This window comes from Chiloscyllium punctatum, chromosome 37 (genome assembly GCF_047496795.1).
Source record: "Chiloscyllium punctatum isolate Juve2018m chromosome 37, sChiPun1.3, whole genome shotgun sequence".
Classification (NCBI taxonomy): Eukaryota; Metazoa; Chordata; class Chondrichthyes; order Orectolobiformes; family Hemiscylliidae; genus Chiloscyllium; species Chiloscyllium punctatum.
Genome location: NC_092775.1, coordinates 38,849,583 through 38,921,671, shown reverse-complemented (window position 1 = coordinate 38,921,671; position 72,089 = coordinate 38,849,583). Strand labels below are relative to the sequence as shown.

Below are 72,089 nucleotides of genomic sequence, written 5' to 3'. Positions count from 1 at the left end.
AATGATGACTGGCATGGATGGGGTGCATAATCAGACTTTTTTTTTTCCAAAGGTAGAAATGACAAATGTTAGGGGACGTGGGATTAAGATGCGAGGCAAGGTTTTTTGCACAGAGTAGGGTGCTTGGAATGCACTGCCAGAGAAGGTGGTAGAAGCAGATATGGTAGCAATATTTTAAGGGAGAATATTGACAGACACATGAACAGACAGAAGATCGAGCAATATGGGCCATATGCGGGCAGATGGGATTAATTTAGGATGGCATGTTGGTTGACCTGACATGGTAGGTCAAAGAGCCTGTTCCTGTTCTGTACTGTTTTATGTTCTATATGTGGAGGGCCACCAAAACTTTTTAGTCCCTCGGGCTAGAAATTTTTTTTTAAACCTAGCAGGTACTGAAATCTAACTGGAAGTGTAAAGCGGCATGCAAGAATTTTATCAGATTAAACATTGTTTTCAAAGCAAAAATACACTGATTTACATTGTACTGTAGAATGTGTAGTAACTGTTTCACTCTGATTCCATAAACCTAACAATTATCTTTTACCTTTCTTTTCACCAGTACTGATTTCTCAGTGAAGCAGAACTCAAAACATTCTTTATTTCTCTTCTTCTGGATTAGCCTGCTAAAATACTGCATGCATTTATAAAGTTTGTGAGTTTGTTTTTTTTTTATTTGAAGTGCTGTTGGTGTAGCAACGTTTACTAACTATCTTTCATATTTACACTTAATACACCTCCATTGTTTTGGTTGTCTTGCATTTTTTTTTATTTTTAGGATGTAACTAATTTAGCTTGGAGGGGGTGATCAATCCCTGATTTAAGCTAATTTTTTTGGGAAATGCATAACATTATCTCTGGCAAAGAAATTTCCAATGACCCCCAAATACCTGAGATGCCTGCTTAGGACAGATGAGAAACCCCTGGGCAGTATCAATTAGAACCTACTCCTGTAGAAAGAGCCTGATATCAAATTAGACAAAAACTGAAGAGTATACTGTACTCAGTTTGTCAGGGTTTGCAGCAGCCTAATCCATGGTTCTTAGGGATCACTAGAGGCTGCTGAAAAATGGGTAAGCTTTGATTAATTTACTTGTCTTATTGTATCAGAACTTGCACTGTTTTTCTCATTCTGAGTTCTCCCATATTGGGATAAATTCTGAAGCCTGCAACATGGCAGAAGCAGGTCTATGGTAATCTGAAAATAGTGGCTAACTTATCATCCTACTTTCAGTGCTGCTTTGGTTACCGCTATTATGTGATGTCCATGAGGGTTGTCGGTGCTTCATCTTTGAACACATTTATGATTGGAATAGATACGTTTTTGGTCTCTGAGAATCAGGGTATATGGAGAGCAGACAGGAGAGTAGAATTGGATCCAAAAGTCAAGAACAATATTATTTAGTGGGGCAGGCTTGATAGATCATATGCCCTATATTCATATGTATTTTTTTCTTGGCCATAAGATAGACCTCTACTCCTATTGTGAAATGTTAGAATGTAAAAAAAGGGCTACTGGAAATTATAGGAGCAGTTGAGGGACATGTTTGGGATTCTTGTCTTTGTTCTTTTGATGCTTGTTTGTAATTGTCATCTTTTAAATAGAATTGTGCATTATGTTCCTCCGGGTAAGGCAAGCATGAAACCTATAGCTTAACACATCTGACAGTTGTTGCGTCAGCATAAACAGGAGCTATGCATTGGGACTATGCAGAAATCCTGACACAGGTGATCCCAAGGAAATCACCCAGAAAGTTGAAAATGCTGATTGACAGTTAATCTCCACTTGAAGTCTTCAATAAAGCCCTTTTACAATTAGAGATTTTGAAGGGTTTTCAGGGTAGCAATGTCAAATACGAGGGATCATAAGTTTAAGGTGAGAGGGGAAAAGTTTCAAGGGAGATATGCAAGGAAAGTTTTTTTACACAGAGGGTGGTAGGTGCCTGGAACATGCTGCAATGGAGGTGCTAGAGGTAGATACTTTAACAGAGTTTAAGAGGAATTCAGACAGGTACATGAACAGATAGGGATTAGAAGGATATGGACCATTTGCTGGCAGATGGGATTAGTTTATGTGGGCTGAGGGGCCTATACTGGCTATGATGATTCCCAGAAAGGATTCCATTGTTTCTTAACTGAAGGCTCTTCTCCAGGAATTTCCAGTGTAGAAGTCATCAAACTATAAATAAGTGCTTTTTCTCTGATCAGGGTTGGAAATAGGGTTCCCCACCCCAATTGGAGTTTCATGGCCATTGTGTCCCAACGTAAACCATCTTTCCTTCATCCATTGCAACAACCCTTTACTGGACTTTGTGATATATTCTGTCTCGAGATGTTGTCATCACCAACTTGGCTATTCTTTTGTGCGTTAACATGTGTTAAAACCCAGCTGTATTTTTTCTTGAGCCTGTTCTGTGTTTAATTTCAGAGGACAACTTTGGGAAGGCTGGGAAGGATAGACTCTTGGGAAAAAAAAGCTGATTCCTTCAGCAGCATCAACTGGCAACAACTTGAAACTTGATACAGACAGGGTGAAAGCCTAGACCTTTATCAACTGAATTTCAATTTTAGCCTTGAAGACTGAATAAACTAAGGGGGCTGATGTAGGTAGAATGTTTGCACTGTTGGGGAATTTGAATAGATAAGTAAACTATCAAGGATCACTTATGTAAATGAAGGTGGAATGCTTCTTCCACTGGTTGCTAGACTATCTGCTATAACTCAAAGTAATGCCTCATTTTGTTCAAAGCCATCATTTTGGAATGCAGCTCACTTGACTTACAGGAACTGGCTGATTCTGCAGGAGCAAAGGAGCAAGGTGCAATGTTTTTTTTTGGTGCACCTTGATTACAAGACATTTCCATTATCAATATGGCTATAAGTTTGTCGATAAAGAATCGTGCAAGAATCAACCACTGCCAATGATTTTGGAAAATAAAGTGAGGTGAAGGAAATTTTGTAAGACTGGGACAGTGGTCAAAATCAATACAAGGGAAATAAATGTATAAGCATGAAAATGGAAGGGATGAATTGTTTGGTGAAGACCTTCTAGAATAAAGTTTTTTTTTGAAGTGAAAAGGAAGTGAATATTCAAATTGTTAATAATAGTTTTATCAACTGTCAGCCCCAAGTTGAGAAATCTGCTTCATTTGAGGACTTGCATATTTGTTCAGCCTCTGCCGTCATTATTTCTAGACAGCTTTGAGATGCACATTTAGAAAGACCAGCTTCTGTACATTACTTAGAATTCTACCTTGTAAATACTTACAACTTTTACACCCATCAATGAAGTTTATTAGTGATTTAGAAGCTAAGTCAATGCAAACTGGAATGCCTAGCTACATACAATAATATCAGAAAAAAAACCTCATCTTTAAAACTGCACCATTTGATTGACTAATTATTGATGCATTTTAAAATCATGTTTCATACTGATTCGTTCAAATTCATGAATTCGACCGATTGAAACGGATTTTCAACCTACTGAAATAGCATCTGAAGCCACATATTTAAAATTGGCTAACTTTCAGCATAACAAGATGAGTTTAAAAATAAATCCTTAATTGTATAATAAAATAATTTGCATCTGTTGTAATGATGCACTCTTCTATACTGACATTTCTGATATGTTTTCTTTTTCCTCAATCAAAGATTTGTTGCACTTCTCCATTTCTCCTCCACCAGCATTGATAGAATCCTCCACCATGTCCATTTCTGTTTTAAGCAATTTTGTTTTTCGATCTTCTCTTCCCTCCCAAGAATCACAATACAGCTCCCATTATTCCCACCCATCCAGCCAAGCAGCTGCCATTTTTTACTGGATCATTCTCTGCCTCTTCTGCCACTTCAGTCCTGCTGCCGCAAGGAAACCCCTTTCCTCCTCCTCTTTCAACAATCCAAAGGAGCAATTTCTTTTGTGATGTCCAAGTTTAATCCTCAGTCAGAGCCAAGCACCACACTCCTTCTAGCAGCACTTATTCACACAACCACAGGAGATGCAACAATTTTTTTTACCACTAACCTCCTTAATGTCTTAGGCCTCAAGTTCTCTTCCCAAATTAAAGAGTGTTTTATTTGCACTTTCAGTCAAGAATACTGTATTAATTTTCATAGTGTGGGCACTTACCCATTTGGAAATCCAAGCATAGAAAGGGTGACCACTTTGTGGGGGCATATGCATTCAGTCCATAAGCTTGGCCTGGACCTTGTCCTCCTGTTGTTTAAATTTGGCATCTTGCTTCCAATCTGACCAACCTATTCTTGGCTTCCTTGTCGTGTTCCAGTGAAGCTCAACACAATGTCACCTATTCATTTTTCAACCGAGCAATTTAGCAATTCAGTCTGTTGAAATCAACACACCCTTCCATTTATTATCTTCTCCAGCATTTCTCCTTTCCCTTGCTCAAAATCTTTTATATTTCCAACCATTACCGGTTCTGACGAAAAGTCAGACGTGAAAAATTAACTCTGTTGATTTCTCCACAGACTCTGCCAGGCTGGCTGAGTATTTTCTGTATGTTCTGCTTTTATTTCAGAATTCCATCTCTGCAGTATTTTGCTTTTAAGTAAAACAACTAATGTTTGAGATTTGCAACTTAATCTGAGATAAATATCAGGTCGATTAGAAATTTGGTCAAGCTAAATATGATGGTCTGTCTGCCAAAAATAAAATGCTCTAATGATGAAGAGTGTAAAATCTATTCTAGAAAACTAGAATAAAAGTTGTTTTATGATTCTTTCTAAATGGAAATACAAACAAAACTGTTTATGATCTGCTTTACAACTTGTTTACTTCAAAGTGAAATACTTGATTCTTTCCGAAGAACATTTTCGGATATATATTGTATGAGGCAATGTTATTCCAAATGGCTGATCAGTCCAGACTGTAAAGAGTTACTTTCTTTTTATCATCTATCTAGTTAGAGCACTAATGGTAGAGTTGTTTGAGATTTTTAAAAATAAGTAATTTGAATTGTTTCTACTGGGATACATTATAAATGAGTGGTTTAAGAGTAAATTGAATAATCCCTGCTCTAATCTATAACATGACCTTTGAAAGAGCAAGGGTGAAGTGTGGAGCTAAAATATTGTAGCCCTCCAACCCACAGTGCCTATATATGTTGGTCCCCGTTGACCAGGGATTGCTGAATTTACTCTATGATATATTACAAACATTTATCTCTTGACTTTTTTAATGGATGCAAAATGATTTTTGAGGAAGGTTGTTGCAAATTGATTGATGTCATTACAAGTATTTGTCTGGCTAAGCTTATGTATTAATGATGTATTAATTCTTATAAATATTTAAACCAACAATTGAACATTTGATTTGTAACTGTAATTTTCCTGCCATAGGGTTAAAATTGACTGTCACTTTAGCACTGATAAAATCAATACCTATTACAGATAGCAGCTATAAAACTGAAACCTTTGTTAATGATGTTATTAAAATTTTACTGTGTTCAAGAAATATTTGTCTATAGCCTTTAAGAATTCAAGTCTTAAAATGTATTTCTGTTCACAGAATTCCAGTACCTTCTGTTTGTTAAGATTCTGTATTTGTGTGGTGATCAACACAATTAAGATTAAGGACAAATTCTAGATCAATTTGAATAGATTTTTTTAAACGATTATTTTTCTGCTTCCTTGTTCTGTATTCCTTGTTGTTCCTCCTTAATATTCATTCCCGAGGATTAAACAGTTACTGTGTTCTGTGTATCTTGAATATCATGTACTCTTTTTATAAACTAATTTTCTGTACATTTACTGTGCGAACTGTCCCAAAGTAGATTAGAGAAACGTGAATAACCCAAAATATTTCTTAGTTCTTCATATTCTTAAGCTTTTTTTAAAAATTGCCATGCGCTTCTTCTTGCCTGATGCAGAGGACTGCAATACTTATCAGATTGAAGGTTGAAATATTGAGCTCGAGAGACAAACCCCAATGCTCAGTTACAAAGTGGGGGAATGTGCAGCAGGCAGACAGGCATTCAGAACCAGTGACAAGTCATCTTAGCACAGCATCTTTGGGCATAAGCCCTTGAATCTCAAGGATGCAATATTTGGTTAAAGTTTCCACTTTCAGCTCAAGTATTATTAATGTTTTCATTTGTCTCAGTGACTTAGTCTACCTATCTCCTTCATGTGTAATGCCCACTCAACACCTCCCTGCAGTACTTAATTGTGATGGTTCTGTATGCTACCTGAATGAGATAAACACTTCAGCCAGTAAAATGATGGTTTCAGGAACATTAATAATTTCAGCACTGCAAAAGAAATCAAATGCAAACATGTTACACCAAAATTTGTGTGCAGAATGGACATCATTGACCAAGTTTCTTTTTGTGGAAACTAACATTATTTTCCACAAAATACATTTTAAGTTATTAGATTTAAAGAATAAGCAATGACCAATAACATAAAATAAATTATTGCTGACTCAATTATTTACTTGATTTGTGCCATAAACTTTATTAAGGAAGTTAAAGTTTTGAAATCTGTTCCTGTGTGAGTAGTTAAGGCTTTTAAAAAGTGTGTTATCATGATCCAAAGCATCATTTGATCTATTCTATCCTATGCATTATGGTGCAGAGTTTCTGCTAGGTTTCACTGGTATTCCATGTGTAATTCCCACAAGTCCTCAACCATGTAAAAGATCAATTAATTTCAAGTACAAATTGTTTATAAACTTTAAGACTTTATGCTAGAAACTCCATCCACCTACAAAACCAGCCATTATTCTGGATTGGAATAATTATAATGGAGAATTTCCAATAATTGTACCTATTTGTGGCTGTTCAAGGAGGCTCACAAATTTGAGCTAAAGGTTTTAGATGGAAGGACTCGAATAGTTAAGCTTTAAAGCTTTTAAGTATTTGTTTAAATTTGTAAACAACTGATTACTGTATAATGATTCTGTGTTGACATTTTAAAGCCTATATGGCTTTAAAATAAATAAAGTTATTTAAAATCCAGGTGGACGATCTTGGTAGACTAGACTATCTGATCTCAAAATTATTCTTCTTTTTGTGGTAAATATATTTTAGAGGTATGACGTTATCACTCAGATCTACCATGGAATGTTTACATTGGTGTAAGGAAGATGTTTTCAGTATTCTTACACAGCAAACAAGATCTCCACCTGCTGCCTCGGAAGTCACGCTGCCTCCTCCTTGGAAACCTGATTGTGTTTGGCCATTGGTAACCAGGAGGCTTTGCATGAGGTCAGGACACCAGGAGCAGGAAGCCCACATCGCTGAGATTTGCTCGCAGCTATTTTTCACAGCACTGTTTCTGGAGAGGTCGGAAATACACCATTCCAGTGGAGTGGGAGCACAGATCAATGCAGGTTAAGGGTGAATGATGACAGGAAGTGCTCCACAGACTGTTTATCCTGAAGAATGGGTATATTGGGGGCAGCAACAATAGTAGTAGTGGCTCTGAGGGAATCTTACCCCTTTTCCCAAGCTAGCTTCCTTAATCAGTCACAATGCCTTTTGATCTAGGGACCCCTTGTGGGAGATCTTAAGCTACCTGCATTGTGTGTGTGTGTGTGTGTGTGGGGGGGGGGGTTGTGTCAGAGTATAGATTGCATCCAAATCAGAAAGTGCTAGAGCCTATAAGTCTCTGCAAAGTAACAATATCAATTGATGCGCATCTCAGCTTTATATGTTTATTTTGGTAAATAACAAATCATTTTAAGGACAACAAGACCATAGAGAACTAAAGGGTGCAGTGTTTTTTTCCTTCCTGGGAAAGAATGAAATAAAGATACAGAACAGGATAGGCAGTGAGAATGAGTAGAAGTGAGAATAGTTGACACTGACCTGAAAGAGTTGATAAGGAGAGAATAATGAGGAAGGAGATGAAACTTTGATCAAGATGCTTTTAAAATCTATGTTCTGCAAACATGTTATTCAATGGGCAAAAAGAGATTGCTGCTAAGAACTTTGGAACATAGAGATTGCAAATCAACTAAGATTACTTAACAGTGAAGGGCATGTTTTTGACTTTTTTTAACTCTACTTGTAGGAAGCTTTTTGTGTCAGCACTTGTGTTGTCAGGAATGGGTTTGAAGATTCAGAATTACTGATGCAAACACATTTTAAGAATATTTTTCCAGCATTTCTATCTGTGACAATCCTGATCCTGAAGACCAAATGTATGGTCCAATCCGTTTCACAGATTTTAAATCAGAACTGCAGACTTAAATTAATTCATTGTATCTGTGTTTATAGTCATCTTGTGTGAGAATTATAAATAGAAGTCAAATAAAATGCTAATGAGGATAAAGTTAGGAAGTTTACAAACATAAAATTATGAAGAGATTTTAGGTGAAGTGCATTATAATCTTAACTCCTTTTTGGGACTCTTTTGAAACAGGTATACTTCTTGAATGATCTCTCTCACTTAATTTGAGAAAGACTGATCTTACAGATGCATGCATGGATCTGAAGAGGTGAGCTAGCTTCCCCCTGAAGGTAAAGAACCAGCTGAAAATATTACTGTCCCCTCACCTCTCCTTTTAAACAACTTTTTAACCAGGTTATTACAAGCTGGAGATCTGTAACTGTGTGGATGTATCATCTTAACAATCTACCTATCCAGCGTTGTGTGTTTGGAAACGGCATCTTGAGTTTTAAATTCAGAAAAATGTGTAGACGATATATCATGTATATGTTTATTAAAGAATTGAACATTGTCTTCCTTTTAATTCTAAATTAAATCACAGCATTATTGCCTTTATGGAGAGAATGTATAACCCTATTTCAAATGGAAAAATCTGAGTTTTATTAATTATTATTTAATATTGATATTATTTAAGGTATCTATCGATATTTAGAACACTATTTAACTTTAATCCCCCACTAGAAAGCTGCAGAAACTAGTGAGATATCTAGAAGTCGATTAAAGGAAGACCAGTCATTGTTATATGGCAGCAGTAGAACGTTCGCTGAAAGAGAGATTTCAGTGAATCTAAAACTTCACTGAATTCTCTCTTTTTATATCATAGGGGAAACATGTTAGTGAAAAAGAAATCCTCCATCTCAGTAAGCGTCCTTCAGGATGCTGAGAGATGCAAATACTGATAACTTCCTTGTTAGAATTAAATTATCAGATCTAATTTGACAGGTTGATTTAGCTGCATTCTTCGATTTCACTGTGATTTGTTACTATGTCCGGTTTATCAGCACTTTAATGAGTTCCTGTTTCTCAGAAAAAATCAAAACAAGTTTCTGTTTTTCAAATATTACATTGTTTTTAGTGTTGTGTTAGAGGATGTATTTGTAATGTATGTATCTTTGGATCTTTTTTTAATTTGATTTGCATTTGATTTTGATGTTTATTTCCTTTGCACAAAGGATGATGGTATAGGTTCATAATGTCATGAACCCAGTATTTAGTGTGTAATCCATAATTTATTGAAGAAACATTCTGTAAATCTACTATAATCCCTTGTAACATTGTGTTATGGCTGGATTCCTTCACAAAGGGATGTTATGATCCCACTGATGGTAAAACTGGAGAGGTCAGATCACAGAGAGGTGTAGGGGATCATAAGTCTTATTTTCGCAATTTGACCATGATGGTGATCAGTCATTCGCAGCTTTGTGTAAATACATTCAATTTACTTTTAACAAAAGAACATAAGTTTATTATACAAAGAAGAAAATAGAGCGATATCACAATTTGGAGAGATCTTACCATAAACAGCAAAAAGAAAGATGTGACCCCTTATCCCAGCAATGTTTTTCTCTAAACACCCAACCAAAATGAAGTATTGCTTTTCACTGTGCAATTTCTTACTCAAATGATGAGGTTGCAAGCATTTCCATTTAGCAACTTTTGAAAATTCAAGTGATGTGACTCTTTTCCTCTCTCCCGGAGACAACATTCTTTTAGGCAGTCCCTCAGTTTGAAGGATGACCTTTTTCCATTCCAGTGTTATGAGTCCTAAGGTGACTGCATAGTTCACAACTGGATCCACAACCTCTGACAAAGGGGCAGGTGCTGTTCATTGATAGGAGTGCATGGGAGACTTGGGTTGCCATGCACTCCTGTCATTCATACTTGGCCTCTATCTGGGCCTGTTGGAATTGCTCGAAACAGTTCACAGATGCTGCTTCCCAAGTTTGGTTGATATTGGGCTGAAGATTCCTTAGAATCCATGGGGATATTGCAATTTTTGCAAGATTTCAGCGTATCCTTGTGTTTATACTGCCCTCCTGGTAACTGTTTACCATGACAAGGCTTTGATAGAGAGCTTGGTTTGAAGGTCTTGTCATTAATGCAGACAAAATGGCCCACTCTACTCAGCTAATTGACTATAACCTGTGCCACAATACTGGGAATGTTGGCCTGAGAGAGGAGCTGATGTTGAAGCCACCTATCCTATTAGCAGATTTGTAGGATTTTACAATGACATTACTGGTGATATTTTTCAGGCAATTTGAAGTATATGTCCATGTCTCTGTCACATATAGCACAGCTGTAACACTGTTCCCCTGTAAACCATGAGTGTGGTTTCAGGTTTAAGGTCATTGTCACCAAACATCTGTTCCTCTGATGGTGAAAGGCTATGCTGAGACATTGAAGGCGATGTCGAGTTTGATCACCTAAGTCTGTCTTTGCTGAAAAGGATCCGAAGGAATGTGAATTGATCCACACTTTTTGTTGACTCACCAAGTGGAGTGGATCTTGCTAGTCGGAGGGTAGCAGTGTGCGCATTGGGTGCGGACTGGTAGAGGATCTTTGTCTTCTGGACCTATTGCCCAAGGCTCATTCTCCTCTTTGTTTCTGTGAATAAGTTGGAACTTATTCTCAGAGCGTTTTTCAAAAGCAATCAGAGAGAGGTGAAAAACGCTGGCCTAGCCAGTGACGCTCATATCCTATAAAAGACCAGCATTGACTGGCTCTGAAGGCAGAAGTAGCACTGCAGTCTTGTACAATTGTAGTGCAGCTGTCTCTCTACATTGATCATACTGAGTGAATGGAATTTCATTTCAGGACATCTATAGTTGTTAATTGGCTTGTTGCCAAGGGGTCTTTCTCATCCATTCAGCATTAGTTATTCCAGTTTATTTCACATTAGAACCTTGCAGCCTTGAGAGGAGACTTCCAGTTGCTACAGTGTTGGCTACGTGCAAACTATAAATCAATGATAAGCCTGATCCATTCTACCAGCCAGTTATCTGACAAGAATTTATTTTTAAGTGGACTCCAGCTCAGGTAATTCTTGATTTGTCCACATGATGGCACTTGCAAATACATTTTAGTTCTGTGCACAAACCTAGACATTGAAATTGCTGCTTCTGACAAATGGGGACTTGGGAGGGGTGGCAAAATCGCAGTTCAGTATTTCTTTTACCTGATCAGGTCAGTATAAATTTGAAATAAATATCTTGCTTCAGAAGTGGAGGATAAAAATTAAAGTCACCATTATCAGGGAAATAATTTATTGTAATAGTTTAATGCCAAACAAAGGAATGCCATTAAGTTGAAGTCAAGCCTCTGTGTTAGTTGGAGTTGATCTGTATTGATGGTATTATGCTAACATTAAATATATATAATTCTCCTACTTAGATTGTACTAACATGTACTTGCACAAGCAAGATGTTACAAAATTTCATTTCCAAATCATTACCACAAGCATCCTTTGTGTCAGCTCAGTCATTACAACATTAAACAACCAGTGCTGAGGTTTTTTTTTGTGCAAGTTGGTACAAGCATGATGCAAAGTGGCACACAAGCTGAATAAATTGTTGGAATCAAGTTAAATATTGTAATTTTTATTTCCATTTTCTACATTGGCCATCAGGTATCCTCACTATTGCAAGATTATATGGTTTTAATAGGCACTACTTATTGGTCTGTAATCTTAGTGACAGAAACATTGAGATGTTCTACAAACAATATGACTTAAATTGATAATTTTACTGATGTGATTGGCATAGATCCAAGATTCTGTACCTCGGTACCTTTGTATTTAAGATTGCGCAATATGTGACAAGTTTATATCTTGCCACATGTACTCCCATTCGTAGTGAAAATAAATCTAATGCAATTCAATCCTAAACTTCATATTCCAAATTAAGCTATCTGTTCCTGTACTGTTGAAAATAGACATAATATATTGAATGCTAACAATAACAGTCATAAAGGTGCAAACTTACAATTATGTATCGTCATTTTACATATATAGAAAGCACCCATAGTTTTCGTTTAACTAATTGCTTGTAGATTGATATTAAAATCACAATAAATTTAACATTTTTGTAATTTGGAAATATAAATGATTTCCATACCGATGTGAGCAATCTACTTCATAACTGAGATTGTAATCATTCACTCATCTGCCTCCGCAGTTTCCTTCCCTTTGACTTGTTTGAACTTCCTCTAGCTAACTCAGGTTATTTTGCACATTTTTTTCTAATTTCTCTTGAAAATCTCCTTTTGGTTTTTGAGCTCTATGTGTTTAGGAGGCTTCTTCCCTGCTCCTCAGACCTATTTCCACTAAACGTTTGATTCCCAATTTCCTCTCTCGGCTCTCCTGTTAGCTAATATTTCTCTCTCTCTCCTTCAAATCAGCCAGCAAATAACCTATAATAATTAGTCTTGCTGTTGCTGCACTAATGTCCTCAATTCCCCAAGGATTGTTCTTTGTTTTGCTATTTCCCATCTACATGTTGCAATGTCATCCAAAGGCAGTGCTAGGTTCTATATGTACACTGACATCAATTTCTACCTCAGCACTGCTTCTTTCTACTATCTCCCATAATGATCCAAACTGATATTAACAGTCACATGATATTGCGACATTGTTTGAATGTATTTGATTTTGATTTATTTATTTATTGTCACTTGTAATTAAGTATAGTGAAAAGTTTTGTTTACCAGTAGTAAAAGCAGATCATAGTACGCTAGAACATACAGATCATTAGGTGGGAAAAAAAAACTAGATAGGGGCATACAAGTTACATCACACAGGGTATGCACTAGGCAAGTTCAACATTAGCAAATCAGCATTATTTTAAGTTAAAGTTAGTGTTCATTCATCTGTCATAATGGCAGGGAAGAACCTGTTCTTGAACCAACTGGTGTGTGTGTGTGTTCAAGCTTACATAAATATAAAGTCTAAAGTCACACAACAATCTATCTTAACTAGATATCCTTACTCCTTATCTAAGTCGGGCAATCTCAAGAGTGCAGTGCAGCCACCAAACACCGAGACCACACTGTAGATATAATCCATAAGGGTAAAATTATGCAGACTTGAATTCAAGAGAGGTAACAGGAGGAAGAGCAGGTACTGGTGAACGTGTAACCTTTTTCATGTGTACATAAAACTGATTCCCCTGAAAGACAAAGGTCACAACAATAAAGGAATCTATAGAACTTGCCTCGTTAGATGGAAATAAATATTTGGTGTTGCTTTGAGGTGAAATAATCTGTAGAACAGCATTCTTTTTCTTTTTATTGCTTTTTTTTTACAGAGGATTTACACTCGTAAATAGGAGTGTAGAACAGGATGGGATAGATTTTCAGAACTGCTGCCAAAAAGCTAGAGGCATTATTTAGGCTAGAAGCCACTGGGAGCATTAAGTTTGGTATTAACTTGTCCCATGTCTTGCAAGCATATGATATTAATAGCATTTCTAAATCGATTTGCATATGTAAACAATACATTTTCCAATTCAAAATTATAGTTTGATGGATGAAAACTTGCAATAGTAGTTAGTGAAAATGTGACATCAACTTGAAATCTCCACAAACCTGTAGTCCATTTGCTTGGAATACTTTTTGAAGTTGATTAATTATGTGTGACCAAGTCTGCCTTACCCATACCGAAGAAGGAAAAAGTGAGGACTGCAGATGCTGGAGATCAGAGTCAAAAAATGTGGCACTGGAAAAGCACAGCCAGTCAGGCAGTATCCAAGGAGCAGGAGCGTCGACATTGTGAGCATAAGCTCGATGAAGAGAGTTGTAGCCCATTTCCTCAGATGCTGCCTGACTGACTGTGCTTTTCCAGTGCCATACTTTTTGACCCATACCAAAAAAAGTAGGTTCAGGAGCAGTTTTGTGAGCTGAATTTCATACCATAGTATTTCATGGGCCCAAATATCACATGAAATCAGGCAGAATCCATATTGTTTTGTGCAAGACTGAATTCAACATCTTCCAGAAATTAGTCTAAGTTGGGCTAGGGCAAGAAAACCTAACTGGAAGATGTTTGGAAAAGAACACTGGTATATCCTGCTGAAGTTTGAAGTGTAACAAATCTTGTTTGACATAAAGCAAATGAAATGTTTTCATTGGTTTGAGAAAAGGGTTTTGGAGCATGTCTACTGGAGACACAACAGTGTTTCCATGGGGATGAGAGTTTGGAGCATAGCACTGCGACCCCACCATATAAAGAAGTGCATTCGGTGCAGGAATGGTGGCCATCAGCAAAAAGAAGGGAAGCAGACAGGTAAGCGCCAGGGTGCATCGTACTCGACAAGGATTTTTCTGTAACAGAAAGAGAAATTTCTGGAAAAGCTCAACAGATCTGGCAGCATCCATGGAAAGAGAGCTGAGTTAATGTATCCAGTCCAGTTCCGCAAAGGGGTCACTGGTCTATGGGGTGTGCAACTCAGCCCAGATGTACTCCCAGTATTATATGCTTGTAGGTATAGGTGAATAGAGCGGATGAGTGTGGTCAAAGAGTTAGTGCAGGAGGGAGGGCTTTTGATTCCTGAATCACTGGGTTTATTTCTGGGAAGTTGGACCTGTACAAGTCCAATCAATTGCATCTGAACTGTAATGACCAACGTTGTTCCGACAAAGTTTGCTAGTGACAGTGAGGGTTTAAAGACATTTGGCAGGGGAATAAAATAGAGTGGAAGTACAATAGTGAGTAATGCACAGACAAGAATGGAGGAAATGCCAAGTCAGTCTGGTGGGCAGAGGGGAATATTCAAATTTAGACAAGGATGCTTGACAAAGTTGGGTGGCATTTATTTAAATATAAAGAGTTTTGTGTAAAGTACGTGAGTTGAAGGTGCTGATTGACACATGGAGATGTGACATGATTGCTATCATGGCTGAGGGAGAGGAAGGACTGACAACTTAATATTCTGGGGGGAAAAAAAGGAATGGATGAAAAGGAAGTGATCTTGCAATATTTATCAGGGAATCCATTATAGCAATAAGGAGGGATGATATTTTTAAAGATTTCTCACTTAAGGCTATTTAGGTAAAACTACAGCTACTTTAAAGAAAATCGACATGAGAGGGAGCCTTTCAAAAAGGAGGTGGTGGAAATCCAGTGCCAAAATATGCCTGTAAGGGTGAAGGAAGATCATAAATTTCCAGGGAGCCCTCAATATTGTGAAATACACACAGGATTTAGGGGAGTGGGAGTCTATAGTAGATGTTGAGGGTTCAGGACACTAGAAACTCTAGGGAAATATAAAATGTGGTTATTTAAAACAGGTAGATTGAAAATGGGGTGCAATAAACACTATCAGGCAAAATATAGGAAAACATGAACACATTTTGTGTGTATATTAAGCATAAAATGATAATCAAGAAAAGAGTGGGGCTCATTAGGGATCTAATTTGCAAGCTGTGGGTGGAACCAGGTAAAGTTTTAAATGACACTTTTCAGGTGTTATCACACCAGGGAAGGTGTGGAGGAGCCGGTGTAGGACTGGGGTGGACAAAGTTAGAAATCGCAAACTTGTTGGTCTACAACCTGGTGTTATTTGAAAGTACTAGCTTTCGGAGTACTGCTCCTTCATCAGGTAGGTGTGGAGTAGGATCATAAGACAGAATTTATAGCAAAAGATCACAGTGTCATGCAAATGAAATGATCTATTGAACAAACCTAGATCGCTGTTGAAGTCTTTCATGTTTTCGAATGGGTTGCAGGTTTTGATCCATTAATATGTAAATCCTATAACTACTTCTAAGTCACATTCTCAAGATAATTAAAGGTTTTAGAAAAGGTGACATCTCAGCTCAGACAATGTATTAAAGGTGTGAGGTTAGTGTCTGTCTGTATCCCAATCTTGAGTTGGACTGGTTCTATTTCCAAAGTAGAAATTTATAAAACGTTACATGCTTTGACTGCCTGTATTGATTGCGTGCTTTTTGAGCAAAATGTGTGTGTGCGCGCATGCATGTGAGGGAGACCGAATGCATGTGAGTGTTAATGCATGTGATTGTGTTTGCGTGAACACAATGTGACTCTCACACACATGTACATTCATTCTCTCTCTCTCTTCCCCCCCCCACCTCCATTTCATGCACACACACAAGTCTATGGGGTGAATTTTCATTTGCAGATACATTCTATTTTGCTCAAAAAGTGCACAATGCAAGCAGTCAATCCATGTAACTTTGGAAGTAGAACCAGTCTAATTCAAGATTGGGATACAGACAGATGCTAACCTCACACCTTTAATACTTTGTCTGAGCTGAGATGTCATCTTATAAAACCTAAAATTATCTCGAGAATGTGTCTTAAAAGAAGTTCTGGGATTTACATATTAATGAACGGAAACCTGCAACCCATTCTCAAACATGAAAGATTTAACAGCAATCTAGGTTTGTTCAATATACCATTTAAGTTGCATAACACTTATCTGTTCTATGTCTTATGATCCTGCTTCACAGCTACCTGAAGGAGCAGCACTCCAAAAGCTAGTACTTCCAAATAAACCTGTTGGTCTCTAACTTGGTGTTGTGTTATTTTTAACACAATAAGGAAGAATAATGAAGAGGACCAAATTGCTGGAATAAATTACAATTGAGGGGGAGGAAGTATTAGCAGGCTTAAAATTTGGTCCTCTTCAGACCAAGAAAAGATGTATCCCAGGAATACATCTTTGTGGGAAGAAATGCAAGATATTGCAGGAAGCCTGACAATTTTCAAATAATCTCTCTCTGTTTACAGAAAAGGCAACAGAGGACTGGAGGATCGCTTGTGCCATTATACAAGGGTGGTAAGGGTAAACCAGGGAACTGCAGGCCAGTGAGCCAAACGTCCATGATCGGGAAATGAGCGATGTATTGAGGGACAGGATTAATCTCCACTTAATCAAGATAATTAGCAAGGGTTTGTCGGGGGCATAGTTGACTTTTTTTTTCTAGGAGCTGATTAAATGTATGAATAAAGTGGATAAAGTGGATATACAGATCTCCGTAAAGGTTTTGACAAGACCTTGCTTGGGAACCTGATCGAGAAAGTAACAGCCCATGGGATCTAGTGCAATCTGACAGATTGGATCTGAAATTGGCTTGGTGACAAGATGCAGATGTTTGAAAGTTCCTTTTGAAACTGGAAACCTGTCTCGTGGCTGTAGCATGGGGGGTTTGGAGATAGGGCTCATAGCTGTTGAGACCTCCTATTATACCTACTACATTCCTGTCTAGGTTATTAATCACACATGACACAAAAATTTATACTGCGGTAAGTAGTGAGGAAGAATTCCTTAGACTACAGGAAAATATAGACAGGTTAAGTCTGATGGGCAGAACAGTAGCAAATAGAACTTAATCTGGGGAAGTGAGAGGTGAGGCGTTTTGGGAGGACTAACAAAGCCAAGGTGTATCAATAGGAGAATCATGGGATTTGCAGAGGATCAGATGTATATAACATCAAGCATGATGTCCATAATCCTTGAAGATAGCAGGGTAGGTAGTCATGAAGGTATTTTGGGATACTTGTCTCTATCAGCCAAGGACTGAATACCAGAACAGACAGGCTCAGATGGAACTGTGTAAGATGTTAATTAGGTCACAGTTGGAATACTGTGATTAGTTCTGGTCACTGCGCTACAGGAATGATGTGATTGTACTAGAGATTCATTAGGATGTTCTCTAGGCTGGAGTGATTTAGCTATGAAAAGAGACTAGTGTGGCCTGGATTGTTTTTCCTAATATTTGACGAACCTAGAAGTAAAGAGAATACTTTTCTGTTAATAGAGGGATTTGTAATCAGGAGGCATAGATTAAGGTAAAGGGCAGGCCACCCACAAGTGATTTAAGGAAGAACAGTTTCTTGATTTCTGGAACCTACTGCCTGAAAGGGGAGTACAGGCAGCAATCAATCATAATACTTTACTGTGGCATTACAAAAAGTAACACTAAACGAGTATATGAGCAAATATGAGAAAATGGGAGTAGAAACACACATTACTGGGAAATTTCACTAGGTCTGGCAACATCCGTGGAGAGATATCACAGTTAATGTTTCAGGTCCAGTGATGATCCTCCAGAACTCACTGGGTCCAAAACATTAACACTGATTTCTCTCCACAGATACTGCCAGACCTGCTCAGATTTTCCATCAGTTAGTTTTTATTTCTAGTTTCCAGCATCCACCTTTCTTTTGTTTTTCTTCCCAGAAAGTGGGATCAGATAGGTGTTTCATAACCAACTTGCACATCTTTAGACTGAGAGTTTCTTCCCACAGACATGGGGTGAATGTGCAAACTCTATGCAGTGCTGTCCACTGAGTCAATCTATTTTTATGTAGTTCTTAGTGTGTAAACCAAATCACGATACTGTAACTGCGTGCTTATAGATGACCCAGGGTTAACAAGATCATCAGTTAATTTATCTGCTTTGACCACCTACCATTTGTTTGTGTTTGGTAAGAAGCCATTGGACAAATAGATGAATATTAGTCTAACTTCTATGCATATTCCTTGGCCTCAAGCTCTCCACTAAGAACTTGAACCAAGAGTTTTTGACTGAGACAAGGATGCTATCCATTTCATAATAACAGCTGTTTTTTTTTAAAATTAACCTTCTTTGTCTGGAGGTGTGACATAACATGTCCATATGGAATTCCAACTGAATCATCTGGCTCAGAGGTAGGGGCACTACTATTATTCCACAAGACCCTTCATCCTCCCCCATAACACTAACAACTAAGGCAATGAAATACAGATCAGAAGTTAATCTAGATTTATAAGATTTTCTCGAAGAGATGCTTATGAAATCACTACTGACCAAGAAGTCTCAAAACACATCTCTTTTCTTTAATAGAGATGTTGTGCGCAGCAACAAAAAGTACATCAAATCCCAGCCTGCGAGTTCAGAATATATAAAATATAAACTTAAGATAACATTCAAAAAAGGAACCAACTTTTCAGCAATAGTTAATATACAATAAATTATCACATTTCCTAAACATATACAATGTAGACATATTGTACATTTCTACAGATTATGTCTCAGATAATGCTCCAGTTATTTAGTCCTATATAAGCCTCCAATGGTTGCTTCACCCTTCTCCTGTATTGAGGTTTTTGACTCATCAATGCAATCTTTAATGTAGCTCCTCAGGAGGGAGAAATTACTTATTGTATAGATACAAACACTGGTATAGATTACCTGTACTGAATGAAATAATTCTGCTCATTGGACTTCATGATAATGTTGGCAAGTTTCATCAGGGATGTAAAAGTTTACTACGTATGAATGTAGATCAAATAACACAATTATTTACTGTAGTCCAGTAATAAACATTTCACAAGTTACATCATATTAAATTTTTGTTTTGAATCGTATTTCACACCAACTCTGAAAAATATTACAATCCTACTGATCCTAGGGCAGCACTCAAAGGATACCTTTTGGCTCAGATCCTTGAGTGTCCAAGTACACACTCAGCTCAATTCTTCTTTCTTCATCATTAAATGTTAGTCATACATGTGAGGAGGAAGTGGTTGTGTTTAGCTTCCTGCCCTCTAAGCTGCTTGTAACATTAATTACATCATTGCATTCAAAACAATTCCAACAGCAACATATTTTCAGAATCACCACTAACTGTGCAGTCGGGATTTAAAAAGTACATTGAGTCATCTGTGAAATCAAGAGTTCAAATTATCTCCAAGTTTCTTTAAAAATTCTTTAATACAATTCTTGGACATACCCCTTAGCTCCTATAACTGATGTATTTTATGTAATTGTTTTGTTCATAGGCTGAAGCTCAGCTCACATTGTTCCTCTGGAAACAAGGAGAACACATCAGCGCTTGTCTCAAGGGCATTGCTTTCATTTTATTTTCAAAAACAAATTGCTGCTGATCTCAAGCATCTTGGTTCTGTAATGATTTAGCTATATTGATCATGTTCTACCATTATTTCAGATAATGGCTCAGTACAAAAACTAAATGACAAAGGAGGGTTTAGGATTAGGCTTTAGTTACAGCATTAAATTGAGTGTACCTCTCCCACAATGCTTGGTTCCTATGTCAAGGCTTGTTTGTTAAAGCAGTTCCTCTAATAAATGCTGCCACAAACTTAATTATAATAAAAGTTTGCTCCAAAACACACAAAACTTTCCTATGTTGGTCAGTACAGAAGAGGTTTTAACCTGAAAATAAAATAATCAAGGTCTTTCACAATTGGTTTATAATAGCTGAAAACATATATAAAAATTGAATGATATCATTCTGTCAAACAGCATCCTATAAATTTATTATGTGGGCAACCGTTCAACTGTGATTAAATAAATAAGTTATTTTTATTGCACATGACTACTGAAGTATAGGATTCCATCCTATCTTCTGTTTACTTTCTCTGTGGCCTTAACTGGGAGGCAAAGAAAAGCAGAAATCAAAGAATTTTGTAGTCATTCTCTCAGGCTGCACACCTCTGCTCAAAGCACTAGAGATTGCTCAGCTCTTCTCAAGAAGCCATTCTGCAGACAATTGAAGTTAGTGTGTCATTTGATACAAACTGGAAAACATTTCTTTAAAGTAAAAAAAACTAAAGATATAAACTCCCTTTATTTTAGTTTCATGTTGTAGTGTAGCCGTGTTGGGTAAAGAGATATTTGATTTGTTTTACGTCTGCATTTTAGGTGTGTCTACATGACAGCTCAGCCCACTCATAAGTCATATTTTGTAATATACACAAGGAGGCACACTTTGACGACTAGCCCATACATCTGCATTCCAAGAATTCTGCATCCCAATCCAACCGAAGCCAGAAGCTGCAAAGATCTCAGTTCTTACAATGGGGATGGGTGTTTTTAAAGGGTATTCTCTTCCAGTTCCATTTCCCAGCTTTTCCTATTAGGCAAAAAGAGACAAAGTCATTATTTATAAAATTACACAATAACCAACAGTATGATTCAGGAGACCAGCATAAAGCTGCTCTATTTTTGATACTTTCAGGTTCTTCAATTGTTTTTATGACTACAATTAGTACTTCATTTCCAATCTAATAGTGTCACATTCAAAAATAAATATTGTAGCGAATAGTTGCTCAATGTGTAAAAAGAGTTAGATTCTTGCAATTGAATGAGAAATTATTAATCTTCTCTTGACTCTTCCTCCAGTCTCTTTCCCCCACATCCCATACACAAACAAATCTCTACATCCAGTCTATCAAGCTTACCAGTAATCTTATGTTTCAATGTAGTCTTCTCTCATTCTTCTAAACTCCAATGAGTATAAACCCAACTACACGACCTCTCCTCATAAGAATCTTCTCTGAATTGCATTAAATGCAAATATTGCTTTCCTTACACAAGGGGACCTGTTCACAGTATTTCAGACATGATCTGACCAGTATTTGAAAGATTTCCCTACTTTATATTTTATTCCCTTAACTTAAATCCAAAATACTATCTGCCTTTCCTATTATCTACTGAATTTGGATGCTTGCTTTTTGTGATGCGTGACAATCCCCTAAATGTCCGTGTTGCAGTCTTTCCATTTTTAAATTGTTTTTTTATTTTTCTTACCAAAGTACACAACCTCACATTTTCCCACATTATACTCTTGGTCAGTTTTTGGCCCTGACTGCATGTGGGTTCATTGCGTGATGCTCACTACTAGGCTTCTCTTTTAGAGCAGCAAATGTGTCAATAATTCATTCACTTCTTACAACATGTATTCATGACTTGAATGAAAGTGTGGCTTCAGCAGTAATTTCTATGACATACCACTAGTTACAGACTGTCACATGAAATTGTCAACTTTATCCCAACTCTCTTCTATTAGTTACCCAATCCTGTCGCCATGCTAATATACCATCCCAAACACCATGAGCTCTCATTTTATCAAGTTGCCTTATGTGCGGCACCTTAAACATCTTTTGCAAATCCAAATATTTTCTATCTACCGGTTTCCCTTTATCTATCCTACATGTTACCTTCTCAAAAGAATCATAAATTAGTCAAACATGATTACTCCTTTGAGGCTATGTTGGCTCTGTTTAAAATTTAGTATGTATTTCTAACTACTCTGCTATTACAGGCAGTCCCTCAGTTATGAACAAGTGCAGTTCTTAAGTCTGTTCACAATTTGATTTGTATGCAAATCAAAAAGTGATGCAGGACAATATGAATAGCCATTTGCAATCATAGGAAGCATTTGTATGTCAGATCTTTAAAATTACACCCCAATATGGGATTACTTCCATAAATGATTTCCTATGTCCACTAGTCAAAAACAAGAATCCCTGTATTCTCAACAACAGACTCCCATATTTTCCAATGATGGATGTTAAGCTAACTGGCCTATAGATACCATATATTTTTTCCCCCTCCCTTTCTGAATAAGGGTATTACAGCAGTAATTTTTCCATTTTTGGGGCCTTTCTAGAAGAGGGATTCTTTGAAGCATACTACCACTGCACCCATTATATCTTCCTTTAATGGGCTAAAGGCGGATAGAATTTTAATTTCTTTAGTGATTGTTAGTGTTTATTTGTTCACTTTGAATTTTATGGTGAAACAAAAAAGAAATTACCTGTTCTCAACATCAACTATAGATAAAGCCATTTTTAAAGTACACCTTCACAGGACAGTAAGAAAATTTGGCAAAGATAACAGAAACCCAAGCACTCCAGTTGAGAGCATTAGAGGGAGTGAATGTAAGCATATGGTTATATTCAAAGATTAAGAAAGTGCCTTAACTATGGGTATGTGGCTGAAACAATAACTCATTTGTGATCGGCAGCAGCCTGAAAAAGACCATTCAGTTCAGCGCGTCTGCCCTCTAAACAGCATTCCACCCAAACCGAATGCCTTGCCCAACTCCCCTAACACATCCCACGGTTAATCTACCTTGCCTGCACATTTCCAGGACGTGACAAGGCAATTTAGATTGTGGGAGGTAATCAGAACACCCAGAAACCCATTCACATAGGGAGAGAACATGCAAACTCCACACACAGTCACTCAAGGCTGGACTCGAACCCAGGTCTCTGGCACTGTGAGGCAGCGATGCTGACTGCAATATCATGTTAAGACCCTTTCTAAATTTTAAATTTGTCAATGAAAAAGCAAGCTCCATTTTCCTTCCAGTGATTAAGAATTCTGTAAAATAAACCCAATTTGTTATTTCACTACTTCTCGCTCACCACAAATAAAGTTGCTTACGGGGCACTTGCAAAAACATGATCCAAAGTATCACATAACAGATTAATGAGTGCAAATTCATTTTGCAACTTATTATTTTACAAAGGTGTTAAGACTCATACTTCATTTCCATATATCCAAAGTGTACACTCACATTACACTTTGGTCGCGTCTATATTTCACCCAGAATATACCACACATTTGTAATCGTCCTGTACTATATATTTTGCAATTCCTCCACTTGCTGCTCAGAGATGAGTGCAAGCATGTCATCTTATTCTGCAGCCACAACTTCCAATAATTTAACTGTTAATGAAAAAGTGGAAAGATTCTGATAAAGCCACTGCAAAAAAAATAATAATTCAGCCTTAAATATTCAAATATTATCCAATGCTACTGGATTTGTAAAATCAGGCATGGGTGTAGTTTTACACTTGTACCTTTGGGAATTGAGGAAAACAATGAAAAGATTTCCTCAACTGGATTAGATAGGTGAGGGAAGACTCCCCAATCAGGTATACATTTTGAAATGAAGATGCTGGAGGTGGAGAGGACTGTTTTTATTCTGTAATTTAATTTGTTGCTACTTTTAAAATGACAATGGTGTTGGTTATGAACATGATCACTGGTTCTTTGTGATAGTAGTACAAAGGATGCAACAACAAGGTAGGAAGTCAGTAAAATCTAACTATAAGTAACATGTTGCTGAACTGGACCTCAACCAAAGTATTGTTTCATTCACTTCTACTCCACCACGTAGACAATTTAAACATCAGAGAAACTATTAGTCCCAGGCACTTACACAACTCCTTCAAGCTCCATCTTTAATTCTTTTCTTCGTGCCTCATTTATTGGATAAAAGTAAAATATTATTAAACCAATCAACAGCAGGGTTATCGGAACTGGTGCTATCAACACCTTCAGCGTCATTGCCACAGCTGAAATGTATTCACAGGAACCTGGTCTGTAACCTGAAAAACTGAGGAGACAAACAATAGAATTTCTTTGAATGTGATATGTTGCAAACACCTAGAGTTCAATGAAAATTTGATGGATAAACAACAATACTGCATACAGTTACAAGTATGACAAAGAACACACAAATGCATCAAGGGACTAGATGGTGAAACAATACATCCTTATGGTCAGACAGGCTGGATTTGAGAGTCAGGGGGTGAACCTTCAAAATATCAGGAGAGTCTCAGATGCAGAGGGCATACCGCCACTTCCAACAGATCCAATCTTTGGTGCAGGGGAAAGTGGATCACTGAGATTCAGGAAATCTGGACTCAGAGTCAATTGAACTTCAAGCCAAGTTCAAATAGATTGTATTTCATGTGGCCTTCGCCAGCAGTATGGGAGTCCTGAAATGATGGAGTAGATGTTCCCACTTTTGATGGTTGAATAAAGTCTATACAGGTGTCATGATTTAACTTTTTTTATTACCTGTGCTGTTCTTTAAACTTATAAGATGGGCAGTCAAAAATATGTCCTGCTGACTACTTTGACTTACAGGCATTGAAAAGCAAAGTCGCATCTGGTTTCAATACAGCTCTTTCTTCATATACCCCCCACCCCAGGAACCATTAAAAATGTCTGACTGAGTATCAAAAGCTACAATTATTATGTACCTACGCTATGATTATGGAGTTGGAAGGTCTGACAGTCGTCCGGCCACAGCAGAGTGGCAAAACTTGCATGTTCTGGGCCACTTTTTTAAAATCACGACAGATTTGAGAGTTGGTATTTTCCTTACATGAGCTACCTGCCTTGGTAGCCAAAATCCAGCCCCAATGTCCAGTTATCTTTGACCTCCTGAAGTACTGGTTATTTTGGAATACAGCATTTTACAGTTAAGCACCTCTGCACATTCCACCTGGACTAATAAAATTTGTTTCATTTAGAACTAATGCCAGATTGGAATTCTGCATTAGAATCTTCACCTAGTCATATCATCCCTCTCATACTCTTTCCATAACCCTGACAACCTGTTTGAACCTTGCAGATAATGCCTCAGAGACAGCTGTCCCATCAGCAGGACAAACCCAACACTGTGGAATACAATTAGGTATCCTCAACATTGACTGTGGATGCCATGAAATCTCATGGCATCAGGTCAAACACCAGTAAGGAAAGCTCCTGGTTGATTACCACATGAAGCCACTCCCCCAACTGATGAACCAATCCTCCTCCATGATGAACACCAATTGCAGAGAGCACTGAAGGTGGCTGGAGCACAGACTGTACTCAGGCTGAGGGCCATCAATGTTCATCAGTAGTGGTTCTACTGAGCCACTCTTAGTGATAAGTTGGCCAGTTCACGAGTGTGGACATGTTTAATCGAGGCCCTCACGTGGGTGCTCTGTGCTCTGTCAGGTTCTCAAATATTCTTCCAGTCCCATTCTGTATACCAATTATTAACCACCTATTGCTCAGAGCTGACACTTTTATTTAGCTTAAGATCTTAACATTTCTTCTTAGCTTGCCTCTGAAAACAAACTGGTCAGGCAGTATCCAAAGAACAGGAGAATCAACGTTTCGGGCATAAGCCCTTCTTCAGGAATGCCCGCAACATTGATTCTCCTGTTCCTTGGATGCTGCCTGACCTGCTGCGCTTTTCCAGCAACACATTTTCAGCTCTGATCTCCAGCATCTGGAGTCCTCACTTTCTCCTCTGAAAACAAACTATCATGTTTACACCTTTGTAGTACAATCACATTTTATTAATTGATCTCCCAATTTTCACTTTAGAATCACAATCATACAGCATGGAAACAGATGCTTTGGTCCAAGTCATCTGCATCAACCATACATCCCAGTCTGACTTAGTCCTATTGGCCAGGGCAAAAGTGAGGACTGCAGATGCTGGAAACCAGAATTTAGATTAGAGTGGTGCTGGAAAAGCACAGCAGGTCAGGCAGTATCTGAGGAGCAGGAAAATCTACATTTTGGGCAAAAGCCCTTCATTGGTCCATATCCCTCTAAGCCCTTCCTCTTCATATACCCATCCAGATATCTTTTATGTTATAACTGTACCTGCCTTTACTTCTTCAGGCAGTTCATTCCGTCTTTTCTAAACGCTCTCAAGTTTAACATCATCCTTCCTGTAGAAGGGTGACCAGACGAGTAGACAGTAATCTAAAATCACCAATATCCTGTACAGCTGCAACATTGAGTATAGGAGTTGGGACACAATGTTCTGACCAATGAAGACAATCATGCCAGATGCCTTCATCACCACACTGAATACCAGCAACTCCACTTTCAAGAAATTAATCATCTACATCCCTAGGTCTCGTTGTTAGGCAACACTTCCCAGGACCCTACCATTAAGCATATAAAGGTCTGGCCTGGCTTGCCTTAACAAAATGCAACATCTCAAATTTATCTAAATTAAATTCCATCTGCCACTCCTCAGCCTATCAAGGTCCTGTGGTACTCTGAGATAATCATCTTTACTGTTCACTACACCACCTATTTTGGTGTCAACTGAAAACTTACTAGCCATGCCTCCTATATTTACACTTAAATCATTTATATAACATGAAAAGCTATGGACCCAGCACCAATTCTTACGGCATACCACTCGACTTGCCAATTATTTTTAAATCTAGGTTCTAGTCATCCATTTTAAAACTGAATAATTATAAATGGCTGACAGATTATAAACTTGTTTTTATAACTAGATAACCTACTTTGCCACATGTGTGGCATTTCTGATTCTCATATGGGAGGATCTACTGTGATAATCAAGCACTATTATTTTCCATGCCATCTTCCTTCCCAGAATACAACCCAAAAGAGCTTAATTTGGGGGGTGGAAAATGCAGTCAAAATACAGAGAATGCTATTTCAGAAATTTTTTAAACACAGATCTATGAATGATTTAAAAATATAGGAACCCAAGTCATGAATACCACCTAGGATTAAAAAAAATGCAAAAAAAAAGTCACATAGAGATACTGCATCAAATTAGTGTAAAAATAATAAATTGCTCACATACTGCAAACATAAAGTTGAAAATCCAAGCGAAGCTCCAGCAGCAAATTTAGTGAAAAACACATAGAATGAGTAGAACAACGGTTCAAGGTCTACACAGTGAGGGTTCTTTGCTCTGAAATCATCCACTACATCTGGGAGCATTGACCTGGAGAAAGAATTCAGAATAATCAGATATCCTTGTCTGGGACACATGTTGGTCAGACAAAAAGATAGACACAGCACAAATGAACACGCCACCTTCGTTGGTCAGATATAAACAGGGATTAATGTTATTGCAGCTGAAAGTTTTCCTCAATACCAAAGAAGCATCTTCCATAAAGAAAACCATGTCCTGTTAATGTTCTTACTATTGTGCTGTGTACAAATTGAATCAATAGCAGCGATCCTTTTACCTTGGTATTCTACACTGAAAATGCCGAGCTTTCCCCAACAGTTCCCTTCCCACAGGGAGTTAAGCAGAAATTTTAAATTTCTGCGAGAGTAGTAATATCTGAATTACTCCCAGTGCTACGAGCTAGTGAGGGCAGGAACAGGAGGATAGAGCAGATGAACGCATGGCTGAGGAGCTGATGTATAGGAGAAGGATTCACATTTTTGGATCATTGGAATTTCTTCTGGGGTAGAAGTAACCTGTACAAAAAAGATGGATTGCACCTAAATTGGAAGGGGGCTTATATACTGGCAGGGCAATTCGCTAGAACTGCTTGGGAGGATTTAAACTAAGGGGGAAGGGGTGGGGGGTGGACACCCAGGGAGATAGTGAGGAAAGAGATCAATCTGAGACCGGCACAATTGAGGACAGACAGGACAGAATAAAACAAACAGGGACAAGGTAGGACTAAATAATTAAACTATTTATTTCAATGCAAGGGGCCTAACAGGGAAGGCAGATGAACTCCGAGCATGATTAGGAACATGGGACTGGGATATCATAGCAATTACAGAAACATTGTCAGGGATGGGCAGGACTGGCAGGATACATATGCTACAGGAAGGATAAAAAGGGAGGCAAGAGAGGAGGGGGAATGGCATTTTTGATAAAGGATAGCATTACAGCTGTGCTGAGGGAGGATACCCCTGGAAATTCATCCAGGGAAGTTATTTGGGTGGAACTGAGAAATAAGAAAGGGATGATCACCTGACTGGGATTGTATTATAGACCCCCTAATAGTCAGAGGGAAATTGAGAAACAAACTTGTAAGGAGATCTCAGCTATCTGTAAGAATAACAGGGTTGTTATGGTAGGGGATTTTAACTTTCCAAACATAGACTGGGACTGCCATAGTGTTAAGGGTTTAGATGGCGAGGAATTTATTAAGTGTGTACAAGACAATTTTCTGATTCAGTATGTAGATGTACCTACTAGAGAAGATGCAAAACTTGACCTACTCTTGGGAAATAAGGCAGGGCAGGTGACCGAGGTGTCAGTGGGGGAGCACTTTGGGGCCAGCGACCATAATTCTACTAGATTTGAAATAATGATGGAAAAGGATAGATTAGATCTAAAAGTTGAAGTTCTAAATTGGAGAAAGGCCAATTTTGACAGTATTAGGCAAGAACTTTCAAAAGCTGATTGGGAGCAGATGTTCGCAGGTAAAGGGACGGCTGGAAAATGGGAAGCCTTCAGAAATGAGATAACGAAAATCCAGAGAAAGTATATTCCTGTTAGGGTGAAAGGAAAGGCTGGTAGGTATAGGGAACGCTGAACGACTAATCAAATTGAGGGTTTGGCTAAGAAAAAGAAGGAAGCATATGTCAGGTATAGACAGGATAGATCGAGTGAATCCTTAGAAGAGTATAAAGGAAGTAGGAGTATACTTAAGAGGGAAATCAGGAGGGCAAAAAGGGGACATGAGATAGCTTTGGCACATAGAATTAAGGGGAATCCAAAGAGTTTTTACAAATACATTAAAGGACAAAAGGGTAACTCGGGAGAGAATACAGCCCCTCAATGATTAGAAAGGCTGCCTTTTTGTGGAGCTGCAGAAAATGGGGGAGATACTAAATGAGTATTTTGTATGTATTTACTGTGGAAAACTATATGGAAGATAGACTGTAGGGAAATAGATGGTGACATCTTGCAAAATGTCCATATTACAGAGGAGGAAGTGCTGGATGTCTTAAAACGAGTAAAGGTGGATAAATCCCCAGGACCTGATCAGGTGTCCCCTAGAACTCTGTGGGAAACTAGAGAAGTGATTGCTGGGCCTCTTGCTGAGATATTTGTATTTCAATAGTCACAGGTGAGGTGCTGGAAGACTGGAGGTTGGCTAATGTGGTGCCACTATTTAAGAAAGGTGGTAAGGACAAGCGAGGGAACTATAGACCAGTGAGCCTGACATCGGTGGTGGGCAAGTTGTTGAAGGGAATCCTGAGGGACAGGATGTACACGTATTTGGAAAGGCAAGGACTGATTAGGGATCGTCAACATGGCTTTGTGCTTGGGAAATCATGTCTCTCAAACTTGATATTTTTGAGGAAGAAACAAAGAGGGTTGATGAGGGCAGAGTGGTAGATGTGATCTATATGGATTTCAGTAAGGCATTCGACAAGCTTCCCCATGGGAGACTGGTTAGCAAGGTTAGATCTCACGGAATACAGGGAGAACTAGCCATTTGGATACAGAACTGGCTCAAAGGTAGAAGACAGAGGGTGGTGATGGAGGATTGTTTTTCAGACTGGAGGCCTGTGACCAGAGGAGTGCCACAAGGATTGGTGCTGGGTCCTCTACATTTTGTCATTTACATAAATGATTTGGATGCAAGCATAAGAGGTACAGTTAGTAAGTTTGCAGAGGACACCAAAACTGGAGGTGTAGTGGACAGCGAAAAGGGCTACCTCAGATTACAACAGGATCTGGACCAGATGGGCCGACGGGCTGACAAGTGGCAGATGGAGTTTAATTCAGATAAATGAGAGGTGCTGCATTTTGGGAAAGCAAATCTTAGCAGGACTTATACACTTAATGGTAAGGTCCTAGGGAGTGTTGCTGACCAAAGAGACCTTGGAGTGCAGGTTCATAGCTCCTTGAAAGTGGAGTCATAGGTAGATAGGATAGGGAAGAAGGCGTTTGATATGCTTTTCTTTATTGGTAAAAATATTGAGTACAGGAGTTGGGACGTCATGTTGCAGCTGTACAGGTCATTGGTGAGGCCACTGTTGGAATGTTGCGTACAATTCTGGTCTCCTTCCTATTGGAAAGATGTTGTGAAACTTGAAAGGGTTCAGAAAAGGTTTACAAGGATTTTGCCATGGTTGGAGGATTTGAGCTATAGGGAGAGGCTGAACAGACTGGGGCTGTTTTCCCTGGAGCGTCAGAGCCTGAGGGGTGACCTTACAGAGGTTTACAAAATTATGAGGAGTATGGATAGGGTAAATAGACAAAGTCTTTTCCCTGGGATTGGGGAGTCCAGAACTAGAGGACATAGGTTTGGGGTGAGAGGGAAAAGATATAAAAGAGACCTACAGGACAAGTTTATCACACAGATGGTGGTGGAATGAGCTGCCAGAGGAAGTGGTGGAGGCTGGAACAATTGCAACATTTAAGAGGCATTTGGATGGGTATATGATTAGGAAGAGTTTTGGGGGACATGGGCCGGGTGCTGGTAGGTGGGACTAGATTGGATTGGGATATCTGGTCGGCGTGGACGGGTTGGACCAAAGGGTCTGTTTTCATGCTGTACATCTCCATGACTCTACTCTTATATGTGGAGAAAGCCCTGTTGTTGGATTGTATCCCATACATTAAATCCAATAGGTGACTATATTTTCAAGAAAATGACTGCTCAAGAAATAGCACCAGGAACAGAACATTTGATATTAATTAAAACAAATGAGTTGCAGCTTTGAAAGTTCATTCCAGTAAATGGGTTTTGGATGATTTGTCACAAGAACAAGATTTTCTGGACAGCATCAAAACAGCCGTAATTGTTGAATAAGGGCAGAAGGATTTGAATAAGGGTGTAAGGATCTGAAAGGGTTAATACACAGGCATACCATAAACAGCATCCTCTATGATGTCATGTAAACATGTGGCCAGAACATCCTAGGAGTAAGGCTTAACACCCAAGTTCTCCTCTGTCTATAACAATGCCTAACACATCGATGTAACTGGTAACATGTAATTAGTCACTAAAATTAATAAATTACTTTGTGTTCAAAACAGATGCCTTTTCTATTCAACCATTAAGTGGTTTTCCCTGACCACACTACAGCAAACAGGTCCTGTAGATCTCTTAAAGTCAGCAAACCTACAAGATGGTGAGGTGCAGATCTAGCTTATCTGCATGTACAACAGTAGTCATACAAGAAACCAAACATAAAAGGGAAGCTCACCAAACCTGCAAATTCTAAAAATAGACTTCACTACACCAGATTTTAGAATCAGACTCAATATACTAACTTGAATAATATTCCAAAAGCCTATCATCCAAGAAGAAATATTGTGTAGAGTAGAATTGACTTAGCTTCATATTGGATTTTGCTTGTTTTCAAACATATATCCTATCAGAGACAGCTTGGATACTTTATCATTACAAAGAAGTCCATCAGTTTGCATGCACTTAAAGTTTTATAGTAATAACCTTATTAATAATTTCATTTACTTGTTTATAGGTATTTTATGCAAGGTTCAATATAATGTCAGTGAAAGAGTGTCAGAAATACCAGATAAATAAAGTACATGGCTATTTAAGGCTACCTGTTTCTCCTGAATTTCCACTAAAGTCACACTAACTGTACCCATATTTTTCCCCCTACAATGACAAGTAAATTCAGTTGCGGTTAACTCTCGATGATGTGGTCTCGTACACAGTTGTTATAGGAACCTGGCTCCATACAAATTGGTTCCAGTGCCTACTTACAATAGAAACTGACTGTAAAACAGTGGAACATCCTGAAAATAAGGAAAACCCCATCAAACATTCAATGTTAACACAGTTAAGCAAAACATATCATGAAAAAAAACTCACTTTAAAGCAGGACAGATTTCTACTTTCTTCACATGCATCACAAAAATGGTGCATGTTTGTTATTTTCTCATTTTGCCAGTCCATGAGACTGGTATTGTTTGGTTCTATTGTTATGAAGGTGTAGGTGTGTATTGTACTGTTAAAGAGAGTGGAAACTGGCACAGACCTAGAGAGGCACAGAGTGTGCTGAAAAATTTAAAAATGCAATATTTGGTTGAAACAAATAGCTGGAGCTGCATTACCATGTTACGTTACACAATAAATTCAAATTCGGTCAGTTTATATTATGCCCCAGATACCAAAACCCAATCAAATTTGAATTTTACTGTTTTGGATGACATCAAACCAATGAAATGATCCGATGTTCTTGGGTATAAAATCGGACATTTTGAACAGTGGGGGGAGAACAGCAAAGAGCACCAACAAGTACAGACAGCTAGCCGAATAGCTCTCTGAAAGGTACCTATCCAAAAGAAAAGATGTGCAGAAAGCTGAAAAAAAGACGACCAAGGAGAATCAACAAAGCTGACTGGTTTTCAAACTTTAATTTTGTAAATCTTGGTTTTTTTAAAAAATGGGACGAGTATTGTGGAGTGGGAGGTAAAAGATAGCTTTAAGAGAAAGGAGTTGTAAATAGTTCTTGTTTTAATGCTCTCTTTTGCACTTGAAGAATAAAATTGTTAATTTTTACCTTAAATAAATAGTGAGATTGGGGATAGTTCTTTGCCTCTCGAAATTTAAAAGATTACATGCGAGGTGAGCTTCTCTGTGTGCCAGGTTTAAATTAGCAGAGGAATTTGCCCAGTGTCATAACACTATTATCTAAGCTATCATAGACAGAGGATCTCTAGGAATGACTCTACTTGTCACCTGTGCTTTGTTACCTTGGGAGTTCTTCAAGGATTTATACTTGCCCTCTCCCTTTTTCCCTTATTGAGGCACTGTCCCTTAATGACATCTTCAGATATTGGGTCAGTATCTAAATCAATGATACCCAGCCTTGTCTCTCTAGCAAGACCCTCTCCTTAACTACCAGAGATCAGACTGCTCATTTGATTTCCAGTTCTAAATGAACCTCAATTTCCTTCAATTAAACATCAGGAAACCTAAACTTGTTGTTATGTCCCTCTACCGTGTGCTGTGCAATTGACTTCTCCCTCTTTCTGGCCGCCATGAGACTGGGTCAGGCAAACTTTAAGTATCGAGTTCCACCTCATGTGAAGGTTCTTTCCAATCTAACACTACCAACTCCAAATTCTTTACTTCCACCTGCCACTATCCTTCCTGCCATGTCTTCAGAATTAACTACTTCAATGCTTTCATGGCTGACTTCACTTTCTTCATTTCCTCATTCAAATTTCTGCTGTGCATATTCCATCTTGCACCCTTCTATTCCTATCCTCACCTTGGAGCACACATTCAAATGCCTGAAGTTTAAAATCCTTACGTTTTCATCAAAACACCTTGATGACTTCATCTGTCTTTAATGTGGTAACACCCTTGAACCTTCAAAAAATGATGTTACTCTTAAGTATCGCCCCTTCATTCCACAGCTGGCACTCTGCACTGAGTTATATTGGGCCCCTATTAAGAAATTCTCCTCTAAACTTACACCTTTCCACGTTGCTTCTTTCCTCTCAGGTATTCCTGTTCAACCACCTAGCTTAAAGTCCCCATTACCTCACTCACTTTTTACTGATTGTCATTTTAGCCTCATGTCTTTATAGTATTTATTTTAAAGGCTTGACCTATCAAGAATCTGGTAATAGGGCTGGTGAATGGAATATTTGTAAGGCATGATGGGAAGTACAAAATCCTGCAATTTCCTCATATCCCATGTATCCTTTAAAGTTCAAGAGGAGGAGCAGGAATCTCTGCAACAGTTATCCCTTTGTTTACCTCATTGCTCAAATTTCTTTGGATCAAAGATCAAACTAAAGCTCGATGTCAATAATTGCACAAACTTACCATGGCAACAAGAAAGCAACAGCAAGGCTAACACCAGCAGCAATGGCCATGACAATAATAACTGGCAGATTACCATTAACTGTGGCGATGATAATCAAAGGTGGAATGTACCACTGTGAAAGAGTGAATGAGAAAAAAAAAAATGTGTCAAGCTATAAATTATATTTCTAATCAGAAAAAGAGTTCAACTGAGAATTACTGATCAAAACGCAATATTAACAGTCAGTATATTATTATCAAATAGCATGAAGGACGGTTCAGATATAAATTAATATAAACCAGACCCAAAATATAAATAAAAATAAATAAATCAAAATACCTTTTTTCTGTGCAGTAAGAATTTAAGGGTAAACTATACATTCTGGATCACTTATTCGAGAGATGTATTATCCTAAACCCTCACCACGCACAAACATATTATTTTACATTTTTTTATCTTCCCCCTCAGCCAGTTAGATTTTTGTTCAGCACAACTGCTGTCCTTATGGCTGGTGTCTGACTTTGTAAAATTTTAAATATCAAAAATATTTTTGTCAAATATGGGGTTCATCATAAATTCTGTTTTGCTTTGGGACCATTTCATAAATCAGAATTAGATTCCAAGCAACAGGGGTTAAAAATTTCTTTAATCAATCTTCTGTAGGCTATATCATCACATTTTATTTCTTTGTACAGCTATATAATTTATTTACTACTTTTAATCCTTCTTGTTCCAAGTGTACATGTCTCAGATTAGGGAATAGGAGCAGGGACTGAGCTCTGACTAACCCATCATTACACAATGCCATTCTGAAACTAAGCAGTAGATACTGTCACACCTACAATTGGTAGTTACAGTGTCTCCTTCACTACAATAATTAACTGCCCCCCAGGTAAAGCAGATAATGCAAGGTTATACCTTAATAAAAAGCTGCAGCTATCTTTTCAGGTACCAAGGACCACTGCATTTAGATTATATGCAATGAACTTCTAATAAAAATAAATTGACAGAAAAGAAACACCATGTCTCATCAGCAATTGATTATACTGCATGGAGACATTCTGTTTGCTACAAGTTAGAAAGACATTAAGGGCATTTCTGAACATGAGAATGCAATGCGTGAATTTGTTTGTTATGATCCGAGGTCCACGTGAGGATTCTCCAGGTCATCAGTAGTACTACTGAAACCATGCAAACTGATCTTCACACAATAGATCGATGTCATGAATGATAAAGAAACATGCAAATTGAAAACTAGCAAATTGTACATATTTATTCTGCAGGGATAGAATCATGGAATCCCTACAGTGTGGAAACAGGCACTTCAACCCAAAATGTTCACACCGACCCTCCAAAGAATATCCCACCCAAACCCATTCCCCTACCCTATTACTCTACATTTACCTCTGACTAATGCATCTAACTTACATATTCCTGAACACTATAGGCAATTTAACATGGCCAATTCATCCATATATTTCTTTGAAAGGGAACTCAAGGATATTGTCCCTTTATAGAAAGAAATGACTACTATATTTTAACAGCAAGTGCTCATGGCCTTTTCAAAATAAATTGAATTATGGATGTACTAAATATCTCAACTGAATTTATCACCTAGAGGCATACTGAGTTAAAGACAATTCAACTTTCAATTAAAAACAACTTTTCTACTCTGTTTGGTCACCTGAGGTCATGTTCTTTAAAATAAAAAAGCACACTTTTATATAAAAGCACAAACACAAGAAGAAAACGAACGTACAGATAAATAACACAGACAGAAAGACAAAGAAAAAATTCAATTTTGTTGACAAACAAATTCACTCACAATAAGTCCCACAAACAGTGCTATTTTCTTGCCAAATTTTACCAAGACCCACTGCCAGAATGGCACCATGACAGTTGCAGAGACCTATAGAGAAATAGAAGGAAAATTAACAAGCTAACTCTGAAATAAGAAATAGAGCAAAGGGAATTTTGCAGTGTACAAGCAGTAATTTCAGCACCAACAACTAGTTAATGAATGACTGTTGCTCAATAGAACTAAAAATAGAGTACAGTGCGATGTTGCCTACATTAAATTATTGGTCTTTAATGTGGTCAGCATTCCTGTGCAATTCCAATTTGGTACACATTGGAATTGATAGTCATCAATGGATAAAGGAAAACAATAATACAGAAGACATTGTTTCTCAAAGAATTAAGAATATGCTGTAATTATAAAAAGTGCACAAGTGACATAGTGCTAAAGACTCAACAGTGAATCAATAATGCATTCTCAATCTAGGATAAGCAATCCATACATTAGAAGTAAATGTAAGCATGCATTATGAAGGAGGCAGCTATGACTGACAACTATCTTTGGGACACATTCTACCATCACGTAGCTGTGCATTGCTTAGTGATACCTGATGTTTTGTGACCTAACAACAGACCGTGTCAATGGATTTTTCTGGTTTCTGTACAGAATCAAAACTTCTAAAAACAGTAATAACACTGTACCTCTCTGGTGAGTCACATCTCCGAAATGTCTTTTGATAGAGGAAATAAAAATAACCAAATGGCTTTAAGCTCAACCCAATAACTTGTAACATAAGGCACTCCTGTCTACAGAGTATGATGTTGAGTAGGAAGAATGTAAAAGCAGTATTGCTCTTACAGGAAATGATTGAAATGGGCACTATGTTAATCACCAGATGAGAAGGTGTTGAGTCAGGATCTCTGTTTTAAATCCCTTAGTTGACTGTAAAAAGATTTTTAATTATGTTTAGCACACAGCAAATCATACTTCAAGAACAACGTAGTTCACTGATTCAAAAGAGTCAATTGATTTCCTTGAGTGAAAGAGGACTTTTATAACATACCAACCTTAAGAGAAATAACAAATCACATCAAAAACACACAAAATTTCAGGTATAAACTTTATACAGGGGAAAATGTTTAGTACAAAAAGGAAGATCAGTTTAACAAGTCCTTAGATTAAAACTTAATCACCTCAAGGACTCCAAGATGACAGTTGTTTAATCAATGACGTGCTGCCTCAACAGTAACAAAATTTATAAGCAGGCTTGAGTTCTCAGTGAATTAAATGTGAGACTAATATGCTTGTGGTCTGATGTAATCTTCACGGTGGGCAAACCCATTTCTACCATCTAGAAGGACAACAGCAGTAGATACATGGAACACTGCAACCTGCGAATTCCCCTCCAAGCCACTTGCCATCCTGACTTGGAAATACATTGCCGTTCCTTCAGCATCACTGGATCAAATCTTGGAATTGTCTCCCTAATGGCATTCTGTGTGGATCTACAGCAATTGGACTGTCGTGGTTTAAGCACCTTCTCATGGCAAAATGGGGATGGACAATAACTGTTGACCCTGAAATGAATACCAATGTCCTATGAATAAAAAAAAGAGAGAGATTCTTCCAGTTCTATTGTTACAAATCTATTTTATCCCCCCTCTTCTCCACTAAAACAAGCAGTTGTCTGAAATACAACTAATTTGTAGATTTCCTGTCAGACTTCACTACTTCAAGCTGGAAAACTTGCAGCTCACTTCCATCTCCAGCAAGTGAAATTTATCCAGAAAGAGGTAAATCAAACATGAGGTACTTCCCTAAGTGCCATTACTTTTTCATAATGGTATACTGATTGGTGCTTATTGATGGTTTCATGAGATGGCAGAACCTGTGGTCAAGTCACAGTGCCATCTGAAGTTAGTCTTTTTTTTAAAAAAGACAACTTTAGTTCATGAAAGTTTCAGAGTATTAACAGTCACATGATAGAATTCAAAAATTGATTGTCCATTCTTATTATCACAACAACTCTTACCAAAGCACATTTGGTATATTTTGCATTAACCGCTTCATTTAAAATGCTTTTTTGTAAACTGCACACTGTACTATAATTTTCAACAAACCATTCTGAAGGTTACCGGACTCTTTTAAAGTGATCCAGATAGTCGTAGCATGATGCAAACTAAGCTCTTATGAATGAACATTAGCAAGTTTTAGTCGACATAATCATATGACGAAGAATTCAAGAGAATATTTTATGAAACCCAAGACTTAGGATCTCGCTCCAAATGATTGGATGTCTCTATTTCATATGCAATGCTCAGAAGCTATCTATCTTCACAGTAAAATTACATATTACCCTTTAGTTGGTAATTCTGAGGATTAAAGAGTTGGTTCACCACTGACAGTCATGCATCTAACTTTGCAATCTCAATAGATACCTAGATACTGAATAAAGGAAGTAAAGCTGCAAAGCAAGTGTCAGATGCAATCATTTTATAACAATGCACAGTTCCTCCAAATGTTGTCCTCCACCTTTTCCTTCTGCAAATTATGCTCTTCTGCCACTATTTAAGATCATGTTCCTCTATAACATTTTAAAGTTTTTGCAGTAAAAACATTATATTCAGAATTATGTTTCTATTTTTCAAAAGCATAAACAGTTTAAATTTTAACTATACGCTTGCATTGATACGTAGACTTAGGAAGAGTAGGCCATTCTATCATTCCACCCTACTCTGCCAATTCAATAAGACCTTAGCTGATCCGTGGTTTCAACTTCACTTCCTGTTCTATCCTCCAGAATCCTTGACTCCCTTTAACTCTGCAGAAATCTAACTTGTAATTAAATAAAGTGAAGCAGACACCACTGTTTTCTGGGGAGAAAAAGAATCCACAAACTAATAACCCTCAGAAAAAACATTTCTCTTAACCTTAGTCTTAAAAGGGAGACTTCTTATTCTTAAACTCTCACACCACCTCAGTTAGAATCTCCCTCCAGAAGAAGAAACATCTTTTTGGTATCCATTCTATTGAGTCTCCCAGGATCTCGAAGACCATTTATAATTTTTTATCTAAACTCATGTGGATTAAAGCCCAACCTGTTCAACCTTGCATTGAAAGATAAACCTTGCATCCCTAAAATTAATTGAGTGAACCTAGTCTGAGCTGCTTTTACTGAAATTATGTTTTTTTTTCCAAATAAAGGAGACTAAAACTGTATGCGCCTTTCCAAATGGGATCTCAACAAGGCCACAACATTTCCCAACTGTTGTATTCTATCTCCCTTGCAATAGAGGATAATATTCCAATTGCTTCCATTGCATGTTTTGTGACTCATGTAACAGAGCACCCACATCCATTTCCCACTAAGTTGTGTAATCCTGCTTTCCACTTTAGTAAAATGCTCCTCTATACCACCTGCCAAAAATGTTCACATTTTCCCACATCACACTCTAGCTGCCAATTTTTTCCCCATTCACTTTAACTTGTCTATATCCCTTTATAGACTGCCACGTGCTCTCTAGCCAGCTTACCTCCCTCCCTATCTTGGTTCATCAGCAAACTTAACTGCCATCTATTTGGCCTTTTCATCCAAGGCATTGATGTAGACTGCAAATAGTTGAGGCTTCTAGATTGGGGATTGCAGCCAGTTACTACAATCAAAAAAACCACAACTGTTAGTTAACCAACCCTTTAAATATGCTAATATGTTGTTAACTCCATCATCATGTGCTTCTACATTGTGCTGTAATTTTTGTTGTAGCATCTCATTAAATGCCTCAAAAAAAAATAATTTACTTAAATTCTACTTCCCCCTTTCATAATGCCAGGTTGTATATACCTGAACAAACAATTTTCAAAGCATCCTGCAAAGAACTTCCTTGGTAATGGATTCTAACAATGTCCCTATGTCAGATTTGAGTTAACTGGCTTTTGGTTTCCTCCTTTCTGGCTCCCTTCCTTTCTTGAATAAGGATTTACGTTTGCTATTTTCCAATACACATGGACCCGTCCTAGAATAAAAGGAATTGTGGAGGATTCCAGTCAATACAGTTACCATCTCTATGGCCATTTCTTTAAGTCCCTAGGATCTATGCCATCTGCTCCAGAGGACATCAGCCTTTTGATCTCAGTTTTCTCAGCAGTATTTCCCTGTTGACAAGGATTGTTCTCAAAAAAAGTTCAGTTCCTTCCTCCTGTTCACTTCTTGATTTTCAAATTTCTTTGGAAAGTTTTCTAACTCTCAATAAAGACAGATGAAATAACTGTTCAATACCCACACCTTAACATTTCTTATTTCTACCGTATCCAATTTTACATCTTGCTCTTTTGAGGTATGGCCATCTCTCACCATTGTTCTAATGGCATCCTTGATTCAGAAAGCATCATTCTCATGTTTTTCTGGTCTACCATCGTTTTTGAAATGGTGAATACCTTTCACATTCAGGTCCTTACCTTGGCCCTGCAACCATATTTCTATTATGGGTATTAAGTCATATATAGTTAAAAAGAAAAAATCTCAACACCAGATTATAGTCCAACAGGTTTATTTGGAAGCAGTAGCTTTCAGAGCACCACCCCTTATCAGGTGGTTGTGGAGAATTCAGTCCAACACCGGCACCTCCAAATCAAGTCATATATATATGTATACATCTGTACAGTTTAAGGTCAGAGTCTTTAATTCTGTCTTCTTACCATCTTTTACAATGCTGCCTTTATCTGCAGGGACACTCTGGCAATCATCACCCAAACTGTTACACTGCTCCATTACCTTCTTGTTTCCCTCTGATATACCAAACCTCCTCTCATATGATCCCTCCTGCCATTACTTAATTCAAATCCTCTCTACCAACTAAGGTATATGATTTGCTAAAGCAGAGATAAGATGAAACTGATCTCAAAGTTACAGCTCCTAATTTCCAGAGTGCTGATGTGTGCACCTCAATTATCCTGTGCCAATCTTTGAAACATATATTCATCTCTCTAATCTTGTTCACCTTATCCCAATTTGCTCGTGGCACAGGTAGATTCCAGAGAGTAATACCTTTATCATCATCTTTTCAATTTTACTCCTGATTGTTCATGAACTCCAAACAGAACTTCTTTCCTAGTCCTACCTATGTCACTGGTGCCCCTACAGACCAGGACAACTGAATCCTTTACTCCTTTCCAATTCCACATCCCACATCCCACCACCCATATTCTACTACCACCCACTCATTTTCACTCTTCCCACTTCAATGGCTTCCTGAACGAGGGCAACATGGTTAGTTCACTCATACACCTCGTGTCCTCTGCTCTCATCCATGTAAAATGCATAAATCACAAACCTGTGGATAATTGCAAGGGCTAAGAGTCCTACACTTCAACCTTCGCGGTCCACTTAGCTGCCTTGCTCACTCACATTGCTCCTGCGTATTGGCCAAATCAGAAGATCCTACCCAAGTGTATAACTTCTGGAACAAAAAGTGTCCAAGTAACTTTCTGCTCCCTGTTGCACACTAGTATCCACAGCTTAGCCTCCAACTCATCAGCTCTGAGCTGAAGTTCCTCGTGCCGCAGATGTAAGTGCTGCAGCTGCAAGACATAATCAGCCCTGTCACAGAGTTATAGAAATATACAGCATGGAAAAAGACCCTTCGATCCAACTCAAATTAATACCCTAAATTAATCTAGTCCCATTTGACACCACTTGGCCCATATCCCTCTAAACCCTTCCTATTCATGTACCCATCCATATGCCTTTTAATTGCTGTAATTGTACTAGCCTCCACCACTTCCTCTGACAGCTCATTCCATACATGCACCATCCTCTGTGAAAAAGTTGCCCCTGAGGTCCCTTTTAAAATCTTTCCCCTCTCACCCTAAACCTATGCGCTTTAGTTCTGGACTCCCCTACCCCAGGGGAACGACCTGGTCTATTTGCCCTGTCCATGGCCTCTCTCTGTCATCTTTGTTGGGTTTTATCTGACTATTTAACCTTAGTAAATAGCTCCAATGATTACCCATAGGTACATTAAGTGCTTTAACTAAATTAAGCTGTAAAGTTAATGCAATACTTATATTTTTTCTGGTACCAGTTTTAACTACTGTATTCATTTTGAAAAACAAATTTAAAGGATGTAGATGACAGTAGATGGGCCAGCATATGTTGCCCATCCCTAGTTATCCTGAAGAAGGCGGTGGTGAGCTGCTTTCTTGAACCACTGCTGTCCATTTGCTGCAGGTAGACATGGTTTTGTTAGGGAGAGATTTCTATTCTTTTGACCTAGCAACACCGAAAGAGTAGTCTGGATGGCAGGTGGTTCAGAGGGGAACTTGCAGTTGATGATCCTCCCATATATCTGCTCCCCTTGGCCGCCTAGATGACAATGATCATAGATACATCTCTATGACGCTATCTTGCAGGTGTTTCTAAGAGACCTTGGTGAACTTCTGCAGTGCATCCTGTGGATCATACATGCTGCTGCTACTGGGCATTAGTGTTGGAGGGAGCAAATGTTTGAGGATCTGGAGCCAATCAAGTGGGTTGCTTTGTCCCAGATGGTGTCAAGCTTCTAGAGTCTGGTTGAAGCTGCACTTCTTCAGGCAAATGGAGAGTATGCCATCATACTTCTGACTTGTGCCTTATAAATGGAAGAGAGGGGTTTGGGGGTCAGGCAGTGAGATACTCATTGCAGGGTGCATAGCTTCTAACTTGCTTTTGCAGCCACTGTATTGATATGGCTAGTCCAGTTCAGTTTCTGATCAATGGTAACATCCAGGAGGTTGATACACAGCGACTGTAACTTCAAATGTCAAGGGGGAAATGGTTAGATTCTCTTTTGCTGGAGATAGTCATTACTTGGCACTTGTCTGGCATGAATGTCCATTGTCACTTGTTAGCCCAAATCTGGATACCATTCAGGTCTTGCTCATTTGGAAAGGGATCACTTCATATCTAAGGAGTTCCTCCTAGTTTTGCACATTATGTAATCATTGGTGAACACCCCTACTTCTGACCTTATGATGGAGGGAAAGTCATTGATGAAGCAGCTGAAGATGGTTGGACAGAGGTCCTTCCCTTGAGGAACTCCTACAGCTGAAATAATTGATCTCCAAATACCACAACAATCCACCTTTGTGTTTGGTATGACTCCAATCAGTGGAGAGTTTTGCCTTTGATCTAATTTTGCAAGACCTCCTTGATACCAAACTCAACCAAATGCAGCCTTGTTGTCAAGTGCAATCACTCTCACCTCACCATGGCGTTCAGCTCTTTCGAGACAGGAGATAAAATGAAACTCATGAACCACTCATATAATTAATGCTTCAAGCTTCAGTTATCACATGCTGCTGCTGCTGTCTGGTTCTTTTTATGAGCCTATTACTTTCATGTCAAATGACAAACCAGCACTTCCTCCCTCACTGCACAAATTTGCCTACTCACTAAATTCACAAACTCACACTGTGTTTAATAGCACTCCATGGTCAGCTGCTCTTTTTAGTTTCGTGAATATGGTAAGTAAACACAATCAAACCATGATCCAAAGGCTACCTGAATTTACTTACTCACGTAAAATACAAAAAGGCATTTAAGCCTAGAGTTGTACTGTTTTTGTGCAACCACCAAATTCTTCTTTAAAAAACACAGAACAAAACTCAAGGGAGTTCAGCATTTTACTTGAACAGAAACTTACAAATTTCTAATTAAAGTTTGTAAGATTATGATTACAGCATACTCATAATCTGAATAAAATTGTGTTGTAGGTTCCCACGAAGGTCATTAAAATAGACCATGTGAATGGAAAATGACAAGCTGATATAGGTAGGATTGAATAATAGAATAACTATAAAATATTAAAAATGTTGATTGGTCTTAAAGGAACAAATTCTTCTGTGCTAACTGGAGAAATAAAAGCCTTTTCTTGTCAGCTACACTCTGATGCAAAACCTCCAAAAATAAATTTTGTAATTGCTGAGTATTGCTGTCTGCATGCATTTGAATAAATAGTATTTGGTTTTTGGCAAGGCTGAAGGACTTGGAGATGGCAGGACTTATTTCGAAAATGAACCATGGTTTAAATTACTCAAACATGGCTAAACCAGGAAATTACAATATTAAAAAGGAAGCTAAAAGTAATTACTACTGCAATGGAGCAACAGAAATAGAACACAATGAAACTATTAGCTTACAAAACATACTGGGACTCTCAGGAAGACATGATCACATTTGGTCAACTAGATTTTTAAGTAGATACATTTTTGGAAACCAAAAGTTAGGGAGGACTATCCCCAAAGACTGCCTTCAAAAAGTTGTTAAACTCTAAATGGACAAATATAACCAGGCAGTGAAAGGACAAAATTAATTAGAACTCAAAGCATTTACTGTTGATGTGGAAAAATAGAGCTGCACCAAAAAAAAACAAACATAGTACAAGTGCAGCTTGGGAAACAAGGAAGTATACATACATTACCACTTTAGAGCATTAAACCTAAAGAGGGTTGACTCATACTTTGTGGTCAGTAGCAAAGGAAAGACATTTATCAGTCATCTCCAAGCACCAAAATGTTTGCAAGCTCGAGAAAGGCAATTTATTTTAATCAAGCAATAAATCCAATGCTGCCTCCTCAATGGGGCATCTGTGATGTCTACACAAGAAATAGCAAGACTTTTTAAGAATAATACATTGATAAATCCTTACCGTGTAGTATGGGAAAGGGTCTGGGTGGGTTAGTCTTCAGAGGGTTGGTGTGTACTTTTCGGGCCGAAGGGCTGTTTCCACATTACATGGATTTTATGATTCTATTCTACGTTGACTGGGAGAAGGGGATCCACTGGATGCAGTTCACAGAAGACACTATTATCGCACAATGACCTCTGGGAACTTGGAACCTATGTGAACTGCTTTTATTTTTTTTTAATTTACCAAAATTAGACATTCATAACCTATTTCCTTGCCTCTCCTGTTTTCCTTAGATTAGATTAGATTCCCTACAGAATAGAGTAGTGCATTTACCCCTGACTAACGTACCTAACACTATGGGCAATTTAGCATGGCCAATTCACCTGACCTGCACATCTTTGGATTTTGGGAGGGAACCCATGCAGGCATGGGGAGAATATGCAAACTCCACACAGACAGTCGCCCAAGACAGAAATCGAACCTGGGTCCACGCTTTACCTCCTCCAATTGTGCAGAGTACTAACTTGGTCACTGATGTTTTCTTAAGAAAATAAGATGCAGGGAAATGAAAATCCTTACCTACCAGAATCACAAAGATGATGTGCTGAAAGTGATTTCCCAAACCAGCAGCGTGGGTGCAAAACAGAGCAAAATTATTCTGGACGAGCTGTGTGGTAAAACAATATGGAAAAATGTTATAGTCATCTGATTTTGATATAAACCAGACTTTATTTAATAGACTCATGCAAGTGTTTTTCCTCACTTAAGTATGAGAGGTTTGGACTTTGTGTTAAGTTCCACTGGGTATGTATGTTAGTGCTCAGCACCAATGGTGATACAGCAGGGAGTTGAGGGACCTTGACGTCACTCCAGGTGCCCCTTCCTCACAAGAAAACAAGACATCCAGACAGAGGAGAAGCCAATACTTTTACTGGATGTGCCCCTAAGACTGACCGTGGCCCATCCTATAAGTGACTTGAATGGACATCTCTGACTGATGACTAACCAGACGCTGGACTAACCCCTGTGCAACTCCTTAACTGACTGACTGCTAATCCCTAGACTGACTATGTTGGATTGACAGGGCTGATCATGGCTCACCCCCTGAACTGTCGTGATTTAGACTCCCTGACCCTGGCTATCCCAAATAGCTGAACGGCCATGGCCAAGTCCTGGACTGAGGCTGGAGACTGCCCTTGACAAACTGTGCCAGGAATCCATGGCTGAAGAGAGTTTCCCTTGATTTGATTCCCTTTGACTTTGAGACATGGCCATTCGTTGCTCCACATTTGCTGTGTTTACCGTTTATGCTGCTGCGGCCTGCTATTAAAGTATGACATTAATGTAGCACAGGGCTGTATGGCAACATTTGCATTCACTTGACTGATAACTGCTGACAACCAGGACAAGCTGCCTGGTCTTGTGTCTGCTGTAAAAGGCAAGGCAAAGCAAGACAGAAGAACTGTGAGCCTTTAAACTTTGACATAATTGCAAAAAGGCAAGACAAGGCAAAGAAATATAGAATCATCTTGCATGTGGGTCAGGGATGTGCTACCAGGGTGTGGTTAGTACATGATAGATGGCAACAGCCATGGATGAAAGGTCTATAGGGTCATCTGACCCATGAAACATTCCCAGAGATGCTAGTGACTGGTATAAAGATGGAGATATGGAGACAGAGGTGATGTGCTTGAGTTGCCAGGTATCGGACTTTCATGTCTAGATTTGTCACTGTGTCGCTTTTAATCCAATGGGTGGGAGAATGGGAAACTACAAATAGAACAGGTAGGATTAGTTAGTAGCGAGATATTAAGAGATCTGAATACATGCATGGCAGTCATTGGTGAGAATTTTGTCTCATCATTCAACATTCAATTGGAATATAAGAGTTTTTGCTCTTGCCATTGTGAAGCTCCTCGCATGTTGATCTCATGTAGTATTTTTGCCCATGCTGGTCAGTGCCTGGGAAGTTTCTATCCAAAGTGTCAATGAGCTACATTTTCATAGGCTTTGGGGAGGTGAAACAAAGCAGATTTGTTTCACAGTGAAATTTAATTCTGTCCATACCCAGCTGACAAACATACTTTCTACAAAAGTCACTAGATAGCAAACAGGAAAAAGGAACATTGGATAATTTTCACCTTCCTAACTATAGGATGAGGAGGTATTAATGCTCCAACCATGTTTAGAGATCAGCTAAGTCAGCACAAGTAGTACCTGGAGCCTCCCAAGTAAGGTACGATTAATCCCAGCCTCTGAAGTGGATTTGAACAGAATCGGAGAAATCAAAAAGGTCATAACATTTATTGGGCAGTGCTTTATCACTGTTTAGTCTTATCACTGTTATTTCTATTTTTCAAGAGTAAGGTACATTGGATAATAGATTTTCAACTACTTGTTTTTATAAATGATACAAAAGTCTTAATGACCGATAAATATGTTTTTTTTTGGATTACCTGAAAAGCCAATGAGATAAATAAAAAGCCAAATGTTAGGCTTAGGTATGGCTTGTGACTCATTACCAACTTCAGGCCTGTTACATATGACACATGAAGATGATCTTTTGGAGCAAAACCTCCTGCAAAAATCACAAAAACAGACCAACATATTTGAATCATGCTTATGTACAAGTCAAACCAGTCCAGTTCAATCTGTTAGACATTTGCAGTGAGTCAATAATCAAAATGTTCAACCTTCACTTAAATTTTGAAAAATATGTTCACATTGCAATTGATCAATGACAGATCACCCATTCCTGCCAGTAACATCTGCCAAAACCTCCAGAACAAATATTTACAAGTTCCATATTAACTGGCAGTTACTCACAGAAACCATTCAGTTGACATCCAGGTTTACAAAGAAAATGATGATATTTGCCTGTGTTAGTATTAGTGAGTTATCTAATCATCTTATTAGAATGCTGTACAAAGAAAGTGGCAATTTGCTTGACATCATCACCATATTGAGTGTGACATTTCAGGATAGCTTTTGAGGCTTTCCCATGCAGACAAAAAGTATATTTTAAAATCTGTTTCCATTAATAGATTTTCCTGGAATATAGATCACTTCAGGCTACAGCTGGAGAGACACATTAAGTATGCTGACCAGATGACACTCTCCTCTTACAGCCCACAACAGGCACATTGGAAGGATTGCACACATTGAGAACTATCAAGGTCCACAGGGGAAATCAAAGCCAGAGATTCCAGCTCAAAGGCAGGGACACTACCCACTCTGCCACAGATCTCCCTCCATTTTAAGACAGCCACAGTGTGAATTTATGTAATGAAAATGGTACTGGAAGCAACAATCTAGGAGGAAGTGGGTTTGACTTCCTTGTTGAGGATTCATATGTAAGATCAGTGAGATGTTGCACATGTGAAGGGAGTGGAGGGGAAGAAAATGATAGAACAAATTAATATAAAGTTAAATATCTGGACAGAACAACCGGAATAGCTCGGTATAAAGTCAGATGATCTCAGTTAAAGCACTGTTCAGCACGAACTGGTGTTTGATCCATCGATCCAAAAGTAAGCAGATTCCCGCCATCTTCTCAAGACAATAAACATCACTTTGGTAGTGACACATCTTTCTGCAAATAAATATTTTAAAAATATACGAAACTTATTGTCATCCTTCCACATCTAAGAGGTTAAAATTAGTCCAGTTTTCTGCCCCAGATCACAATCCACTCTGATCCTTCCACATCCAACAGAAATTAACCTGTACCTCCGCAAATGTCATCTACTGTATCTGTTACACCCGATGTGGTCTCCTCTACATCGGGGACACAGGACACCAACATGCAGATTGTTTCAGAGACACCCACACTGGCCAACCAACCCCACTGCCCCATGGCTGAATTCTTCAACTCCACCTCCCACTCTGCTAAGGACGTGCAGGTCCTGGGCCTCTTCCATCGGCAAACCCTAACCACCCGATGCCTGGAGGAAGAACGCCTCATTTTCCACCTTGGGATCGTACAACCACGTGGGATCAATGTGGATTTCACCAGTTTCCTCATTTCCCCTCCTTCCACCTTATCTCAGTCCCAAGCCTTCAACTCGGCACTGCCCTCTTGAACTGACCATTGTCTTTCCCATCTATCCGCTCCACCCTCATCTCCAACCTATCACCTTCTCCCCCACCTTCATCTACCTATTGCATTCTCAGCCCCATCCCAGCCCACCCCCCCTCCCATTTATCTCTCAGCCCCCGGCCCACAAGCATTGTTCCTGATTAAATGTTTATGCCCGAAACATCGATTTGCCTGCTCCTTGGATGTTGCCTGACCTGCTGTGCTTTTCCAGCACCCCACTCTCAACTCTGCTTTCCAGCATCGGCAGTCCTCACTTTCTCCCACTATCTATTGACCATGAGAAAATTCATCCATGTTGACAGCTTAAGAGTGAACACATGCTGGGCTTTGCGGTTTTTCACAACCAAAACCCCTGCTTGCACTCAATGAATGAGTTCAAACATGAAGAATGGTCATTTAGATATTGCATTAGAAAGTTGTGGAGCCCAGTAAAAATCCAATGCCTGCTAGAAAGAAATTAAAGTAGAAGGGAAATATTTGGTGATGAAAAAGAATAAATAACAACATGAAAATAGCTCCAGACTTCACCTCACAGTTAACAAATTTTAACACTATGAGGAATAACTTGTTTTCTGTACCGGTCACATCTCAGTCTATCAAACTCACTTACCTGTGTGCTCTTTTACTCCAAGTAACAGAATCAATGAACAGAGAAAGTAAAGGCTCCCAATCACCATGGCTGCTAGCATGTAAGCCCATTTCTGAGAAAACAGAGAAGCACATGTTTCTTACAGGGATGGCCTGAGGTTCAAATTTCAGAAAATAAAGGCCCCTCAATTCATGCCAGTTTAACTATCCACAACATTGCTCGAACTACCCCCAACAAAATAATTCAGGCCACTCAAAAGCATTTTCAAGCAGATTTTTGCTTCTACTACCCTGATAAGTCACCCATTCCAATTAGTGATTGCTTTCAGTGTAAAGAATTTAAGTCCAAAATTTAAATGATGTTCACTAATCTAGGATTGTGACTGTTTAATGTGTAGTTGTTTTCAAAATTATTTTATCTTCTTCTAGCACACCACTTTTCTATTAAAGCTTAAAAACACACAATTTCTTCCATCTTTCCTCATATCACCTAATTCCAAATATTATTCTGTAACCCCTCCCTAAACAACATTACTGCAACAATCAAAGCATCAGAAAATTGAGGGATGATAAATACCAAGATACAAGAGAAATAAGCATATATAAGCAAGGCAGGAGAACTAGAAATGTGGAGGTGCAATAAAACGTACAGAAATATACATTTTACACATCCACCAGATGTTCAGTTTTGCTTGCCATTTTCATTACTCCTCTCGTGTGGCAAGAATTTACTCTGAGGTATGAACGAAAACAGTGTGACTGGAAGTATAAAAATTCAAGAATGAATTATATTAACCTAGCCCAAGATTTTATTTTACTCTGCATTAACATTTCCCTTTTTAAGGTGGATTGATAATGTACCTTCATGTCATAAGAATGTAAGAAAATGAACCATATAGCAAATTTCTTCTATTGTAACCTGAACAAAACTGACAGTAAATGTTGCCAATCTAATAAACTGAAGGGTTCCAAAGGTAATTTAAAGATAAAAGGAAAGGTTATCAACTGCTCTGTAAGATTAGGTTGCAGAAGTTTAGATTTTTTTTTGATATATCAGCTAACACAATTATACTGCAGCTTGTTCTTATCACCAATTTCCCTTCACGCAAAATCCAAATTGTTTTGTATGTGATAAATTGTTCAGCCTAACATTAAGCAAGTACTTCTGATCCAGGGCTCGTTTCAAGGCACATCCTTGGGACAAGCAATGCAAGTTCTGCTTTGTTCCATTCCAGATATTGGTGCAGGCTTTGGATCCTTGGATGAGGGCAGCAGGAGACAAATGCTCGAAACCATGGGTGCCCCAGCTGTACAGAATGAGGGGAGGAGGAGTACATTAACAAGGCTAAAAGGGGATTCATTAGTTAGGGGAAAAGATGGTCATTTCTGGCTGTCAATATGACTTCCAGATGGTTTGTTGCCTCCCTAGCGTCAGTCAGAAGATAACTTAGGAAACGCAAAGCATGGTAGCAGTAGAGAACTCTTTTCTACAAGAAAGCAGTAAATGCTAGCTCATTAGGAACTTTATATCCAAGATCGATAGATTTTAGTTAGGCAATTGTAGAATTGCACAAAACGTGGTCCTGCAGTCAGGCTCCGGGCTTCAATGGCTGAAGTCCCATTTGTGTTGAACCAAACTTTGCAAATCAAGTCAAATAAAAATAGTTTGACAACTTTCAAGACGACCAGCACCAAACAGGCCTTTAGAAGTAGCATTTTAATGAAAGCACAGCATGTTGCAGCATGAAACAGCACCCCTTCTTTGGGTTTCACTGGATTAGAGGATAACCCAGTGGCCACACAGGAAGAAACACAATATTTGTTATGCAAATCCAATTTTAACTCTGTTTCTAAACATGCAGTCTCCTACAAGTCTCATTTTTGTGTAAGTGTGCTTCAGTTACATGTCTTGGCCATTAAAGACACTTTATAAATGCAAGTCTTATGTCTAAGAACAAGAGTGCCTCTGACTTCAGGATTATTTTCAAAACATATTCCAGTACTGAGCCTGACCAAAAGTGACATTGACTCATCTCTGAATACAGTCAAGACAAGATAATTTACTATGCAAAGACAAGACTAAGGTCACTGAATGATCGGTACTGACCGTGTTATTGAGGCTGTTTACCAAGGGGGAGGTGTTGTTGAGTTCTGTTCCATTCTGCATCATGCGGCATGTTTCAGCAGTTTGCACGTGATATGCTCCCACAATCTGACCTTGAATAGCAGCTCCAGCCAGTGTTGCTACAACCTCCACTCCCATTCCTGAAATGAGACAGAAATGCTTATCAATGGATTAAACAGCTGCCACATAACTGATCATAACTGACAATAATACCTCAGCTTTACAATGTATTTCAACTCTTGTTCTTCACACTTCTTCAGGAGATTCCATAATTTCACTGGTCTATATCTTAATATTATTGTGGGGATGAAAACATCTATACAAACATTGTTCTTTCCTTCATCTTCTCTTGTCAGGATGCAGACTTTTAGGTACAACCTGTCCTACAATATAACCATTTAGGGGTGCCCAATACTTTATCGTGCACTTAGAATTAATCTATAGAATAACATGCACATAACTGAACCCAATTATACCCTATCCAACCTGAGTTACTGGATAGTGACCAGGAGAAATCCTGCCAAATTGTGGCCTTTCTGGCCCACAAAGATGGAAGCCTGGTTTATTATCTCAACTGCTCTTCTTACTGATAGCTGTTAAACACACCCTTGAGATGGAAAATACATTCCTGTTCCACATGGTTGCCTGTGACCAAGGAACTGTATCATAGCAACACAGCACTAAAAGCATTGGGAAACAACCCTGCTGCAAGTCATTATGGCACAGGAATAAATATCAGACAGGAAAAACATGCAATACATGGATACAGGAGCCATGTAAAATTCTTGAAGAGAGAGACAGCCGAATAATCTTTTTATTTAAGTTCAGCTTGAAGGACAAATCAGAACTTACTATATGCAGTTGCTGAATCTCTGTCACGCTGGCCACCACCAAGAAACATGGTTAGAGCAGAATAGGGCACGTGGAAACACTACAGAAACAAAGATTTAAAACGTGTTTGAAGAACTATTAGAAACTAACCATCTTTCCGCTTTATTACTCCCATCAAAAGATGAAAGACTGGCTCCCATCATTAAACATGTTCTGTGTTTTTTGGCAACCCAGAGTAAATAATGAAGAATGCAGTGTTATTGAAGCTAACCAACTTAGACATTCAGTTTTCACTTCTGGAATCTGTATCACGAATCTCTCCCAGGTTAAGGGATAAAAGTCTCATTGTTGATACAGCTGTAAATTTCAGGGCTGTCTCAAATGGCTTTACTTTTACATGGAAGGCACACCAAGTGGAAATTTTACAGTAGCTGAGCAAGAACTTAACAGCCAAAAAAAATAAAGTCCACTGCACAGGCTTGAAGATACAACATATAAAAAGAATATTTCCTCAAACTGCAGTTAAATGTTGATAATTAATCATCATATTCAATCATGGTTCATTGGTAGCATTCTTGTTCGAATCAGAAAATTGTACATTCTAGCCTCAATCCAGGATTGGAGCAAGACAGTCTGGTCTGACATTGCAATTCTGAAGGAATGCTACTCAGAGTTGCTGTCTTTCAGCTGAGATGGTAAACCAAGACTTTGCCTGTCCTCTAAGATGTACATGTAATTATCCCATAAATCTAATTCAGACCGCAGAGAAAATATCCTGTTTTTTCTCAAAAATCCAATACTTACCTCTCACTCACCAACACAAAAAGGATTATCAAGTGATTGTCACATTGCTGTTTACAGTTTGTGGCAGTTCCCTGTGCACAAATTTGTTGCTGCATCCCCTATAGAACACTTCAAAAATATTTAATTGACTACAAGTAATTTTGGTGCCACTATTTATGAAAAGCACTATATAAATGCAAGTTCTTCTTTTAAAATTAATTTCAAGTCATGCATTGTAAGAAAAGCATATTTAAAGTGCACAATATGAAGCTTGCAGTCATGGATTTTCAAACTTGTGTTGATGGAAGATATATTTTTCAGGATCTCACTGTTAATTTCTCCCTTTCCACATCAAAAGAAAAAGAAAATCTGCTCTTGGACGTAGCATTTTGTCTGTTCACTGCACCATTAACAACTGCCCATCAGCACACAGGCCCATGCACTACAAAATCACTGTCTCTTCACTTCCCTCTCTTTGAATAATCTCCTAAAAAAAAACTCCTTCTAGTCACTACTCACCCTGCTCAGCATCAATTTATTTCAGACCTCCCCCCCTGTGAAGCAACTTAGGAGGTTTGTCTATATTAAAAATATCAGTTGCTTATTTAGTTAACTGCATGGCACAAGGAGTGAACATTGATACTACTCGTTGAGACAGACAGGAAGTGAAGTTGCCCACATCATACCACACTCACAGTTACATTTAATCTTAAAATCATCAGGTTTATTTTTTAACCATCTTAAACATGAATCTCCAAACTTTAAAAGATGCAGTACTGATGAAGTATTGCATCTAAAGATTAACCAATCGTTCCCACTTCAAGATTCCATGTGACCTCTTGTATAATTTTAATCTCACCTTGAAAAAAATCTAGTACTCAAATAATATATATACACAAATGACTAGCTTTACTATTTAAAAAGTTAAAAGTATAATTTCCCCTCAAATTGAGGCCAGATTGTAGTCTTACCCTATTTTCATAATCTGGTATGTAAGCAGACACAGGAAGTATAAAAATAAAGCAGCTATCATACTTTCACATCTGAGTTCTTGCCGTGGCTCTAAAACATTGCAAATGGTCTTGCACAAAAAACACTATTGGGATGCTATGGTGAGGTGACAAATGCTTGAGCATTGTTTTTCTAAGTAAAAATACAACCAGTTGTGGAGGTAAATTAAGTAGTCTAAGTCATGATATGAATTTATATGTTGTTACAAAAGCAAGTAACATAACCTTAATTTCCTAAACATGCTTCATCTTGACATTTGTTTCTGTATGAATTATTTCTGTGCCACCTTCAGTGACTTAGATTTCGAATTGGAAAAAGGGTCGTTCCTGTGTGAGATGCCATGCTGAGCCTGACTATCAAGTCTCACCACAGAACACTTCTTGAAAGCTTATCTGAGCTGTTGATGGTGACCTAGATGATGGTTTCACAGAAAACTGCATTGGCAGTTTGAATCCACTGATTTTCAATTGCAAATGAAGACAGCTGCCAATGGAGTTTAAAGGTGGATGAATAGATAACTGTACTATCAGTCCAAAGCATAAAGCTGCCCACAATTCAGCACTACTCTGGCAATCTGATGGATGGTATGGACACAACTTGTACTCAATTCCCAACTTCCAAACTGTACTGTGTTAATACTGATACCGTATGGACCGCAGCAATTCTAGAAGGCAATTCACTACCACCTTCTCAATGCTGGATAAAAACCCTAGTTTTGTAAGTGATGCCATATTCCAAGGAGGAATTAAAAGAGAGGTACAATAGTAATTTTCATCTCACCTTCTGGATAAGCAGTATCAGTGGAAATGTGGAAAGGGAGCTTTTGGCAAGCTAGAAATACATGAAGGTACAGCGCAAATACAGCTTTGTTGTGTATCTGTACCCAATTTAATCTTGACGGGACAACGTAGAAAGAGATGTTCTTTGCATAAGAACCATGCTGTAACATACTAAATTGTACATTGACCCTTTATCATAACCAACCCAAACCTTGTAAACACAATGATCATTGCCCCCGAAATGCTCCTGACAGACACAGGATCCACTACATCTACCTCACTCCTGGAACCACACCTATCTGGGCCTCATTTGCCATCAGTCTCAAATATACACTGTTGTTGAATCTTTTCCTGAATACACTCTAGGAACACTTGATCCTCGATGCCCTTTGTCCCATTACTACCCAAATTCTGAACCTGGACAAGTCTCCCACTTTAACTACTCAACAGCTCTTGCAACTCTTCATAAGCTCATCGCAAATTTATTCCTCTACGTCTTTCCAACTAGCAGGTGGCTGACAAGTTATACCGAACAAAGTAACTACCTTCTTTGGATGAGAATGAATCTGGAGCAGATCAACCGGAATCAAAAACACTTAAAAGGCAAAACACTATGTAAGGAACATGCTGTGATTAGAAAAGAGATCGCATCTGCAGTCCTCACTTTCTCCTCAGAGAAGAGATTGTTTTGGCACACACAAAGTATATTTCCATTTGTTTCCAAGGCAAACAAATCCAAAGCTTCCCAACTGACAGAAGAGATAAGGACTAGGATGAACAAAAAGAAGCTTAAGACTGTTGTGTAGTGGACAATATAACTACGAACCAGACAGAAAGTTGAGAGTAAGTGAAGCAGATAATAGAAAAAAAGTGCAAGGCAGTTAATAGAAATGAAATTCAAAAGGCCTCAATAGCCATATAGTAAAAGGATGGGGTGGGTCTAATTCAGGACTATAAAAGGGATTTCTGTGAAGCCAGGGAGCGTGGCTGAGGTATTACTAAGGAACAAGATGCAACACCAGTCATGGTGAAAGAGAAGCTAATTCAGACCTTGGTTTAAACCCAAATCAGGATGTGTATTAAATAGGATGGCTATGCCCAGAGTTGATAAGATACCAGGATTAAATGGAATACGGAGGCAAGTGAGAGTAGAAATTGCAGAGACATTGGCCATAATTCCTTCAATTTAAGAGAAGCATCCAAAGACTGGAAAATTGCAACCTTATTCAAAGGAGAGTTTAGGATAAGCCCAGCACCTTCAAACTGGTAATGGAAACTTCCAGAAATGATAATTTGGGACAAACTTAATAGTCACTTGAGCAAACAAATAAGAATTGAAGAAAGCCATCAGATTATTTGTTATGGGCAAATCATGTTTAATTAACTTACTGGATTTTTTTTTGAAGCAACACAGAAGGTTGTTGAGAGTGATGCTGTTGATGTAATGCACATGGATTTCCAGAAGCTTCCAGTATTATACATTAACATGCAAAGACAGTTACAACTCAGAGTGAAAAGGACAGTATCAACATGGCTACGAAGTTGGTTGTGTAGTAGGGAAGGGAACTGCAGCAGTTTATTCATGTTTTTCAAAATGGAGGAATATTTGTAATGGACTGCTCCAGGGGTCAACTTTGGGATCCATGTTCTTCCTGATACATGCTGATGACCTAGACCTTCATGGAGAGGGCACAAATTTCAAAATCTGCAGATGATACAATACTTTGAAGCACTGTGAACTGTAAGGATGTTAGTGTAGAACCTCAAAAGAACATAGGCATGTTGGTGGAATAGACAGACATATGGTAGATAAAGAAATGTGAGATGATTCTTCCTACTAAATAGAGACATGATATAAAGATTACAATTCTACAGGAGGTACAAAAGGAGAGGACTCTGTGAATTTTGACACTGGCAGGATTGGTCGAGAGAGCACTTATTAAAGCATAAAGCACCCTAAGCTTGATCTGAAGGGACAGGGTATAAAAGCAAGGATGCTACGTTAAACCTATATTGAAAATAGCATTCAGCCTTAACTAGGATGCTGTATCCAATTCTCAGTGCCACATTTTAGGAAAAAAGTGAATGTCTTAGGAGAGAGTCAAGAAATGTCTCATGAGACAGGCTCCAAAGACGAGGAATTTCAGTTGACGAGATGGATTGGAGATGTCAAGCATTTTTTTTCTCCCAGTAAAGGGAAGGCTAAAACACAGAATCATAGAAAACAGAGCTGGAATGGGCCATTCAGCCCCTCAAGCTTGTTCCACCATTCAATATGATCATGGTTGAATATCCAACCTTTGCTCCTGCTTTCTTCCCATACCCTTTGATCTCTTTAGCCCTGAGAATTATATCTAACTCCTTCTTGAAAACAGTCAATATTTTGGCCTCAGTTGCATTTTAGAGAAGATTTGGTACACGTTTTCAAAATCCTGAGGGGTCTGGACAGAATAGATTGGGAAAACTGTTCTCATTGAGAAGAAAAGGGCACAAATCTAAGGTAGTGAAAGCAGCACTGGTGAGATGAAGGAACACTTTTTCTTTTTACACAGCAAGTGGTTGAGATTAGAATGCACTTGCTGAAAGTGTGGTGGAGGGAGATTCAAGAGGTAAACGGATTATTGGCTGAAGAGGAAGAAGGTGCACTGCTGAAAGGAAAAGGCAAAGGAGGAGAAGCACTTATTAAAAATTTAAGGTGCAAATACAATGGACCAAATGGCCTCCTTCTGCACTGTCACCATTCCAGGAATCTTTGTATCTGAGGGAAACAATTGTATGAAATAGTTTAAGCATATTTCTGCTTTACTTTCTTTAATTCCAGAACTTGTTTGTATTGTTATGAAATCAGCTTGAGGTAGTTTTTGGTCTCAAAATAGATTATTGTGCCTTTATCTAATACTTTATATTTTCTATAGTCATGTCAACTACCTGTCCACTTATACAATGTTAGCAATAACAACAATCCCAATGTTCCGATACCAAGAAAGGCTTGTATATTTGATACATTGATGTAGAAATTTCTACATCAGTCTCATAACTGCGGGGTTTAAAGGATCAATTTGTTTCAGGTTAAACCAAAAACTTACACTCATGCAGGTATGAAATGCACAGTAGGTCATAAGATACCAGAAGAAACTGTATTTCCACGACATTGTGTAGGAAGGACTGAACCACAACAGGAAATAAGAAGCAACTCCAAATGGCATGGAAAATAATATCCTAGAGAAAAACAAATGTAGCCAGAATTATTCATAATAATGAAAGGATTTTTAAAAACGTCAAAATGATACTGCAACTAAAAAATTTTGAATAAGAGTTGAATCACAACCTGCAGGTCGCACTCAGATCTAATACGCCCATTATTATGTAGTTTGAGAGATATCACAGTTAATTAGAATCATAGAATCCCTGTAATAAGGGAACAGGTCATTCGACACATCAAGTCCACAGTGACCCTCCAAAGAGCATCCCACCCAGACTCTGAGATAATGTGCAATTATCAGTAAGTCTCATTAACAAATAGCTGGTGTTTAGTTGATGTCTTAATACTGCTTGGAAATCTTAGTGAAATTTCATCAGTTTTCAGCTGTATTCATCAGATCTGTTATTTGTGCTTCAATAAAAAGTTCCCATTACAGTTTATCTCTGGCTGGTTGAACACATTTCTTGGGCGTGTATGCAACTAGATAATTTATACTAGGAGAGTCAATTTTGCATACAAAATTAGAAATACACCAAGGGCAATAAAAATGTATACTCACTAACCTATGACAGGCTTTTAAGTTGTATGAAAGGAATAATTAACCACAAAGTATAAAGCATACCTGTTTTTAAAATATTTCCAAAATTGCAAAGCCATAAGATAGGGAAATCATTCAAAAAGGAGTTTGTATTAATAAAGATAAGAAAGGAATAGATAATAATCAATAAGGACCTAAAAGACAGTGACCTTTATCTTACCATTGTTTAGGCTGTTTCTTTTGAGGGATTCTCACCATGAGGCCAAGGGAGATTTCTCACCAGATCTTATCAAACTTGCCTCATTAATTGCCTCTTCCCCTGTGTCATCTTACATATCCAATCTCTGCCCCACCTCACCATGCGTCCTTCCTAGCACAACTTGCCACTCAGCGTTATCCACCCTTGTGTCCACAGATTCTAAGAGTTGGCTCTGCCCCTGGACAAGTGTTGACAATCCAGCACTGTCCCCCACCAACAACACCATGACACAGCAGCCACACAGCACATGGCTGATGCTCCCTTGAAAATACAACCCCATTTATGCTCCATGGACTCTGTCGAATCACCACGCCATGCTCTATAACTGTGCCTAACTACATTCTGTCTAATGCTACAGTTTGTCTAAACACCCTCTAAGTCAGTGTTACCCAGCCTGCAGTGCACAAACCCAGGCTCACACCTTGTCATTGCTTGCCTGTACGTGATCCACCCTTAGTGGACGATGAGGGAAAAAAAAAAATCAAGCAAATGTGAGCTTTTATTTATAGAATGCATATGGAATAAAAACAAATAGATGATGAATGCTGCATGCACAACGACAATCAAATTTAAGAATCATGGTGATTGATTTTATTGCCGTCACATGTACCTATGTACAATGAAAAATTTTGTTTTGCAAGCAGTACAGGCAGATCAGAACAAACAAAAACATACAAATCATAAGGCACTAAGACAGAGCAAGGCATAAAAAGTTACGACTGCACAGGAAGTGCACAAAAACAAGGTCAATATTCAAATTGAAATTAGAGGGGTCCATTCAACAGTTTAATATTAATAGAAGCTGTTCTTGAACATGTTGATGCATGCCTTCAAACTTCTGTATCTTCAGCCTGATGGAAGAGGCTGGAACAGGGTAGTTTCAGGATGGGAGGGGTCTTTGATGATGTTGGCAGCCTTTCTGCAGCAATGGGAAATATCGATGGAATCCATGAATGGAAGGGTGGCTTCCATGATAGTCTGAGCTGTGCACACAACTTTCTGTAATTTCTTACAGCCCTAAGCAGAGCAGTTGCTGTACCAGACCATTATACACCCAGATAGAATGTTTTCTATTGTGCATCTGTAAGATTTGTTGACAGTCCTTATGGTCCAATTTCTTGATCATTCTGGGAAAGAATGTGACCTTCATTGACAGTTATCTTCATTGTTGTGTTTTCTTGACTGTCGCATCTATGTCTCAGAACCAGGATTGAGATGGTGGTTATCATCACTTGATGATCTCAACCCTCTCCACCTCAGCTCTGTCGATGTAGATAAGGGCACGCCCCCTCCTTTCTTCCTGAAAGGAATGATCAGTTCTTATGTTCTTCTCATATTGAGAGAGAGAGAGAGAGAGAGAGAGAGAGAGAGAGAGAGAGAGAGAGAGAGAGAGAGAGAGAGAGAGAGAGAGAGAGAGAGAGAGAGAGAGAGAGAGAGAGAGAGACTTATCAATGCACCATGATATCCCTTGTAAGGCACTGGATCCTCAAATGCACCAAATATACAAGGGTGCTCCAGTTGTGGCAGCTGCCAGGGTAGAGGGCACACAACTCCAAGATGTTGTAATAGTGATTACAGGTTATCTGAACATTAATGAAATGGAGCCCCTTCCAGCTGATGCAAGCTGCACAGTTGTGATACTGCCTCTTCAGTGCCATGTGTACAGCTGTGTAACTGCAGCACTGACCTTGGAGCAGCAAAATGAACCGGTGCAGTCTTGCAAAGTTGGTAACTGTCACTGTTCTGATGAATGACAGAACTCCCACACAGGGTCTCCCATCATTTGCTGGGAGCAGCAAGTCACATAGAAGCTCAGTGCCACAGTGACCTTCACAGTTAATGGCACATGACGGCCTCCCACTCCTGAGCCCTCAGGTCCCACTCCAGCACAGTCTCATCACCATATCTTAGGACAGTGTCCTACGTTGACACGGTAACTCTCTCATCCCCTGGAAATGGAGTCAGGGTAGAAATCACTGGCCTCTTAAGCACCCCATGCATCCTGAGGGGCTGTGCAACTATGACCTCTCCTTACCCTCCACGGGCACCTGCACTGACCATCCAATCTGCTCCTTCTGTAACCCTTCACCTTCTTAAGGCGGCAGCTACAGTGACCAAGATCCCACCAGCAGCAAGGCCCATGACTCTTGGTACAAAGGGCCTAAATTGGGAACAGAGGGAAAGAAAGAGTTTCTTCAAGCTCACAACAGATCTCAGTGGTGAAACCTGCAGGAGAGAGACAGAGAGCAAGCTGAGCATGCTTCTCCACAAAGAACTCAGTCAGACACACTGCAGGTGGATAACAGGGCACCATGTCTGCAATGCACATTCACATTCCACCTCAGCTGATGCTATCACTTGCTGAAGGTGCCACAGTGAGACTGAGAGATGGTGTGACCCACATGGCCATGAAAAGGGGCTGCCTACACAGTGCAACACCACCCTCCCAACTGTACACCCACAAACTGCTGAACCTGACATTGCATTCAGCACACACAATGGAAGCTGCATTACAGAGGAAGACTCAAAATTGTGGAGCTCACACAAGGCCCTTGGAAGTGCACTAACAGTGGCTTGCCGGCAGCCTGCACAGGTTATTCACAGTGTCACTGCTGATCACTTCAATATTACTGGGATGCCTAGGTTCAATTTGCAAGCAACAATGGCATGCAACAAATCACCTTTGACAAACATCTGACTTGGGTGCTGCAATCCAATGTGGTTACACCTCCAAAGGTTGCTTCATGTTTTAGCTGCTACAATATACTGGCATCTAGTAAATGTGGATGCTGTGCTTTCATCATTAACTTACTCCACTCACACTGGGCAGCATTCCAGCCATTTTGTAGCAGCACTTCACAGCAAGAGAAGGGAACATGAATGCAGATCACACTGGACACCATCAACACTGCGCCCCAACTCATCAGCGAGTAACCCTCCCATCACAACATCCTATTACCTTGTTTTACTCTGAAAACCCATCTCAACCCATCACCTGAATGTGGAAACTTACCATACTAAACTTCATCGTTAACTGTCCTCCCTTCCATTACATCCTGTTGATACCCATCTTGCCCCTTTATACGCTCCCTGTGGAGGCCCCAGTGGTAGTCACAGTCAGTAACCATCCCCGCCAGGCTCTCCAAATCAATTTCAAGTAGCCCCTGTTCAATGAGAGTGGTCCTATCAACATCCTTATCCCCATTAATAGACATGACTCTGCTTTCCTCCTCAGCCTTGACTCTCCTAACCCTCTATCACTGATCTCCCTGCTGCTCTGACAGCAACCTCCCACTGTCCTGAACCCTCCTGTAACTTCACAGATGCTACACACTGCTAACCAACTTCGAAGATCACCCCTGGATTCAGGACTGTTGTGTACCCCACTTCCTCACTGATCATCTGTAGTCCCCCTGACTGCTTCTGCTGGTCCTACAAGACTGACCCCTGAATATGCTGAACTGTATTGGGTCAGAACCCTGGATCTTATTCACTCCAAACTGATGACTGGCCATATCACAGCCCTTGGATTTTATGCACATTGACATACCCCAACCATTCTCGGCACCACTCTCCTTGCCTTAATTGAGGGACAGCCTCCACATATTTCTGACATGAGTGAATGTAGTATGTTTGCCTCACATGCTGCGAATGATAAATTGCTGTCTCAGTACTCCATACAGCAAGATGTCCCCTCGCCTGCATTACAGGATGTTTCAGTTCTGATAAGCAGTCTGCCTGCGTCTCTCACTAAACAGTCCTTTACAAAGGTAGTGACGACAATTGCTAAGCAAAACAATGCAAAGCAAGATAAAGTAAGCCACTAATAGTGCACGCATGCAGGTTGGTAGGTGCAAACTGAACAAGTGCTAGCATGCTAGCAGCCTTGAGATGTAGCATTATCCATTCTGTGATCTATGTCCCTGTGTATGTGCACAAAGTGGCCCTGCTGCAACCTGCAATCTACATCTGTACCTTATGAGTGACCTGCCAGCATATCAGGGAGGTGCAGTGATAGTTGCAATAGATTTGCAGATTTTGGATGCCAAAATCCACTACTGAAAGGTATACCACCGGTGCCTACGGATCGTGCCCTGAGCTGGGACTCCCTGTGTATAAGATAGGGATTGTTGGGAGCAAGTCACAAGCTGACTCCTCTAGGTATAAGCTCTGGTTTCCTGGTCAAGTTTTCCTGATATTTATAGCTTATTTAGCAAGTTTGTTAAGATGGGAGTGTTAATATTAATGAGGTGAGTTATGGCATTAACACAGCATTTAACAATCAATAATGACCATTAATTGGCACCTCATGATTGTCCAGTGAGAATCTTGCCACGTTTCTTGCAAAAAGCTACAAGATAGAACAAGGTGATCTTGATGCCAAAGTAGGCCTTGCTACACTTATCATCTGATTCTGCCACACATCTCACCATTGCCCACATTACTCAGATTCCCTCTAAAATTGACAATATTCATTTAAAATTCCTTAGAAAGATAAAATAAGTACCTGTGGCATCCTCCATTTGTCAGTTCTTCACATTATTTTGTGTTAATGAAGATTACAGATCCAGTCATTTTAAAGTGTTCAATCATGTAGCCACATCATCAGATGATTATCCTTACCCTAATATCTCAGGCCGCAGACACCCTGCTGTCTAAACATGCAGAGCTTAAAACATGCCACAAGAGAGAATTGGAAGACTTTTTTTCAATTAATCCCCTAAATGTAGTAAGAAAATATGATCCAAGATATCCTCACCATGGAAGCAACTTGCCAAATCTTGTCCTTCTGCTTTTACTGACGAGGAATCCAACAATAGGATCAGTGAAAGCATCCCAAACACGACCAATGAACAAGATCAGAGATGCATAGAAAGCCTCCATCTGAAAGAAAGGATCATTGACAAAGTTAGCACTATTGTGCACATGCAGATCCTGCACATTTGAATCACTGAAATGGAAAGTCAATGACAAATTCTAAACTGCAAATGTACTAAAGGAAACAAAAGTAATCTAAAACCCTAAAATGATTCAATTTGATACAAACTGAAATCAATATTTAGTCTGTCCAAACTGTTTGGATTGATTATTTTAAGCAGCATAGCTGATGGTGGGTTCATTTAAATGGGAGATATCTGACCAATGCAGAGGTCTCTTGGAGGCATGCAGAAGACTGAAGTGTGCGGTGCACTCACAGCTGCCAACAGTTGTTAGCTGCAGCAGTTGGGTAATGGAGCTGCAGGAGAGAAATAAAAGTGAAAGTTAAAGGGGACCCAACAACAAATTGACCCTGGTGGAAGAGTTTATTTCTGAGGCATGGGGCTGATGGGAAGGATGCTAAATGGCAAAAAGGAGAATGGTGATGAAATGGAGGGAACAAAATGTGGATGAGATGAGATGAGATGGATGGCAAGGAAAAGATGAATTGGCATTGGGTTGGGGATGATACAAAAAAGTATACATGAATTGATAAAATTGGTTAAGTGTGGCAAACAGTGGGGACAATTATTTCATGTAAACTATTCTAAACCAATGTTAAAAAAAATACAATATTTGAAGATAAAAACTTTAAAAAAAAGTTGTCAGATGAATGAAAATATATCAGCTATTGTTTCTATACAGAATTTCTACTGGACAGCCTCCACACAAACCTAGCCTCAAGATAGAAAGCAAAATGCTACTATGAAATTTGAATCCTAAACAAGGACATTTTCATGGAGTAAGACATGTAGTTAGGAAGCAATCTTCTTTGCTGATAGATGCTGAAATTAAAAATAGCAGATTTCAAGGAAATAAAGTACTTATTTCTTGAATAGTTTTCAGTCCAATTAGACTTGCATCTTCTGACTATAAACAGACTAAAAGCCAGATTTTTCACAAAACTGATATTTACATTCCTCGGCCTGTTTTTGGACATTGACAGATTAACGCAACATTTTCCAATGCAAGAAATTATGATTCTGTTTTCTTTATAAATCCTGTAATTAAAGAAGTGCTGTTTCAATATAATAAAGGTAGCTTTGAATGAGAATCTTGAAGGAAGACAGAGAGCTGGATAGGTTTAGAAAGGGGATTCCACAGCAGGTCCCAGGTTGTGGAAGGCAGTGTTAAATCATGCAATACAGAAAATCAAACTTTATGGCACACCAGAATTTGAGGAGTGTAGAGATCTCAGAAGGCTATAGGAACAGAAGAGCTTGAGAAGTAGGGAAGGTCAAGCCAATCAGAGAAGGTACAAAGGTAGGACAATACTGGAACAGTAATGTAAGCAATTCCTACTGCCAAGGTTATTACTACAGGCCTCCCCACACAAAAATACCAATCAAACGGGATCTGCGAAGAAGAAAATCAGTGAACATTCATCCAGAAGGGTAAAAGGGAAAGTACAAGAAATACGGCCAGTGACTTAAATGAAATATAATTCGAAGGACTGCAATGAAAATTCTGAGAAACAGGAAACATTACGGTGGAAGTTACACGAGTTCATTTCTAAAGGGAAACAGTTTAAGGGGCTGAAAGCATGGTATTTAATTAAGAAACAGAGGAAATGGGAATCAAGAATTAACCATAGGACAGGGTAGATGCAGACGAAAACATTTAACTGAAAAAAATTCTCTCCTACTGTGCATGTTATGTAAATTTACAAATGTTAAACTATAACATTGACTATTTGCAATACTTCGTTTAGAAAAGTACTATTGATTTAAACTTGTACATACAACAGATACAGAGTGGGAACAGTAAACAGTAACAGAATGCAGGTTTACTTTCTGCAGGTTAGATAATTGGGAGTCGATTTCATTGAAACATAAGATTTTAAGGGGACTTGAAAAGGCAAATACAAAGTCGGTTTTTCTTGCCTGGGAAAATCTAGAAATAGGGGGCATAGGCCCCTATTGGATTGAAACAATGAGAAATTTGTTTACTCAGTTATGAATCGCAGAATTCTTGATCCTAGAGGGTTGTGGACACTCAGCTGTTCAGGATACTTAACAGCAAGAACAATAGAATTTTGAACATGAAGCAAATTGATGGATATCAGGCAGAAAAAAGTGGAGATGAAGTCAAGATCCCATTAACTGGTGGAATAAGCTGAAGATGCTTGTGGCCTCCTCTTGCTCTTATTTCTCATAGTCACAGGTGCAGATGTTAAGATGTGAGCCATGGGATCATCCTACTTTCCCTTCACCATCTCCTACTGATGGGTTTGAGAATGAAGGGTGCACACATAGGGATGTAGTACGGGAAATCATAACCCTCTGGTTTAAGTGATTTCTGAAGGTAATAAAATTAATGTTATGATTCCAGCTGATGTTATCACTAAACAATTCAGATCCCAGCCTGAAATCTAGCTCGACAGATCATATTTTGTTTTGTTTTATTTAACAGAGATCTTTCACTCAAACAGAAACACACAATACTGCAAATCTGATTTAAAACAGCAAAACAGATGCTTATTCAGCAAATAAAAAGATGATAAAATAGAATAAACCAAGCTATTTACATAACACAAATGAAAGATTTTGAAACACAGTAAAACACAATCTGTTATCTATTCCAGTAGCACCCCTTTACAATATTCAAATGGCAAGAGAATCTCCTCTATATCAGATTTGACTTAACTGTGCTTTCAATTCCCAGCCTTAAAGAATTTGATGGCCTCTTCCTTGAAGATGCACAACTGAGCTTAGGCTATCATAGCTCTAAATAACCCTTCCAAGGTTCTAAACAAACATTTCAGATCTGAAACTTTCAAACTAAAGATGTTTTACATGGAAGTAACCAATCTCTATCTTTTCTAAATGAATTCCTTGATCTAGGAGAACTGTTTCATCTTTCCAAATCCAACTAGGATGCCTGTAAACTGAAGCCAAACGGTTTCCAAGCTTTGGGCATTTCCCCTTTGCAAAAACAAATTCTGATCCTTACAGCTGAAATCAGCCTAATACTCCTCAATGTTTATCCTGTCTGCTTAGAAAACTCTTCCAATGAAATCAAGTTCCCATTTGCACCCCAGGAACTCAATCACTCACTCGCACGCTTACTTTAAAGAAAAGCATTGTTCCATAAATACTAAGAAGTTAACAGTTAAACCCATTCATGCACACAGTCCAAAATCTACTTGCCACTAGATCCAACTACAGACTCCAAACTAAAATAAATTAAAACCAAAATACATAAATAATGGCAAAACTTAAATCACACCATATATTGTTGCATTGCAGTCACAAATAGACCAGTCCAGTTAGGGATCGAGAGTGTGGAGCTTGAAAAGCACAGCAGGTAAAGAAGCATCCGAGGAGCAGGAGAATCCACGTTTTGGGCATCAGCCCTTCATCAGGAAGGTCTGTATTTATTCAGACCACTCCTGATGAAGGTCTCATGTCCAAAGCATCAATTCCCCTGCTTCTTGGATGCTGCCTGACCTTTTCCAGCACCACACACTCTACTCTGATCTCCAGCATCTGCAGTTCTCACTTTCTCCTCGACTTGTTAGGGATGCTGGGGTCCCCTTTTTCGAAGGACATTAACAGTGGACCGGTTAGGATTAGAACTATAACCTGGCAGATTTAAACAAATTTATTGAATTTTATTTCCCAAGTTGTCACAGAAGAATCTGAATTCATGATGTTTTGTACCATACTCTGGCAAAACTGCTTCACTGGAACGATAATTACAGTCTTGAAAACAGACAGGAAAGTTTTGCATACCTGAACAACATCCAGCAGAAATATTTGAAGGAAGAAACCAATAGCATTTCCTGTCATTTGATATGGTGCACCTCCAACAGCAAAGCAGATCTTCCGGCAGAATGGCAGTGCTCGTCCATTGCCCTTCTATAGACAAAGGACAAAACAGTCAAAGGACTGTGAAGAACGACAGTAGGGTCAGCATAAAGATCAGCTCACTTCAGGCATAATGCTTTACTTTCTGTTCTACCAACTTTACCAAATCTTATGAAGGTCTAACAGTCCACAATGATTAACACGGTTGCATCTCACCCAAAAAGTTTTACTTGGTCTGGACATCTTTAGAAAAAAACAGGTTGGTTAGTTAGCTTAGTAGTTCTCAAACTGTGGTCCACAGATTCTTCAAGGTCTGTTAACTGTCCAGATGTACTGAAAATCATGTGAAATGCTGATTAAGTAGGGCTGACCCTACAACTGCATGCTGCAGGTGATAAGCGAGCACAGCACAGTTAGAGAGTCACTGCAGTAAAGGTTAAATGGACAAATGGCATCCTGAAACTTGGGTTCGTGTCATGAGTATACAGTGGGCAGACTACCTTATCAGATTTTTTTGGGGTGCTAACCACCATGCCACCCTAAGAATACCATAGTCTTTCTCCCTTATTTCTAGACCCACATTGTCCCCCTCACTAGTATGCACTGACACAAATACTGGATTAGTGGTGCTGGAAGAGCACAGCAGTTCAGGCAGCATCTGAGAGTACCAAGGGACCAGCTGAGTTCAGCTTTGTTTAAAAGAGTTAAGTTTTTTAAAAAATTCTTTGACTCCAAGAGTATGTTTCTGAAACTAAGCAATATTTTCATGTGTACCACACATTATTAAGAATGTAACTTGGATGGGATGTGGGAGTTGATGGTTATTAATTATTTTGAAAAGGGGTCCTACAACTAATAGTATGAAAATCACTGGGCATTTGTCCCCCATTATGTAATGTTTCACAGCCAGGTTAGATTCTGCTAACACCCAAGTAAATTCAATGCACACCATCCCAGAGGAAATACTGCAGTAACTGAAACACCTGCTGTTCCAGCTATTGCTACTCCTGTAATTGAGTGTTTAAGGGCTTCTCCAGTTAAATTTTAAACAGACGTAATTTGTTTCAAATGTTTCAGCTGCTTCTTTAATAATTCCCTGAAATTAATTTGGCTGTTTCCAATTATTACTGCTGGGAGTTAAATTGTTACGGCTAACCCCACGAATAGAATCCACAGGTTGTGATTAAAGCAAAGAATTGGAAAGTTATTGTATCGCTAGGACCTGCTCAGTTTCTCCAGCATTTTGTTTTTATCCCTTTGCTGCATTAACTCAGGCCACACACCTCTTTGATGTTGACCACTGACGTGTACGTGTCTTCTGTTCTAATTTCAACTTTTATGGTCCCTTTTTTTCCCCCCCCCAAAAAAATCCAGAATCTGCTAACTGTTTTAATTCTCTGCTTCTCACCTGCAGGACCCGCACGGAGCCCCCGGGATGGGGGTAGGTTTCCTCCTCTTCCAGTAACTTCTCACCCAGGCTCTGCTCTTCAGACCCCATCGGGCGGGCAGCTAGCAGGACTCACTCGGCTCCCTCTCACAGCAGCAGAGCCGCTCCTCGTCACACCCCTGGGGATTGTGATCGTGCGGCGGACAGTGCAGCGTCACCGAGCCGCCGACAGTAACAGGCTTCCTGCTGCTGGCGAGCCACAACCAGTTCGTGCTTTGGATCGGCTCGGCTCCTGGATTCCAGTCCGGGACTTCCTGTTGCCTTCCTCAGGGAGAAAGCTGAGCCGCCGGTTACTCCAGATTTTGTACGGGCTGCAATTTCAGGTTCAACTTTCCGGGTTCCTGCCAGCCTCTGGGACGTCCTTGTTTTAAACTGCTTTATTCTGTTAATTGAATACGCAAACATAAGGGGGAAAAACACCCACACACTTGTATAGTGAAATATACCGTGGAACTTGCGTTCCGCTCTTTACGTTTGAATTTTGCCATCAACGATTGAAGTGAGATTACAACACTTTGCAATTTCTGCACTTTTACCATTGCACAGTAAAGCTGCGCCTCCGCTCGACTACTTCAATTATTACAACCCCAGCAATCTGCACTCCTTCCTAAATTAGCGAGATGCTAAGGTCTCAGCTAGGAAGCGGCAAGATGCACAGCACTAAATGACCAAATTCAACTTCCAAAGCCTCGATCTCCACCATTTAAATGGACAGGACCAGTACTACATGCAAGTTCCCCAACAAACTACACTACAAGGTTTTATTTGGAGTATACGAGATAGTAGCAGCAGTTCATGGCAACAGCTCACCACTACTTTCCCGTGAGCAATTAGAAATGGGTAATAAATATTAGCCTAGGTGGTGATAGCCACATCTTGCAAAGGAATTTATAACGAAATAAATTGGAAGGCATCAACTTCACACGTGCAATAAAACAAAACCGCAGATGCTGGAAAAACTCAGCAGGTCTGACAGCATCTCAGGGTCACTGGGCTCGAAACAACTTTTTTTTCCCCTCTCCACGGCTGCTGTATTTTTCCCCCAAAACGCGGGGTGAACTCAGGTGTTTTAACTTGATTGTATTTGTTCAGCCCCCTCTATTAACTGTCCCCCTTGATCGTAGAGGGGGGTAAGTTTTAACTACACCGATAATATGGCAGAACTTATCCAAAATGCTAGATACCCCTGACTGACAAGGTCCATATGTATACAACAAAGCAATGGAAGGTCGCAACTCATCACCTTCTCACTTACAAGCACGAATGATAAATGCTGGCCTCGGTAGGCTGTAGTGGAAAGCTGTTGGAACCATAACTCTTTTCTCTAATGCTGCTACTTATATCTCACATGACTAAATATACACAATCCCAACATGTTATCTAATGAAAGATTTAAGAATGATTTAATTTCTAGATATGAATCTTGTCCTAATAGCATTAACATTCAATTCAGTCAAAGCCAAGTGCACACTCCAATGAATGGGTGTACTATGTGCTGGCCAAATTCCTAGGAGAAAGATGTCGAAGATCAGAATCAAGAGTGGGGTGCTGGGAAAGCACAGCTGGTCAGGTAACACCCTCAGAGCAGGAAAATCAACATTTCAGGCAAGAGTCCTTCATCAGGAATGAGTCTTGTGAGCAGACGGGGTGGAGTGATAAATGAGAGGGGGTGGGGGGAAAGAAGGTAGCTGAGTGTGTGATGGGTAGATAGAGGTGGGGGTAATGGCGATAGGTCAGAGAGGAGGGTGGGGCAGATAGGTGGGAAGTAAGCTGGTATAAGGTGGTGGTGAGGAAGGGGGAAAATGAGGAAACTGGTGAAATCTACATCAATGCCAGGTGGTTGGAGGGTCCCAAGGCAGAAGATGAGGCATTCTTCCTCCAGACATCAGGTGGTTAGGGAGTGGCGATGCAGGAGGCCCGATGCGGTCTCCTGTATATTGTCATCGGGCATCCTGTCTCCCCAGAGCATTTCAGAAAACGTCTCTCGGACACCCACACCAACTGACCCCACCTCCCTATGGCCGAACACTAACTCTCCCCTCCCACTCTCCCAAGGACATGCAGGTCCTGGGCCTCCTTCATCGCCACATCCTAACCCCCTGGAGGAAGAACACACCTTCCACCTTGGGACCTTCGAACCCCACAGCCTCAATATGGACTTCACCAGTTTCCTCATTCCTTCTTGACCCACCTTATCCCAGCTCCAACCTTCCAACTCGACACCGCCCTCATGACCTATCCATCTTCCTTCCCACCCTCCTGTCTGACCTATCACCATTATTCCCACCTCAGTCTCCTAGCCTCCTTCCTGATTAAGGGCTCTTGCTCGAAAGGTTGATTCGCCTGCTCCTTGGATACTGCCTGACCCCCTCCTCTGCTTTTCCAGCACCCCATTCTGGACTCTCGCTAAATTCCTATCTGTCTTGGCAAATAAATGACAAGTGAGATCAGCTACTCAGATCAATTAGTGACAATAAACTGAGTACATTGTTAGGTGTAGAACTGGACGAACTCTGAACATACTTTTGTTGCTTTTCCGATAATTGCGAATACATGGTGGGCTCAAATCAGGGTCAAAGGTGAATAATGGTAAATATTGTAAATTTGATCTCTGCTTCATTAGCTTTGGGGAATTAAATACTACTTTATGCAACACTATCCCTCAGACTAAGTAAATTGAACAAAATCCATAAAATACAAGTGTAGTTGAGGTAGAGTAGCAGCAGGTTCAACAGGGTTTAATAATGTTAACATTTAGAAACCTGACAAGCATTACCAAACATTTCACCAAACTTCAGCTTTGCTACCAAGAGAACTTAAAGCTGTCAAATTGTCTGTCAAGTCTATCCACAAAAGGAATGATTAAATCTATTCAAATACTTCTAAAAAT

At 39.1% G+C, this 72,089-nt stretch overlaps 2 protein-coding genes across 2 annotated transcripts in view; one reads left to right on the top strand and one right to left on the bottom strand.

The window, feature by feature from the left end:
- The window catches only part of LOC140463021 (extracellular sulfatase Sulf-2-like), a 323,741-nt gene extending 318,016 nt beyond the window's left edge, over positions 1-5,725 (top strand). Inside the window, exon 25 of the mRNA XM_072556628.1 lies at positions 2,429-5,725. Coding sequence (XP_072412729.1) covers positions 2,429-2,459 — 31 coding nt within the window. The 3' untranslated portion in view covers positions 2,460-5,725. The remainder of the gene's footprint in view (positions 1-2,428) is intronic.
- Positions 5,726-19,011: 13,286 nt separating this feature from the next.
- Positions 19,012-69,312, bottom strand: LOC140463017 (sodium-dependent lysophosphatidylcholine symporter 1-like). The gene is made up of 14 exons (XM_072556613.1): positions 69,161-69,312; positions 67,678-67,803; positions 63,726-63,850; positions 58,054-58,186; positions 52,416-52,494; positions 51,546-51,703; positions 49,461-49,551; positions 47,208-47,329; positions 45,335-45,418; positions 36,113-36,196; positions 34,308-34,420; positions 27,371-27,514; positions 24,170-24,346; positions 19,012-21,070 (listed from the first exon to the last, which is right to left on the bottom strand). Exons 1-14 carry the CDS (start codon positions 69,248-69,250, stop codon positions 21,031-21,033), a joined length of 1,566 nt encoding a protein of 521 aa, XP_072412714.1. The 5' UTR covers positions 69,251-69,312; the 3' UTR covers positions 19,012-21,030.
- Positions 69,313-72,089: the final 2,777 nt, after the last annotated feature.

What these genes read in the sequence shown, in the direction of transcription:
- LOC140463017 (XM_072556613.1), bottom strand. Translation starts at nt 69,250, where the DNA reads ATGGGGTCTGAAGAGCAGAGCCTGGGTGAGAAGTTACTGGAAGAGGAG. An exon ending in TTCTGCTGGATGTTGTTCAG is followed by an intron (nt 63,851 to 67,677) that starts GTATGCAAAACT and finishes CCTTTCTTTCAG; the next exon opens with ATGGAGGCTTTCTATGCATC. An exon ending in GTTGCTTTCTTGTTGCCATG is followed by an intron (nt 27,515 to 34,307) that starts GTAAGTTTGTGC and finishes TTCTTTCTCCAG; the next exon opens with GTCAATGCTCCCAGATGTAG.